This window comes from Vicia villosa, linkage group LG7 (assembly GCF_029867415.1).
Source record: "Vicia villosa cultivar HV-30 ecotype Madison, WI linkage group LG7, Vvil1.0, whole genome shotgun sequence".
NCBI lineage: Eukaryota > Viridiplantae > Streptophyta > Magnoliopsida > Fabales > Fabaceae > Vicia > Vicia villosa.
The window spans coordinates 105,716,813-105,788,901 of NC_081186.1; the positions used below are offsets into that span (position 1 = coordinate 105,716,813).

The 72,089-nt window shown below is 30.4% G+C and overlaps 4 protein-coding genes across 4 annotated transcripts; 1 reads left to right on the top strand and 3 right to left on the bottom strand.

Annotated features, from left to right (window-relative positions):
- Positions 1–19,395: 19,395 nt before the first annotated feature.
- LOC131616405 (protein BIG GRAIN 1-like B) lies at positions 19,396–20,964 on the top strand. The gene has a single exon (XM_058887726.1). The coding sequence runs from the start codon at positions 19,672–19,674 to the stop codon at positions 20,872–20,874; it is 1,203 nt and encodes a 400-aa protein (XP_058743709.1). The 5' UTR covers positions 19,396–19,671; the 3' UTR covers positions 20,875–20,964.
- A 29,014-nt stretch (positions 20,965–49,978) lies between these two features.
- Positions 49,979–54,617, bottom strand: LOC131619932 (uncharacterized). The gene is made up of 2 exons (XM_058890970.1): positions 53,715–54,617; positions 49,979–50,308 (listed from the first exon to the last, which is right to left on the bottom strand). Exons 1-2 carry the CDS (start codon positions 54,615–54,617, stop codon positions 49,979–49,981), a joined length of 1,233 nt encoding a protein of 410 aa, XP_058746953.1.
- On the bottom strand, positions 54,500–57,013 carry LOC131618178 (uncharacterized). Its single transcript, XM_058889439.1, has one exon. The coding sequence runs from the start codon at positions 56,430–56,432 to the stop codon at positions 55,140–55,142; it is 1,293 nt and encodes a 430-aa protein (XP_058745422.1). The 5' UTR covers positions 56,433–57,013; the 3' UTR covers positions 54,500–55,139.
- Positions 57,014–68,181: 11,168 nt separating this feature from the next.
- Positions 68,182–69,474, bottom strand: LOC131619933 (uncharacterized). The gene is made up of 2 exons (XM_058890972.1): positions 68,784–69,474; positions 68,182–68,672 (listed from the first exon to the last, which is right to left on the bottom strand). The coding sequence occupies exons 1-2, from the start codon at positions 69,472–69,474 to the stop codon at positions 68,182–68,184; spliced, it is 1,182 nt and encodes a 393-aa protein (XP_058746955.1).
- Between the last annotated feature and the right edge of the window lie 2,615 nt (positions 69,475–72,089).

Sequence of the window (72,089 nt, forward strand, 5' to 3'; positions counted from 1 at the left end):
TTCAAATATATTTTTAATATATTTTGGTTTGACTATGCATTCACATCCCTAGCTATAGCTTTCATGCTCACAAGTACCATCTAACTATATTAATTAAGATAGTTTATGGCTAATCTAGTGTTGATTAATATAGTTCAATTATGAAATTGGAAGTAACATTTTGAAGTATGCTTTATGAGGTCGAAATTGACAATACCTCACATTCCATAGAATAGGGTTTCCCTAGCTAGTGTAATCATACTTCTCTTTATTTTATTCATAGCCTATCTTTCTGTTCATAATAATCAGCAACTAATTATTAGTCTTTGTTTCACAAACAAGTCTTAAGTAATTTAATTTAGTTAATTAAATTTTTATGATATCTAAAACCTAAACACAATTGCTATTAAAAGTTTTCTTCTCTAACTATGAGTTTGTTAACTATAGAAAAATATATATAAAGGCTTTTGCAAACCAATTTGTATTTGATAAAATCGAATATCCTCGGCCCTCGGCGTACAATTTCAGCTTTCGAGTCGGAAACGATCACAATGGATGAAAAAGGACTTATAATTGAGAAAAAAAAGAGATACATATGGAAGCATGAAACTTGGAATGATTTAGAATGATTTAATATGAAAAATCGTGCAACAATAGTTAAATGGATAGGAAAGAAGACGCAGTCATAGTTGAATTTGAGTTGAGGAAAAAATATCAAGATGGGCCAAAGCAATATATTTTGTTTTGATTGAATTAGCAAAGGTTGTGTTTGTGGGGGTGACCCACGATTTGAATCCAAGTTTGAGAAATGATGGAGGCATGTCAATTGCATACCAACCCAACCTTTGCAAAGTGTTTTTGTAGTGTGGAGAGGTGTCACTTGAGGTTGATCGATACATCTCTTTCTTTTTTCAAAAAAGGAAAAAGTTTATTATTCCAATTTCACATATCCTTCTTTCTTGTGGAAACCACACTATTATATTGATAAAGAAATATTCACCACACATTCTTTAATATACTTTCATTATACTATTCTTTAGTTTAAATTCTAGGGTTTCATCAAAGTTGAGTAAGGTATAATACAAAATTTAAGGTTGTATATTCATTTAAAATTTGTTAGACTACTTACTATTAGACCATTGTTATCAAATCACATGAATGACACCACAAATTTATTATTAGTGGAATGATGATTGCGTTAAGAGTTCTATACGAGATGAAACATGACACAAATATGTGAAAGAATGTAATCTCATTCTGTTAAGGAGTTTAGATATATGTTTATGTTAGTCTTTCTTCCTTGACGGTAGGTGAGGAAAGTAGATTTGACTGAGTGATATGTGGTTTGGCTAGGTTTGAAAGAGTTGAGGCCTTCAAAAATGGTGGTTTTTTCTTAAAAAATGTTACAAGATTAACTATCCACTAGCATAATCTTTTAGGTCACCAAATTGTGTCTGTTGGGATTAAAGAGGGGTGAGTAGTTTGTCTAGGTCCAAAGGGAGTATGTGGATCACTTGTTTGTTCATTGTGGAATGGTATCTTCGCTCTAGTATGCGATTTTTAGGTGGATGGATATGCTTATCCCTCTTCCGCGCTTGATCTTAGAGGTCTTCGAGATTTCTCAGGGTTTCGACCAAGATAAGAAGTCCCGTTGAGGTTTGGTTTTGATCTGACATGCAATAGTCTGGACTATTTGGAAGTTGCGTAATAAATTTATTTTTTTTTCCAGAAAAGAATAACAATTAATCACTGGATGTCTTTGATTATTTGTTTGGCTTGAAAGCAGGTTCATGCTAAAACTCTACTAACAACTTTTTCTCCGATTGATTGGGATTGTGACCCACTTTGGTGCTTCATTTTTTTTGGGTGCACAGAGTGGTCATCTACTCTCCTCAGTTGATTCTTTCTAGAAGTGAGGTGTTTCGTTGTAGTCTTCTAAGTAGTGCGGTTGAGTTGTTTTTTTTTCTTGTTGTGGTTTTGTTTTGTTGGCCTCCCTTTAATTGGGCTTCTATTTTATTAGTTTTTTATTTTTAAGTGCATTGCTGGTGCTTTTTGGTCGTATCTTTTATTAATATATTTTAATTTTCTTTGCTATTAAAAAAGTATAAAAATCTATTATTCAAAATTTGAATGATGTCGAATTCCATGGTTATAAAATGGTGATTACAACAATTATAAACTCTCTCACACACACACACACACACACACACACACACACACACACACACACACACACACACACATATATATATATATATATATATATATATATATATATATATATATATATATATATATATATATATATATATATAATTTAACGCAAGACTCGTATCACACCTTAAAATATCTAGGACTTTGAGACTCAAGTGGTGCGATAATGAAATAATCGATAACAAGTGACCTATCAGATTTTAGATGAATTATAATATAATTTAAAATTTTGTTTAACCTAATTAACTCAAATTTATAAATCCATTTTTCATGTTTTATTTATTCAAAAATAAAACTCTTAATACATTGCTCAAGATTGAACACATGAGACATTATTAGAACAACCCAATAACAAGATATTTGATAACAAGTAACCATATATAGATTTTAGATATGCTCTTTTTCAATTTGAGATTAAATCAACTCTTAACAAAATTGGATTCATAAGGTAAAAATTGTATTGACTTATAATTTTATTTTATAACTCATCCTATTTAATCTTAAGTATAATTTACGAGATTACTTTTTAAAATTTGATATTCAACTCTAGATTACGTTAATCTAAAAAATCAATTTCACTATTCAATTGCAGAATTCTCTATATAGATTGATCGAAGACAAAAAATATTAGCAATATAACAAAATTGAAATCTAAAACGTTAAAAAAATTTTATTTTAAAACCAAAACTGCTACCAACATGTCAACCCATATGAGTTAATTTTGCGTAATTAAGTTGATCCGAGTTCTAAATAAATGACACTCATTTTATTGTGAATTCGATGCTAAGAACAAAGTATAAAACAAGGAAAAAATAAAGGACAAGGAAGAAGAACATAAGAATTGATTATAACTGCTATTCTTTTACTTTCTCTTAGAAACAAGATTACAAGTTTACAAGAATAACAAATAACCTCTCTCACCCTAAATTTGCTGTGTGCAATGATGAGAGACTAGTATGCTATTTATAATTAAGCCTAACATACTAACTAATGGGAGCATGTGAACAACCTTCGACTTCATGCTTAATTCTGTCGAACCAAGAAGCTACCCTTCGACCATACTAGAGTTCAATCTAATATCTCACAAATTCTTTTTTTAAATCTTGGTATTCGGTATTGCAACCGACTAATTCAAGAGGATGAATTTTATCATATATTAGCGGAGATCCCGTTTAAAATCAGAGCAAAACTCTTGTATGGACTAACCAACACAGAGATTATTAGCACCTAACATGATCTAAATTCAAGAGACACTCATTCAATTTTTATATAAAAAAAACCTTATTTAAATAAAAAAAAAAAGAAATATAAAAAGGAGTATGTTAAATAGAGTGTTAACACTCCACTCCTTTCCTCGCTTTGTGTGTGAGTGGTAGACCAGAAATGGTTCCCTATCTTAGCATGATTGTTCATAAACAAGTCTTGTAACTCATTCACATGTGTGCATGTTCTTCTATTTTTAGCAATTTTGTTTTGGGTATCAAACATATATTTTACATGTTTAGTCACCTAATTAAATCTTACAAGTAAACTATGAAAAATAATTTGGAATGTGGAAATGGACTTTATATTTGACATAGATATTTTTTAGGCTTCATATGTATACTCGACAATTACCATTCAACTAGAGGTCAAAATTAACGGTTCACAACTTCATTTCAATCTAAAACGTCTCTTTTTCATATGAAAACAATACTTTTTCTTTTCTATCATGTTTACAAAATTATATATATATATATATATATATATATATATATATATATATATATATATATATATATATATATATATATATATATATATATATATATATATATATATATATATATATATATATATATATATATATATATATATATATATATATATATATATAGAGGGATGGATCAAATTACACCCGAAGAGTTACACCACGAGTTACACTCGTTCAATAACTACATCTCGAATTAATATTTTTTAAATTCAACCGTTGGATTGAAACATAATATCATATAGATCATACCTATAAAGTTTGAGCTTAATCTATAATGATTTACTATATCATCAAGATATCCAAAGATTAACGTCAAAATGAGCTTTCATATAACGTTAATTTTAATGTAATTCAATGACATAGTAAATCATTATAGATTAAGCTCAAACTTTATAGGTATGATCTATATGATATTATGTTTCAATCCAACGGTTGAATTTAAAAAATATTAATTCGAGATGTAGTTATTGAACGAGTGTAACTCGTGGTGTAACTGTTCGGGTGTAATTTGATCCCTCCTCATATATATATATATATATATATATATATATATATATATATATATATATATATATATATATATATATATATATATATATATATATATATATATATATATATATATGGGATGTATTAAGTAGGAGAAATTTTTAAATAAGAGATAAGAGCATCCAATCCTAACCATTGGATTAATCAAGAGAGAGAAATTAAATTATTTATTAAAATATTAATATAATTATTATTTCTCTCTCTTGATTAATCAAATGGTTAGCATTGAATGCTCTTATCTCTTATTTAAAAACCCTCCTACTTGATACATTTCCTATATATATATATATATATATATATATATATATATATATATATATATATATATATATATATATATATATATATATATATATATATATATATATATATAGGAAGCGTATCCAGTGAGAACTGATATTTATGTGAGAAACGAGAACTATCTATACCGATTGTTTGATCTAATTAACGGCTATGATTTAAAAATTCCATATAAAGAAAACTTTACTTGATTTGGTTAATATTTTTAAGAAAATCATTTAAAGATATTCTTACCAAAAATATTTTTATTTGATTAAATTGTTATAAAAATATTGTGAAATATATTTATTATAATCAAAATGTATTTAGTATTTTTATTTTAAATTAAAAATCTCTAAGCTATATATACATTTTCAAGACTAGAAAATAATATAAACTTTTAAATAATAAGAAGTATAAATTTTTTTAATAATTTTATTTGTATTTAAATTATATTTAATTAAAATTATATCATCTAATGTTTTTTAAAAAATATTAGTTCTTACAAAATTAATATAATTTATAAAAAAATTTAACGTTTAATTCTTACATTTAACAATTTTAAAACAATATAACAAGTCTTTTATTTTAAAACAAAACATGCTACCAAATATTTTAATCACAATTTAATTAAAGTATATGATTTAAAAGTGTAATTTTTAAAATTATAGATACTGGTTGTAATTAAATTTAAACAAAACTTATCTAACATTGTATATCATAGTTTATAGAATTATATTTTTTTCATAATTTATTTAGGTAAATAAATTGTTCTAAAGGGGTCAATTAAATTTTCATTGTTCTATATAATTATTGTCAAATTTTTACTTATTAATTTCCATTGCAATGATTAAATTGTTTTTAAAATATTTGGTAGCATGTTTCGTTTTAAAAAGAAAGACTTGTTATATTGTTATAAAAATGTTAAATGTAAGAATTAAACGTCAATTTTGTTTATAAATTATATTAATTTTGTAAGAACTAATATTTTTTTAAAAACATTAGATGATATAATTTTAATTGAATATAATTTAAATACAAATAAAATTATTAAAAAAAATTATACTTATTATTTTTAAGTTTATATTATTTTTTAGTCTTGAAAATGTATATATAGCTTAGAGAATTTTAATTTAAAATAAAAATACTAAATACATTTTGATTATAATAAATATATTTCACAATATTTTATAACAATTTAATCAAATAAAAATATTTTTGGTAAGAATATCTTTAAATGATTTTCTTTAAAATATTAACCATTTTAGAAAAAATCAAGTAAAGTGTTCTTTATATGGAATTTTTAAATCGTAACCGTTAATTAAATCAAACGATCAGTATAGATAGTTCTCGTTTCTCACATAAATATCAGTTCTCACTGGATACGCTTCCTATATATATATATATATATATATATGGGATGTATCAAGTAGGAGAAATTTTTAAATAAGAGATAAGAGGATTCAATGGTAATTAGGGGTGGCAAAATGAGCCGGGGCCCGCCGGGCCGCCCGCGCACCCGCCAAAAATTGGCGGGTTGGGTTGGGATTTTAGGCTCGCCGCTCGCCAAAGCCCGCCCCGCCAAAACCCGCCGCCCGCCATACCCGCTCTGCCAAAGCCCGCCGCTCGCCAAAACCCGCTCCTCCTCCAAAACTCACTCTTTTTTAGTTAATTCTAGTAATTGCAATTTTTGATGGTTTATTATATGTAATATTTTTTAGAGTAAATTTGTTAAAAAATTACTTTTATAAAAAATTGTTTTAAAAAATAAGTGAAAAGTTTAATTAAAAGATAAAAAAAGCATATTAATCTATTAAAAAAAATATAAATAAAAATAGGCGGGTAAGCCCGCCGCCCGCCAACCCGCCATCTTGGCGGGGCAGACATGATTTTGATGCCCATTTTACTTGGCGGGCATGCCCGCCCCGCTCGTTTTTTGGCGGGCATAAGGCGGGGCGGACGGCGGGCGGGGCGGGCGGCCCGTTTTGCCACCCCTAATGGTAATCATTGGATTAATCAAGAGAGAGAATTAAATTATTTATTAAAATAATAATATAATTATTATTTCTCTCTCTTGATTAATCCAATGGTTAGCATTGAATCATCATATCTCTTATTTAAAAATCCTCCTACTTAATACATTCCCTATATATATATATATATATATATATATATATATATATATATATATATATATATATATATATATATATATATATATATATATATATATATATATATATATATATATATATATATATATATTAAAAGTTTAAAAACCGTTAGTAAAGCTAAAAAAAAACTATACTAATGAACGTTTATTTCCGTCAACTATAATTTTCTTTACCAATGGCAAATTTCCGTCCCAATATCTTATACCCGCGACAATTTTCAAGTGTTGGATAAAATTTCAAGACTATAACAACGACTAATTACACTATTTAATAATTTATGCATTGCGTAATTTATTTCCGTTGATATATGACGAAATTAACTGTTGGTATATTTCTTCCTATAATTAATATTTTTTAATAATCAAATTTTGACCATGATTTCTATATGCACCACACAATTTAAAGCAACATCAAAGAAAATTTCAATTATATTGTCAAAATAGCAAGTCTTACAAACATGTCAAAATAACAAAGTTATATCAATTATATAATAACAACCACCAAATAAAATATAATATAACCTGTCTTAGAGCTTGTAAAATAACATTCAAATTTTCTTAAAATAATAATTTTGGTTTTTTCTTTGGCCACCTCCCTATGGGGGTCACCCCCAGCGAAAATCCCAAAATATCCCTGCTTCGGAAATGAACTTCCGAAGCGCTTTTTTATTTTAAAAAATTTCCTTAATTCGGAAGTGCATCTCCGAAAACACCCCATGGGGGGTGTCTTCGGAGATGAACTTCCGAAAACACCTCATGGGGGGTGTCTTCGGAAATGAACTTCCGAATTATGCAGAAACTGTGTTTTTTTTTATGTTTTTCATAACAGTCTCGCATTTTAATTAAACGCAAACGCCGAATAAAATAAGCAATAGATAAACTGAAAATACTAATATGATAAGTAAACAAAAAAAAATACTAATCCGATGAAAATAATATGTCCGCATCAGTGACGATCATCTCCATCACGGCGACTGCCTCTGGACCGCCCCGCTCCACGATACCTCGATCCAACGCGTCCCGCCCAAGCATCGATATCCGCTGGCAGATCGACATGAGATCAATGGCGTGATCATCCTCGGCCTGCTGGTTCTCCAGGATCTCCTCGTGTGCTGGCCTAGGAGCGCCGGGAATGTCGGGTCTCAGAAGAGGATGTGACACCCGGTAGAACCATGTGACGTATCCCTCCTCACTGTGCTAGTCCTGGGTGACCCGAGTGAGACGGTACTCCAGCGGTACCACATGATCCTCCCAATGCTCCCATATGGCAGTGAGCTGCACTCGGGTCACAGTGTCGGGAGCAGCCTCAAAGGGTGACCTGGGTATCCGCTGCACGAATCCGAACTGACGCATGCACCGCTCAGGGAGATATCGAACCATGATGCCGATCCCGCATGCCAACCAGCCTGAATATAGAGCAATGCCGTCAAAGGGGACAATCTGAGCGTAGTCGACGAACGGCCTCCAGGTGACGTCGTCGTGCATCGTGCGGTCCAAGTACAGACGGTATGGTCCCACCGCATCGTTCCCCCTCTGGAGAGCGTATCTGGCGGCCCTGGGCATGGCGTCCACGTACGCAGGATCGATGTGAAAGCCGTGGATGCGGGAGAAGTAGGAGATGATCCAGCTCTGAAACAGAAACAAGATAATGTATTAAAATTAAATACGAAACATATATAAATAAATAAATATGATAATGTATTAAAATAAAACGTACCGTAAGCAGTGTGCAGGATCCGACCAACTGCCTCGTCCTCCAGTTGGAGGCCTCATTCAGCTTCTGGTAGAGATATGCCAGAGTAGCTGACCCCCAGTTCCACTGGTGAACGGTATCCAGGTCCATGAAATAGCGGAGGTAGGCCATGTCGACGTACCTGGCACTCTTGTCCACAAAGCATGCAGCGCCTACCACATGCATGTACCAGCACCGAAGAGCGCAGCCGCGGTGGTACTCCCTGAATAGGTCGTTATCCTCCTGCTCGGCCTCGGCCGCCGCGTCCAGGTGGAACTCAAAATAGATGCTCAGTGTAGTGAACCGGACATGAGGCCCACAAGTCGTGACGCACTCAAAGTGAGCAACCTCGTGCGGCAGGCCCAAATAGTGCATCATCCACTCAATGGCCTCGACCCTCTGGATCCTGGAGTGGTCCAACAGCGGCCCCCTAATAGGCAGGTGGAGAAGACACTGGACGTCATGCAAGGTGATCGTCAACTCCCCCACCGGCAAGTGGAAAGAAGACGTCTCCTTGTGCCAGCGCTCCACAAATGCCCCCTGCATGCCGGTGCTAATGGTGGTGTACCCGGTCATGCAGAGCCCGCTAAGCCCTGAACCTCGCACATGGTCGTTAAACCACTGAGCTGCTGGTTTAAACAGACCGAAAATCTTCCTGGAGTGGTTCACCATTTTCAATGGCTCTCTCTCCTGTTACAAAAAAAAAAAATAAGCGAGAAATAAACGGTAAAATTATAAAAAATGGTGACAAATAAACGGCTAAGTTAAAAAAAATACCTCTCCCTCCCAGATCCGCCGAGCGACGTGATCCTGGTAGTGAATCAGCAAGGAAGTGTCAAAAGGCCCTCCCGGATAGCTATCCACCTCCTGCTCCTCCTGCTCCTCCTCCTCCCCGACTGGAGGGTCAACATCCGGTATGACCTCCTCCTCCTCCTCATCCTCATCCTCCTCCTCTCGCTGGCGGGAAGAAGATACCCGAGCCAGCCTACTCCTAGAGCCTGAAGCAGATGAACTCTCCACCAAGTCCTGTGGAACGTGCACACGGCGTCCCCGACCCCGCCCGCGTGTCGACGCCAGCTGCGCCGCCGCCCGCTCGCGTCTAGCCGACGCAGTCTGGGACTCCCTGCCCTGTCTGATGCGTGCTGGCTGGTTGCCTGACATGTTCCTGTAAACAATCGAAATCGATTAATATGCGAGACAAATGAAAAAACAAAAAAAAATGCACTTCTGATACAGTTCGGAAGTTCATTTCCGAAACTGGGATGGAGGTGTTTTCGGAAATGAACTTCCGAAACACCCCTGCGCAGAGCTTTTCTGCAACCTACAATGGCAGACCCCAAAATCAAACTTTAAACCTATGTCTACACATTCTAAACATCCTAAATACCAGTACCAACCTAACCTAATACATATTTTCCTATATTTAAACACCCTAATATCAATTTTAAGCATAGATCTAAAACTCATAATGCTTACCGATTGAAGAGGTTGGAGTGCTTTTTAATGTAGTATAGGAAGCTTGTTGGAGCCTTTGATGTTGCCTTTGAAGTCTTTTAACAAAATTTCGCCTTTGGTGTTGTTTGATGTTGGATTAGGGTAAATGAATGGGGGAGGGGGAGTGTTCTGCTTAATCTGCAGAACGCGTATTGTTTCGGAAGTTCATTTCCGAAATGCTGTTTTCGGAAATGAACTTCCGAAATAAGACAATTTTTTTAAAAAAAAAGGCGCTTTCGGAGATGAACTTCCGAAAACACCTTTTTCATGCAGTGCGGAAGTTCATTTCCGAAGTCAGGGGTAGTTTGGGTTTTTCACCAGAGGTTAACTAGAAGGTTGGGAGGTTGGCAAAGAAATTTTCATAATTTTGTATCAGTAACATCATATTTGCCATAAACACATTTGTCCTTTTTTTACTTTCTCGCATTTTTTTAAGTTCATCCCTCAACTCTTATTGATATATGTCAATTTTTTTGTAGTAATATATATATATATATATATATATATATATATATATATATATATATATATATATATATATATATATATATATATATATGTTGACAAAATCCACAAACTCTTTCTTACCTATATCCTTATATGTGTCTCATTGGCCAGAAAAACATTAATCAGAAAAAACCCGTCAATTGTATGAAAAAAAAAGAGAGATATTAATTCATAGAAGCGAAATAAACATTGTCTGATGAAAAAACTCATGATACTATATTAAAAATGCGACTTAAAAAGAATATTCTTGATGAATGAAAACAAATCCTTACAAGTGATAAGGATCTACATAGCTTCCAATCTTAGTTATATTACTTAAAAGAAAGTGCAACATAAGCTTGGGAGATCTACACATTGAGTTACAACTACCCGCTTTCTAAAGTACTTACATATTTCAATTTTATGAGGAATATGATGAGCAAATATTTTGTTAAAAATAACTTATTTTTGGCTAAACTATGTCATTTAATTAATCTTGCTAATTTCACACTAATTACCTTTTAATTTCAACCACATATTTTCCGGTATTTCTATTGTGGAAGCGAGACATGTGTGTTTTGCGTGGGTCATTTGGTTCCATATTTACAAAGATGTTTGAGACAATAGGTACTTGGATGATGATATGCTAAAAACAAAAGTTTGGAAAGGTAAAAATAAACGCATTATGTGAAATGACATCTTTCACATTGCTAAACATTATTGCCATAATAATGTACTACTATTATCACATAATAACATATAATAACATAGTAATAGTAAGAAGTCTCGTTAAGCCTATTCAATTATACAAAATTGATAAAATCGACCTGAAGAATGATGATTGTCCTCCTTATATATACATTTTGATGTTATTTATTATTCATTGTGAAACTCCTAACACATTTGCACACACCCGAATATTTAGTGTATAGAAATAAATGGCAGGTGATCCAAGAATAAAAATTATTTGGAGTATGGAAATAAATGTTGGGTGGTCCGACAACAAGAAGTCTTATAACATGTGATTCAACAAATTTTAAACGAGACTCTGACTTTGATACCGTGTTAAAAATATGACGATGTATAACTCAGTCCTACAAAATTGATCAGTACGGTAAATGATATTTTCACACACATGTTCGATCTATATTATACAATGTGAGAATCTCAAAAATAGAGTGAATTTCAACTAAAAAGACACAATGTAAAACTCAATGAAAATTACAACAAACAAAAGTGACAATTAGAGATACCTTAACTAACATAATTATAGCTTTATAACGGTTTGATGATAGATATACCTAAGTAATGGTGTGCCTATTCGAGAATGGGATGATGTTTGTGGAGACTAAGTGTGTATCCACAAGGAATTAAACTTTAATAAGTTCTTAAGAAGGATGATGGCAATTGAAACATGGGGCACATTTAGAGTGACTTTTTTTTCTTAATTGAGGTGATATATATTTAGTCCATGTCGATATGTGTTATATGATTGGGCTTTGGGTCCCTTCATTGGTTTTGGCTATGATTTAAATGGAATCTTAATTAATCATTAATCATGATTTAACTGTGGATTTGCATCAATTATGTGTTAACTGTTGAATATATAAGAATTGTCATATGTTATTTATTATCAAAATAGTTTGAATAGACTTGTGGCGTCTTTCTTGACCCCAAAAAAATAATTTGTGGTGTCTTATTCTTTTAGTAGTTTCAATTTAAATTGTTAGGGTTGATATCTCGTCGACTTTTAACAAAAGTGCCTTGCAAATGTATACGGATGAAATATTTCAGCAAAAACATAATCAATTTTAATTGAATAAACCTAGAGTTTCTTGAGAACTTGCAAAATAAACTATTGCAATAAATCTAAAATCTATCATAGTCAAATTAGATTAAATAAAATTTTATAAAATATTTATCACAATTAAATTATAGAAAATTTTTATTTATATAAAACGTCCAAAATTTTGAGAATCATAAATACACATCCTTATCAAACATAAGAGCTTATCAAATATATAAGAGATAAATTGACGAGATATATCCAAATGTAAGTAAAAGTCTCATCACAAAAAATGTTGAAATGTCATAAAAAATTAAATAAATTACGTTAAAATGTTTAAATTTTGAGTGTGTGTGACTATTTTCTTTACTACTAGTATTTGGTCCACTAAACCGACTAATTTAATTTAGAGGTCAATTATGATATTAAGTAGTTTCAGTTCTCTTCTAATCATAATTACAATAGATTAAACTATAGTTCTTTTTATCAAATCCCTAATCAACACTGAACCAGTAAACGATTGATAATGTTTAAGGGTTTCCTCGTAATCAACGGATCCTAAATATACTCCTTAAATAATAAAAAGTTTTTGCATTAATACATGAAATAATTTTGATACTATTGCGTTCTTAATTAATAAATTTTCAATATTTCTTGTGAACTTTAAGGAAATATATTTTGAAAAAACATCCTTTCATTATATATAAGTACTATATGCTATTTTTTTGGTTAAATATATTCAACATTAATTATGATAAGTAATAAACAAACATTCAAAATTTTAAATCATATTAAAAAAAAAATATTTTAGTTTCAACATTATTAATATTTTTTTATTAAATATATAAGTTATTTAGCTATTAATTGAAAGACTAATTATATTGAAACAAGTTGATTTTTATCATAGAAATTATCTAACTAATATATACTAAAATTCTCAACCATAATGTGATATACGAGTTTCACTTAATCAAGATATCATTAAACTTTTCAGAGCAAGATATATGGGATCAATATCCCTAGTGATAACATGGTGGCTGCTTCCCACTTTCTGCATTGTTGTGTAGCTATGATACCTTTCAAATTCTTGGGAATTCAGATTGGCATTAATCCAAGAAGGGCCAGTGCTTGGAAGGGTGTGGTGGATGGTGTTAGAAGAAAATTGAGCAATTGGAAAAACAGGAACATGTCCATTGGGGGAAGAATCACTCTAATCAACTCTGTCCTTAACTCCCTCCCTGTATATGTGATGTCTTTCTATAGAGCACCTAAATTGATCATTAAACAACTTATTCAGATTCAGAGCAGGTTTTTATGGAAGGGTAATGAGGAGAAGAGAGGCATAGCTTGGGTGAGTTGGGAGAATGTTTGTAGAGCTAAGGAAGAGGGTGGCCTGGGCATAAAGCATATTGGGAGATTCAATTCTGCTCTACTATGCAAGTGGAGATGGAGAATGGTGAAGGAAGGCCCAACAATCTGGAGGGAGTTTCTTCAGGCTAGGTATGGTAATTTATCACTGCTGAACGTAACAGAAGTGAATGCAAAAAAGCTGAGGAAAGCTTCCATCTGGTGGAGAGATATTCTGGCTGTAGGTAAGGTAAAGATTGATGAGAGTACAGTGGTGGATAGTTTCAGCAGTAAGATTGACTTCAAGGTGGGAAATGGAAGTAATACTTGGTTTTGGCATAGTAGATGGATTGGAGTGATGAGTCTTAAAGAAGTCTTCCCTGTGATATATGAGAAATCTACAAATAAATGGGGTAAAGTGGTTGATTTATGGCGCACGGATCCGCAGGTATGGAAGTGGGATTTAGGTATAAATAGGGAAGTATTGACAACCTTGGTTGGCGAGGGTCTGAAGCAATTGAAAGAGTTGGAGGAGATTCTGTTTGAGGTTAATCTTAGTTCTGAGTTGCAGGATGTTATCAAATGGTGGCCTGAGAAAGATGGAATTTTTTCTGTAAAATCATGCTATGACAGGTATAATGACCCTTTGGCTCAATCCATGGAGATGCAAGTGGATATTCTCCAAATGTTGAAGTCAATATGGAAGGCTGCGACTTTATCAAAGATTCAAGTCTTTGGGTGGAGGGTTATAATTAACAGATTGCCCACTAAGGACCAGTTGCTGCATAAGGGTGTGATCCAAGATTCCAATAATGCTTGTGTGCTGTGTTCTAATGGGGAGGAATCGCTATTACATCTGTTTCTTCAGTGCAGGTTCAGCAAGAAAATATGGGGAGATATTGGTCTTTGGATTGGTGCCCAGGTGGAAGGGAGTTATGACTCTGTGTTTCAACATTTCTGTTGGTTTGATGAGGAACTTAAGGGAAGACTGAAGAAGAAAAACAGGACTGCATTGTGGCTTGCTGTGTTGTGGGCAATTTGGAAAGGGCGCAATGATCTCTGTTTCAAGGAGATACCTTTTAATGCTGAAGATGTTGTGTTTAATGCTAAGGTACTTTCATGGATGTGGCAGAATCTGTCGTCAAATGTTGTTACCGGCATTCCTTTCTATGACTGGTTTAGGTTCTCTTTTTAGTGGTGGTGTGGGTTCTTTGTCTTTGTGTTGCTGTTAGTAACTTGTACAAATGTTGCTGTAAGGTTTGAATACTCTTGGTATTCCTAATTAATATTATTTTGCTTATTAAAAAAAAAAATCATTAAACTTTTCAGAAATCATATATTTTAGAAGTAAAAAACACTCTTATAAGAATCTAACTCATTGATTAATTAGAAGATAATATCCTTAATTCTTAAGTATGACATTTTGAAGTGATATCACTCATCAAACTAACAATCAATTTCTCATAAATAGTTTATAGTGTTAGTGAATGATAATAGAATCTCCAATTTGTTTCATTATATAGTATATGGCAAAATTATTAAATAATTTGAAAATCATTTTTAAAAAATTATAGCAAAGTACTTCTCATACGTACTATATAATAAATTAATAAATTTAGTTGAACATGAAACGTGAAAGTTGAGACTCGTGTATCATGATAACATCCCATGATTGTTGTATATAGTTAGTTGCTTTTGTATAATTATAATAGAAGAAACTTGGTGGATGTGTTATTATTATATTAGCATCCTAGCTGGTTTCTTTCATTATGAAATATTTTTCTTGTGCCTTAAGGGAAGGTTGAAGGAAAGAGATGGTACCAAAAAAGTAATAGGCATGTAGAGAAACATATCACAAGTACATACACACGTTGGTTTATTAGGTGTGATGCCTTTTTCTAGCTTGTCAATTAATACTTAACTTTTCTTTAATTTGTTTATTCTTATCATTCTCTTGCTCCAATTCCCTTTATAGTTTTTGCATTAATTAATTAGCGTGTTTTGGATTCACGGTAGATAAAATTGATTTTGATACAATTGGATTTAGTATAATTGGTTTTAATAAAATTGAATTTAGATGTTTGAATATATTTATTTAAAAGTGAATTTCAGTATAAAACTGAGTTTAAACTCAGAAGCTCCAAATCTAGGCTTCTAGTATAATCAATTTTGAAAGCAGAATCAATTATGCTTTAAAAGAACAAAACACTTCAAAATTATTCCAGAATCCATTCTATATACCTTTAAAATTATTTTTGACCCTTCCAAAAACTAAATCAAACACGCACTTAGTTACACTATCTTATGAGGTAATCGATTAGAAGTCAATGACTATTTTTTCGGAATGACGAATTGTTAATGTATAATTTTTAATATAAATTTACACTCTTGTTAAAACTTAAATCTATGTATCACCTACTCCTTTTGTATTAATATTATCGATGTGTCAGTGTTTGAATAGTATAGCATGCCTCAACTATTTCAAATTGTTAACTTATATTTCCTCCGTTTTTTTAACTATCGTTTTAGTATAAAGCTTTTCAACTGAGATAGTGATTTGTTAGAGTTATTTTTCCTATTATATCCTCATTTATTTTTTCTTTTCAAATAAATTCAATCATATTCTCTCTATCTTTTCAATAACTAATTAAGAAATTAATTAATTTTATGGAAAATGTAAAGTGGAGTTATTGAGAAAGTAAGGATATAATTGACAAGTTATAATATTAAACTATAATACACTTAAATAAAAACAAAAAATTCTTCTAAAACGACACTTAAATAAATATTGTCATTGAGAGCGGGTGCTGAATCAATGTTATAGGACGGGTGCTGAATCATGTTATAGGACGTAAAAGTCTTTAAATAAGACAACTTATAATTAGTGCTTTAGATTTTAAATAGAGATATGAGGTCTCTATCTTGATCCTTGAGTATTAACCATTGTTGTTGCCAAAGAAGAATAAATAATTTTGAGATACTTTTAATTTCCTAAGTATTATACAAATGTGATAAGACTTGGAAATGTGAATTCCTCTTTTTAATTAGGCCTAACACTTGGAGTATCTAATCCATATTTAGTGCTAATAAAATCTCTAATATCTTCTTTTTAGTTTCAAATAATCCTCTCTTCATAAAGTTTAGGAGAGCCAAAAGAGCAATGATTAAGAAAATAAGCACACAATGCTTCCACTAATTCTCTCTCTTTCTCTCCCATTCATCCCTATAGACCCCACAATTATAGTCACACGTAGAGAGGACACGTACAAATTTGACCATTGATAGAAGTGAACAAGCATTAGTGTGTTCTTATTTCTTTTGCACTGTCAATTTAGTGTGCCTTCTATTAGTGACAAAATCAACGGTAGATTAGTACTAATCTAGGTTTTTTTTAGTTTGTGATATGTTGGTTTAAAGGTTTGGAACTAATCTCTTATTATTTCAAAATGACCCCATTTCTTTATTAGAGTTTCATGCTCTCCTAAATGAATGAAACCAAAATAAATGATAATGAGATAAATACTTTACTTTTTACTAGTAATAGCAATATAGGGGTGACATATTTTACTAGCAATAGCAATAGAGGGTCGCAAACAGATCATATACGAGTGAGTGGTAAACGGACATGTCCATTAAACTAAGATCGATAAAAAAAAATAGAGTGTGTAGATAAAATAGACGAGAGATTGAAAATTTTGACTCAATTAATTAAACAAAAAAATTAAGATGATTTGACTGATTCTATTACTGTTAAAGTCTAAATAGATTAAGAGATCGGTTAATATCTCTCTAGAAACATCATATATATTCGAATTCGAATAAAAGACACCCTAATTATATATTTTTTTAATTGGTAAAACTCTTCATTAGGAAACCACTTGACAAAAGATAAATTGTAACAAAAAAGTTACTAATAGGGCATGGGTGTTTGGCAGCTTATAGGCATGAAGTAAATAGATTAAAATAAGTAAAAGTTGAAGAGCATTAATTTGAAGGTAGCACGGGCATTAGAATCCTAAAGCCCAAATTTTAGTTCTGTAGCCGCAATACTTGACTCTACAAACAGGAACATAATTGCACTGTTTTCACAACACCTAATGTTTTTTTTTGAAGTGCTCAACATGCTTATTACCTCTCATTTCACATTCCTAATAAAGAGCTAAGCCACTACTACTATTCTTTAACCATAAAGGCTACCCTACCTTAATTACTTTTTTACTTATAGTATTTGAATCTACATAGGACTAGTTTTAATTTATTTTTTATTTTTAATTTTTAAATTTCAATTTAATATTAGTTACCAATTTACTAATATTATATTATTTTATTCAAGGTTCTGAATTATCGATGTAGATTTTTAATACGGTAATGCAAATCTCTAACGTGATTACACAAAGATGAGTCTTCAAATTAGCATTTCAATTTTTAAATTATTAAGTAAATAAGAGATATAATAAATTATTATTAAAATTATATTTTACACTATGTGGTGACTTATATAAAATTTATATAAATGATAATTTGACTTATTTTGCATTGGCCTTATGACTAACCTAAAACAATTTAGTTATTTATCAAAAGAAAATTAAGAATGAGACATGATTATACACTAATAGTCAAGTATTTTACACAAATTAAATTTCAAAAAAGACTTGAATTTAATTCCTACAATCAATATGAAATTTTTTTTCTCTAATAAAAATTGATTCATATATCCTCAATTCTCAAGTCGTGATTTAAGTTTAATTTCTGTTATCGATGCCAAAATATTTTTAATAAATAATATGTCTGTATCTCTATAAATACTTCATAATTTTGAAATTTATCCTAACTCTATGTTTTCGGATTTCAATTCATTTAAACTATTATTCTATATGAAAATGTGAGGTTTTTTCTTATAAATAAGACTAACACTTGTTATCTTTTAGCTTTCTTTAACACTAATGGGCATAATATTATAAAATCCTTTACTATTACCAATCTACCCTCTTTTAAACATATCAATCTACATTCAAAACATTGATGTATAAAGCAGCAGAGAGATCTTGTTTGCTAGATCAAAACATCTAAAACCCAAGAGCAAAAAACAAAGTATGTATGGTATGTTAGGATCAAAATCTACTTTGCATGGTCCTACAAAACAATACATTTTTCTTTCTTTTCTTATATAAAGAAAAAGTAAGGATCTAATGTCAATTCATTGGGATGAAAGAAAGTTTTATAACAAAATAAATTCAATAATCAAATTAAAAATAATTTTTCATATAACTAAAATTCCATATTATTCTCCCATCAAATCAGTTCAGTCGATAGTTATACAGAAATATCTAACTATATAATACAAATTCACATCATTATTCGATTAAATCAGTTCAGTTGATAATTATACGTACACATCTAACTATACAGTGCAGATCCATACCTGTAATATCTGACCTATTCCATCAACTGCACTACTTGAAAAAGAAAATTTCCACATCATTTTTTACAGCCTGGCCAGCTCAACTTCCATAACCCTCTCCCAACCCTTATAAGAGCATCCAAAAGAAACCACTCTCCAAAACTCTCTCTCTCTCTCTCTCTCTCTCTCTCTCTCTCTCTCTCTCTCTCTCTCTCTCTCTCTCTCTCTCTCTAATCATCCTTTGTTTTCTCTTCTCCTCTTAGGCGTGGAACTTGGCTTTCATTACTGTCTCAAAATCATTTCTTTTCTTGTACTATTTCAAGCAGACAACAAAGTCTAACCAATTGATACCATTCACACTCCTCTGTTTTTTCCTCTGTTTCTTGTTCTGTTTCTCACTCTGTTTCCTCTGTTTCTTGTCTTCTTTGTTCTCTCTCATCTCCACACCAACTTTTCCCATATAAAAAGAAACCACACTATGGAGAAATGGAATAAACCTTCAAGAGACCATAGAAAACAACACCAAAGAGAAAACCCTTCTTTCTCTTCATCTCTCTTAGACGTAATCTATCGCTCCATCGACGAAGGCCATCACAAAACAGAGGAAAAACAAGAGAAACTCATCTTCTACAAAGAATCAACATCATCATCATCATCATCAACCATGAGGAAGATGAAGAGTGTTGTTGAAGCTGAAAAACCAAACTTCAGAAAAACAAGAAAAGTTGAGAATTTGAATGGAAGAAACTCTTTGACAGAATATGAAAGATCAACAAGAAGCAATTCAAACACACTCTCCATGCATTCAAGTTCTTCTTCTTCTGAATCAAGTTCAGCTGGTGGATTCTCTTCATCAGATTCAGAATCTTTCTATGGTTTGCAAAAACCAAAACCCATTAGAACAAGTGTGTCTGAAAAACCAAACATTGATTCACATAACCATTTTGTTCAAACTCAAAATCCCAAAAATGAGAACGGTTTTGGAAAAACAAAGTCCAAAGCTTTAAGAATTCTATACGGAGATTTGAAGAAATCAAAGCAACCCATTTCACCTGGTGCAAGACTCGCAAGCTTTTTGAATTCACTTTTCACTTCTAGTGGAAATTCCAAGAAATCAAAAATATCATCATCATCAGCTACGAAAATAGCTACAAACTCTGTTTTGGAAGCTAAATCGGCACAAACTTCAACATGTTCATCGGTTTCATCTTTTTCAAGGTCTTGTTTGAGTAAAACTCCTTCATCAAGATCAGGTACTAAGAGATCAGTTAGATTTTGTCCTGTTAGTGTTATTGTTGATGAAGATTGTAAACCTTGTGGACACAAGAATTTGCATGAAGGTGAAAAGAGTTTCGTAGCTAATTCAATGTATGATGTGAAAAAAAGTAGTGAAGAGTTAAGGTTGCATGTGATACAAGAAAGTAGAAGGGTGGAAGAGTTAGCTAGAGATTTGTTGAAGAATTATCAAAAGAAAAATGAAGTTGATTTTGATATGAAATTTGAAGATGAAGATGAAGATGATGAAGATGATGATGATGGTGCAAGTTGTTCAAGTTCTGATTTATTTGAATTGGATAATTTATCAGTGATTGGGATTGAGAGGTATAGAGAAGAATTACCAGTGTATGAAACTACTCATTTCAATTCCAATAGAGTTATTGCAAATGGGTTTATTATGTAATTTTGAGGAAAATGTGGGGTTTAATTGTAATTTTAGAGAATTTAATGGTGTGGGGGTTTACATATAATAAGATTTCTCTTTTTTTATTTATTTTAGTTTTTAATTGGATGTTGTTGGTTTATTAGTTTTATTTTAATCTAACTACCTTTTCTTTTTTCTAATATATTATGGTTCTTCTTTTATTGTTGGTGTTGTTGGTTGTTTTTATAGCACTTTTATGGTTGTTTTAATAGTTGCTTCTATGGTTGAAGTGGTAGCTTCATGCAAAATCATTAAAGAAAAGAGAGAGAGAGAGAATTAGATCTTTTGCTCTTGAATTAAGATTGGAAGGTTTCAATTTCAAACTTTCTTTTAAATTTGATTAATTAAAGTTAAAAGGTAGTTGGATTAAGATATGACAATTTTGTCAACAAATGTTGGTTGATGATATATAAGGTTTTAGTTAGAGGTGACAAAATAAGTAGATTGGTTGAGTCAGTCGTATAACTTAACATTTTGAATGGCGAAGTTAAAGTTTTCAACTCGTTTCAGTTGAGCCAGTCGCTTAACCCATCATTTTGCACTTAACCCATCATTTTGCACGGTAAAGTTAAAGTTTTCAGCCTGTCTTCTCTAATGAAGTTAAAGTTTTCAACTTGTCTGTTTTTGTTTTTGTATTTGTTAGTGGGTGAACTTAAATAGATAGACATATTTTTTTTTTATTCTTAAATTTAGTCCTTTACAAATATTTGATTTTAATTTTTTTATTTATTTTAATGCCATGATCTAATAACTTTGATATGCAAGTTGAAAACTAATAACTAAATGAAATATCAATTTTAGTGGAACTCAAATTTATTTAAGGGCAAGTTTGTTACATATTATGAAAAATTGAGAACTTTGTAAGATAAATGGTGGAAAAGTAAAAAAGGTATCAAAGAGTGTGAAGAAGATGAAAATGAAAGCAAAGGCATAATTTCTACACTTGTTCATGGCAAGAGAAAAGAGAACATTTACTTTCTCTCACTTATGTAGGGCCATTTTTATTTGCTTGAAATTAACACTATCTTCTTCATGCATCACATATGAATGAATGGTATCAATAGTCAAAAAGTAGATATGTTAATCAAATTAGATTCCTTTTTTTATTCTTTTGAATTTAGAAAAATGATTTTACTTGATAGTCTCAAATTTTAATTTCTTGTTTAGTAGTAAAATTATTACTCGGTGGAGAATTTTAGAGGCAATCCAAAAAGAGGTCAAATGATGGGTTTAATGGAAAATAAAGGTTTAGAGATATAAGACATGGTCTCTAAAGATGTGGACAACATATCTCTTCATGGATTCTCTAAAGCCTTCATGTCAAATTGGTTGTCTTCAACTCAAGAGTTTGTCCCTAAATTATTTTAAAGAATAATACAACATGACAAAATTTAGATACATTTTCTTATGTAATTTTTATGTTCTTCTTCATTTTCTTTTGTTATGATAAATTTTGGCAAAATATACTTCTTCTGATTTTTATTATAATTTTTATTATTTTTTAAATTTATCAAACAACTAATTTATTTGATCTTTATATAGATTGGATAAGTTAATTATTCAATAAATTTTAAATATATTTTTTAATAAAATAATAGAAAGTATATATATATATATATATATATATATATATATATATATATATATATATATATATATATATATATATATATAAGATAATCATGATAATTATGTTTTTTATACAATATATTCATATTATCTTCTATTCTAGATCAATTAATGATTTTCAATTCAAATTAAATCTTAAAAATATAATATAATAATAATATTTTTTAAAAATAATTATTAATAATATAACTTGTTTATATTAATATATAAATATAAATAAAATTTTTTGCCATAGTTTAAACGTAAAATTAAAATTAAAATTTATTTAAGTCGATTAGCACATATTAATTGAGTTAATCCTCCATTATTATATTAGCTTTAGTTGTAATCAATTAGAAATTCTTAATTCGAATAAAATTTTAAAAATTTAAAATATTAATATTACTTTCAATTTTAGATCAATTTGAGATTCTTAATTCTAATTAAGTTTTAAAAATCTACCCGTCTTAGACTTTTTAAAAAATTTAAAATTATTTATTATAGTATTTTTTTTCTGCAAATAATTAATCTAGAGGATATTGAGTTTTAAAAAAAATGGGTTCAATATAATATCTCCTTTTCCTATGTTTTTCTTTTGCTTCATTGATGTTTTATCCTACCTTTATTATTTTCTCATCATGTCTCACCTCTTTAGTAAAATTAGAGTTCAAGCCTAATTTAATCTTTCCCCTTTAAATGTTTCATTTCTTGGATCTATAGTTTCTATAACAAAAGGCTATATTCATACAACTATGAGGGGTAAGAAAATTAAAACAACTTTATATTGGGATTCTCACATTATCAAGAATCTAATAAAGAGAAGTAAAAAAGCAAAACATTAACGTTCGATTCAAAGTCCAAAATTCTCATTTTACTTTTCTTTTTTGTTTATTTGTCTCCAATATATATATATATATATATATATATATATATATATATATATATATATATATATATATATATATATATATATATATATATATATATATATATATATATATATCAAACACTTATTACATTCTTCTCTTCCTTTATTCTTCAAACTAATGAAAAACATTTTTTGGACCACAAAATCATAACAGTGTGGAATACTAATCAAGTTTAATTATATTCTTAACAATTTCTTTTTAGAAAAAAACTATGAAGTTTGAAAGTGTTGGATTGTAGGAAAAGAAAAGGCTACTCTATGCTATATGCTATGCTAGAAAGTGTGATATAGGTGAAGGGTGTATTTGTAGGGAGTGGTCCATGTGAATAATGTGATGCCCTAACTACAATTTGATAGTAACATTAAAAAATTGATTAGTGAAGAGAAATTGGCATGCAACTATGTGTAATTATTGGTTAAGAAAAGGGGTTTGTAATCTAATAAAAATGATTTGGTAGCTTAAAAAATAAACACCAATTAGAGACTAGTTGTGTACTGTTTTCATATGGTTGGTGGAGTGGGGAAGTAATAGAATGATAATTTATATATTGGATAGTGGGTGTGAAACTACCTACTCTTAGGGTTGACGATTCTTTGGATTCCAATTATTTTTAATAATTGCTATCAATCTCCTTTTCTGTTAAAAGTTTTAATTTACTTATATTTTTTTAATTCTGTCCCGCTAATTCAAATGAGTCGATAAACACAAAGACATATATAGAGTGTAAGTTTGAATTGATGATATTTTGTTTATTCATTTATAAAAATTAAAATTTTAATAATTATATTGACAAACTAATTTTGTTTTATAATAGTTGGTTTTAAAAAGCATTCGAAGTTATAATTTAGTTTAAATTAGTTTTTTTTTGTCATTTTATATTAATTAACTAGTTAATTCAACTATTAACTATTATTCAATTTGTTTTAAAATGAGTATCGTTTTAATAAATAAAATTTATTTTAAAATAAATATCATTCTACATTTAAATGTAATAATGATTGTTATTTTTTTAATAATATTTTTTAATTATTTATATACATTATTTTTAACACATTTATAAGGTTAATATAATAAAAAATATAATATCTTATAATATTATAATTATATTTTAAAATTTGTATGCAAAAACTTTAAACGATCCTATTTTAAAATGAAGAAATTAAATACTAAAATTTAAGTTATAAACTTGTTTACTAGGAGTATAAATAAAGTTAGGAAGATATTGTATAACTAAATTAACTTAGAGTCGTTTTATCAATGAGAAAAGTTGGATAAACAAACTTATTACACTAGCTAATAACATTTTGTTGAGATGTTTTTTTATGGATTGTTTGAGATCGTAATTTATAATCTTTAATATTTTTCTCTTATTAATTTATTCTCATTCTTTAATTATATATATTTTTAACTTATGAATATAAGGGGATGTTGTGGGTTAGGATTCAAGTGTGAGTAATTGAATTTCACATCGATTAGAAATAGAGGAAATGTTGCATATATAAGATAAAATACTCATACCCTTAATGCCTTAAGGTTTTTGATGGATATGTGTTGTAAAGGTCTCTTAAATCCTAAACATTTAACTCATTGACGCTTCTCCTCAACAAGTGGTTTTGGAACCTGGTTAACTTTAGTGGGGGAGCGGAAGTGGGTCCTAGTGTGGATCAAAGTTAGTGATGCAGTTGACTTACACTCATAGATGATATTGTTGGGATTCAATCACATCGACTAGAAATTGAGAAAATGTTGGATATATGAAAGGAAGGACCCATATCCATAACACCTTACGATTTTTGGGTGAATATGTGGTTTCAAGGTCTCTTGAATCCCGAATATTTAGCAGGTAGATATTTGGTGTTAAGGTCTCTTGGATCTCAAAAATTTAGCTCATTGACACTTCTGGTGTTTCGCTCCCTAGATTCTTCAACCAGTATCAGAGCATGGTTAGGCTTGGCGGATGAGCGGAAGTCGATCCTAGTGTGGCTCAAGTATAATGATATGAATGAATCACATTTGTGTGGGATATTGTTGAAATTCAAATGTTAGTGATTAAATCTCATATCGACCCAAATGTTTAGCAGGTAGATATGTGGTGTCAATGCCTCTTGGATCCAAACTATTTAGTCCATTGACACTTTCAACATTTTGCTCCCCAGACTTTCTCTAAGAAGTGGTATCGTGGCATGGTTAGGCTCGGTTGGGGACTCTCCTTATGCATCAAAGGAGATATGTCCTTGAGATATTGAAGAAGTGAGATATAGAGCATTGTAATGCTGCCATTACACTAGCTGAATCAAGGTCGCAACTGTCCTAGAATCAAGAGAAGCAGAACGTAGACACTAGTCAATACACGGCCAAATTTGGCGTTTAGTGCCAGGTATTGTAACGCCCTGAATTTAATTAATTATTTAATTGAATTATTAAGGATTTATTCATTGGAATTAGTTGAAGTCGAGGTTTATCTGTATTATTCTACAAACGTAATGGATTAATATGTTATTTTGAGCAGTTAAGTTGTTGTCGGATTTATTAGTCGGATTAGTCAGAGAAGTACAATTGCGAGTTGGTATTAATTAAGTTAAGGAACAATTGTAGTTGGGGAATATTATTGGGAATAATATTCGTTATGTTATGTGATTATTCAATTATATGTGTTATTTGGCTTAATTGAGTAATTAGAGGAATATTATGAATTGAGCCTAAGTGGAAGAAATATGACATAAGAGATTGGATTGTGGGTTAAGCCCATTGGTGAGAATGGATAGTAAGAGTTAGGGTTTTAGAGGTTTGGCCTCATAACTCATTTTGGGGAAAAAGAAGAGAAAGAAGAGAAAGAAGAGAGGAAGAGGAGAAAGTTATGGCATGAAGAGAGGGATGACTCCATTGAAGTGAAGCTTTTGCTAAGGTAAGGGTGGGGTTCTTACTCTCTAAGGGTTGGCATGATGATGGGTATGGTAGAGATTAGGTTTCATAATTGAAATCCATGATTGTGTTGCAATGTTGATGAATATGGAATTGATAATGTTGTGTATGCTTTCTATTCTTCAATTTCATGAATTTAGAAAAGTTAGGGTTTATGAACAAGTGTATGAATTGATGATTTGAAATGTGTTTAATGGATGTTTAATGATGTTATGATGTTAGAAGATCCATAATATGTGTTGTATTTGTGTTTATAACATGTATTCTATTGTTGTTCATGATGGTTGGTGTTTTCAGCTTGATTTGGGTTGAGTTTAGGGGTTTTGGAATGAAATTCGCATGCTGTTTTCTGAGATTTGGGATTTTCTGAAATCGCCAGTTCGCGCCGCGAACTGCTTGGCAGAAAGTTAGGAATTTTTGAATTCGCTCAGTTCGCGCCGCGAACCCTGTTGGCGCCGCGAACCCTGTTTTGCAGAACTTGTTCTAAACTTTGAAATGATGTTACTTTTGATCCGTAACTCCGTTTTAGGCGCCGTTCGAAGCGTTGGAAAGCTAACGCAATGAACTATACCATGATGCAATAAAATGATCCATATGATTTAGTTTCCTATTATGTTTATTAGGATTAAGTGATGAACTATGTTGTGTTAACAAATGAAGTATGCTCTTTGCGATGAATTGACATAATTGTGTAGTAGTATAACTTGGCGTATGTTTTCTTATGATGATACAACGTTATTGAGATGATGATAAGTACCTTCCTTATGATGAATGAGATAATGATGTATGTGATGATATGCATGATTAACAAAGATGTTGTATGCTATATGCGATTAATTGTGCGTATTTGATATGTATGAGTCGACGAAGATGTCATGCGATGAATTAATAATATATGTGAGATTGAATATAACGTATTATGATGATTACTTGAATTAAGGAACATGATGAATGTTTTGATGTTGTTGTGCAATATAATGAATTGTTGTTGTAGTGACATGATGAATTGTTGTTGTTATTGTAACATGTTGGTGTTTGTTGTTGTTGTGCAATATAACGAATTGTTATTGTTATAACATGATGAATTGTTGTTATTGTTGTAACATGTTGGTGTTTGTTGTTGTTGTTGTGCAATATGTTGAATTGTTATTGTTGCTATGACATGATGTATTTGTCGTTGTTGTTGTAGACCCTATGGTCATTATTGATAAGTTGTATTATGTTGATAAGAATTAAGTTGAATAGATGTTGTATGTCGATATGATGTGATGATGTGATTGAGACGTGGTAAATTACTATGATACGGTTATTGCCATAGAACCTTGGCATTGAGTTGATGTTATTTAGTTGATGTGGATATGTTGTTTAAGTTGATTATGTCGTTTAAGTTGATTAAGTGGTTTGAGTGTGTTTGTGGATGTGCATCATTTGAGTCGCATCCATTGCATTGTTTGAGACGGCCCTTGTGGCAAATGTTGGAGACGGCCCTTGTGGCAAATGTTTGAGACGGCCCTTGTGGCAAATGTTTAAGACGACCCAATGGCAAACTGTTTGAGACGGAAGTTTTACTCCAATGGTACCACATGCATATGCATAAGTTTGAGTCACATTCGAGTCGCATTTGAATAGCATTTGAATTGTGTTTGGATTGTTGAGATGACGAGGTGTTTGTCGTGACGTATTTGATATCATACTTGTATATTTGAATATGTGATTAATGACATCGTTGCCGTTTTGAAAGTTATATAATATTGATTAGTTGTTTTGCGGTGAAACTTGTTGTAAGATGTTATGTGATGCGAAGTAGTGAAATTATGTATGATCTATATCTCCTATATTATTTATCATGCATTCCTTTATATTGTAAGATATCTCACCCCTTTGCTGATATTTCCCCTACCATGAGAAATGGGCAGGTACTCAAGATTAGTCGTGGATGTTCGAGGTTATTGATGTGAAGTCTTAATGTTGCTTTATGGCTAGTCGAGTTGGTGTCCATTGCTCTGATACGTAGCACTCGGGGGGATTAGTCGTTATTACTTGATTGTTGTATTCTATGATGACATTTATGATAAGTTGAATATAAAGATGTATATAAGTTGAAATTGGAAGATGTTGGATAAAGTCTTGTTTTCCGAATGCTATGTATCTGTGTTGATTGCAATATGAGTATGTTTGTTGGTTTAAGTCGAATTGTGACATCCCATCTTTGATGAATCTTTATTAAATGCACTCTGATTTTTCCTTATAATTGCGGGGTAGATTTGGGGTGTTACAAGTATTGCAAGTAGATTCATGGAGAGACCGAAGGTGTCTCACTTGGCAGCAGTCAAGAGATTCGTGAGATACGTCAAAGGATCTATTGGCTGCAGAGTTCTCTTTCCTGCAGGTGATACGAGCAGATTATGCAATTTGCTTGATTTTATCGATTCCAATTGGTCTGGAGATAAAGATGATTGAAAGTCTACAGCTGGATACATCTTTATGTTCGATAGAACACCAATCTGAAGGAACCAATAGTTGCACTCTTGTATTGTGAGGTCGAGTATATTGTCGTTCATTATGTGTGTGGCAAGTCGTGTCGCTAATGAATCTAATGAATCTATTGATAATGTTTAAGTTATTACTCTTACTAAGAACCTAATTGCACATGGGAGGAGCAAACACATTGAGATGAGATTTCACTACTTGAGGAAGTTTCTTAGTGAAGGCACGTTAAGATTGAGATATTGTAGAAGTGAGGACCAAGCTCCTGATTTGTTGACTAAGGAAGTCACAAATGATGTGTTCAAGAGGTTGAAGATGAGCCTGGGCATGGAGAACTTGAAACACTTGAATTAAAGTGGCGTGTTGAGTGAAAACATGTAATTCAAGTGTTGTAACCGGTTAATGTAACACCCGAGGCCAAAGAAGGCGAGGGGTAGTTGCATCGCATGTAACACTTGAGGCCGAAGATGGCAAGGGTGGTCGCCACATCAGAATGTGAGGAAACCTGAGGCCGTGCAGGTATGAGACTGCATGGTTGAAGGAAATCTTATAAGGATTGATGGGTACTACCTATACCAACAAGATGCATCTTCTTTTCGGTAGCCCGTACCATAAGAACTCCACAGTTAAGCGTGGTTGACTTGGAACAATTCTGGGATGGGTGACCTTCTGGGAAGTTTCCCAGAAAGTGTGTGAGTGAGGACAAATTATGCTGAAAAGACCCGTGTTGGTTTGTAGAGTCAGTCAATCATCCCGAAAGCAGTCTGGGGCGTTACAGTTAACAGGGGGATGTAACCGGTTACAGGTGGTAGAAAAGTTTTTCTTGTATTTTGTTGATGTGTTTTAGGTCGCAATCACTTTGTAACACTTGTATAAAATGCCTTAGAGGCATCCTCATCATTAGCTAATGCAAATTATTATTTTCACCCTCAACTATCTCTTTCTATCACTCTCTAGTTCTCTTCTCTCTCACTACCTCTTTCTCCACATACTCCATAGTTCACAAATTGTGTGATTGTATGTTCCAACATGTTTAACTATTGTTTTTGCTAGCTATTTGATTAGTTACGTTTTATTTCTTTCATCTTTTTTATTTTTTATTTTGTATTCAATAATCAATCTTTATTTTTGAGAAAAATTTATTAAAATTAAAGACATAATTGAATTAATAAAACAACAAAACTCAAAATATATTTTTCTTTATTAATAAAATATGGAAAAGCAACAAGCAATACCAACAAAACTCAGAAAATGATTTGATTTAATGTTCGAACTACCCATATTTGTCTATGTAATGCATAATCTATCTATAATACACTCAACAGGTGGATTCCTTCTGTCACCATTGGTGCATGTACAATATCACTACGTACTTGTGGCATTCCTTTGCTTGGCATGTCACTCACCCACCATGCACAAACCACTACTCTGTGTTATTATGTAAAAGGAATGGTATACGTAAGACTTCACCACGTGGCTAGTAAAGGTTCGAGTCCATATTTAATTTTGTACCACAAATGGCTTCATCGTTGGTTTGTTTATGCTTAAGGTTAGGAGTACATATAGGGTCAAATAGATTAACATAAATCTTGTTTCTATTGTCTATTATAGGAGGGTCTTAGAATTGACATGTTTGTCATTACTAGTATTAAGATTTTTTTTGTTAGTTTTATGAAGCGATGTATACTACTAAATAAATAATTACTTACTTCAATTTATTGTAAATGTTAATTTAATTACCAATGGATCCATTGCATGATCTTTAATGAGTAAGATGAAAATAATGCATGAGGAAACTAAAATAATCATATTAAGAAGAATAAATAGGTAGTTGAGTCAGTGGTGATTGATGCTGAACTTGATAGAACGAACTACAGTTCATTCTCCCGTAATTGTGATCGGGAGAGAACTGAATTTACTAACGGCAAAACTGATCCCTGAACCGAACTATACCGGTGGTGATAAGAAAAAAGTACTTACAAGTTCTAATAATTAGTCTAGGAAAAACTTATCTAGATCATAAGTGCTTAAGGGTCCGTTAATTAATTAGTCTAACAAACTTATTTTATATATATATATATATATATATATATATATATATATATATATATATATATATATATATATATATATAATATAATATAAAAAAATCATTAACATTATCGTGTAAACAATTTTAACTTTTTTGTAAAAAATCATGAATTCTATTATATATATATCTGTTGCATAAGCAATATAAAAATATGCATATATAATATGTAAATGACAAAACTTGCAAAAAAATATATTTAATTTGTTAAAAAATAAAATCAGCACTCAAATTTTTAAAATTTTAATAATTATTTTACTTTAAAATATTCCAATTTATTAAGTTTTAATTTTTTATATTACATAAAGTTACAAAATTACCCTTGTAACAAAATCATACATGTTTCTTAAAAAATATTTATTAATTTAATATCAAATTAACTTTTATTTATATTTTATCATATTTAATTTTTTATTTTAAATTATATTTTACAAGGGTAAATTAATAAACTATTTTCTTATCCTATCCTGTCGGATTTTAACCCAGTTTATATTCAAGATAACATTTGAACTAGTGAGGCAGGATACGATAAGTTTCAGAATTAACTTATCATATCATGTCGTGTCATCAAACACTAGATTAAGATAGAATATGATACATATATCATATTCCATCTTTTATCCTACACACCAAACAAATCCTAAAAGTTTTAGTAATTGGTCTACGAAAGACTTATCAAGTTCACAAGTGAAGCGACAACTTAAGACTTGGTGACAAATTCTAGTAATTAATTTGGTATCTTGACGTTATGGTCTAATGGTAGAGATATCTATAAATATTTTGACGCTCAACTTAGTGATGATCGAAAGTGAGAGTTATTTATTATTAAAATAGTGTATACCAGGATATAAGACCTTTATTAGGCCTTTATACAAAGGTTCTCAGGGGACATATCACTATTACTTAAATGATCTTCTATATTGGTTGAAAAAATGAATTTTATCTCCGTTGAGGATGTGAGGTAACGAATGGTGTTATAGAAAGTTTGCTAATTTTCACTTCATATCAAAGGTCGAGGAAAAAAACTGAAAAGCGTGCTACATTTCTCCTCGGTTGAAAGTTCCAACAGAAGGAAAAAGTGGCACAGATTACGGGTTTGGTTCTCAGCAACAACGTTTTTGTATTTTCAAAACTGGAAAGCACACTCCATTTTCCCTTTCAATTTCTTCTTATAACCAAGGTGATAGATGTTGGGTTTTCATCTCGGTTGGGTAATCCAACCGAGGGGAAATTTGTTGTTTTTATTATATATTTTTATCTTACAAATTTTTATAACCTATTTTTGTTTTTGTAATTGAACCTAAATTATACATTTTGTGAAACAGTGCAAATAACCCATTTGTGAAACAAAAGTACATATACCTTATGTACCAAATGAAACAAATTTGTACCAAATTATACATTGTTTATACTAAACTAAAATGAAATACACATTATTTTTTTACAACAAAACAAACATATACAAATAAATAACCAACAATGGTAAAAACTAAGTTGTTCAACTTGAAGTCTTGAACGAACGTCCTAAAGTCTTCTTTTGTGAATGATATCCCGTCGTTAAGCACCTATAATTTAAAAGACATTTAAAATTAATTAGGATAACACAACAACAACAACATTAAACCTTCAAACCATTAATCTCAAGATAACAACAACATTAAACCGTCAATCTCAACAACAACAATGACATTACACTTTTTACTAACAACAACAACATTAAGTTTGCTTACAATAACAACAACATTAAAGCTTTTACTAACATGACAAAAACAACAACAAATGATAAATTTACTGATCATTCAATCTCAATAAATGAATATCACAAATAAAACTTTTTACCACTTAATTTAAGAGTAATAAATCTCGGCCTTTTATTTTTAAAACCGTGAAACATATGGCATCCCTCAAAAGCTCTACATGTTAAAATATTATTAATAAAAAATATTCAAAAGAAAAGTGAATATTTTAGTATTATAAATATATATTAGTAAGTAATATAAAACATTTACTTGTTAGTTTTCCCATATCTCTTCTTGATGTTCATAACAAATAACATGTACATCATTTTCTTCATTTGAGGTACGCACATGTGTTAGCGAAAAAAGCGATCTCAGAAATATCAAGAGAAATATCAAGAGTTAAATCTTGATTTTCCTTACTAACATAAATATGCTTTCTTTGCATAGCAATTGGTCATCTATTGTTAGAAGGACCAATGACATAATATACTTGTTTTTTTTAGATACCATGATAAATGGTTCGATCATATAAGTTGCCTTGTGAAGGTCAACCCGTGTGAAATCTAATTTATCGATTTGTATACCAGTGTTACTGTCAATCCACTTGCACTTAAATAAAGGCACTTTACATAAAACATAATCAATCTCCAAAATTTCCCCAATGATCCCAAAGTACGTCCTTGACGCCATTACAAGATTCTTAACTTTGGAACTACAGAAGCACGTGAATTCAACTCAACTATAACCTCATTATCTTTGCATGGTACTACGATCATCCTTTGATTTTGTATAGAATAAAAATTTACTAATGTCGTATGCAGTCCAAGATATTACATTAAAATTACGCATATATGAGATTCATTTAAGTGTCTCAGATTCTCTCATATCTTTAGAAACCCTTTAATCAAACCAATTTATAAAACTTTTGTTATACTCAGTCAACAACCATTTTTCACTCATTCGAAGGAATTGTTTCTTGATAAGTCTTTTGCGAGTGGATACGTAAGATTGAAATTCATCAACATTATTTAATATATACAAATATGCCTGAAGAACTACATCTGAGGCCATTGAGTTAACATTTACATCTTGAGTACATTTACCTTCATATCTTTCTATAGAGTTTGCTTCTCGCAAATAGTTTGAACAAAACTAAATAGCTTCTTATGTGATGTACCTTTTAACGGCCGAAGCTTCCGAATGGTGATGATTCTTTGTATACCCTTTAAATATCTTCATGTATTGGTTTAATGGATACATCCACCTTAAATAAACAGGGCCATAAAATCTAGTCTCCTTAACTAGATGAATAATTAAGTGAACCATAATGTCAAAAAATGATGGAGGGAAATACATCTCAAATTTACACGAGAAAATTGTACCCTCAAGTTCCAACTCATCTAAATTTCTCGCATGAATAATTTTATTACGAATAACATTGAAGAATTACTACAATCTAGTTATAGCTTCCCTTACATTTTTGACAAAATACCATAAAAAGCCACTGATAAAAGTTGTTGCATCAAGACATGACAATCATGAAAACTTAAGAAAATTAATTTGAAATATTTCATTTATACAAGTTTCTTAACGTTTGATGAGTACCCTCGAGGAACTTTAATACACTGCAAATACTCGCAAAATCTTTTTTTCTACGCAGAGTGTGACATGCTAGGGAAAATATGTTATTTTACCTATTTATTTAGGGCTAACTATTGTCTTATAGCCATCTCTACTAGATCTAAACAATCACATCAAGATAATCAAACACATTTTCCAGCACATGCATCACATCAAGATAAGGTATTTCATCGAGGCTAGACCAATATGAACGATCAATGAACACCGAATTTTTTCCATATATTTGTATCTATGGGTCTTTTTGATTCTTTCTAAATACAACATTATTGTGTTGTTGTTGTTTATAAATGTTCTCCCCGGTTAAAAGCTTCCGCAATCTACGATATAGATGATTGGGTCTTAGAAGTATTTGATTCCTAAGATAAACCATATTTTTTTCAATTCTTTAGTTGGTGGAAGCATGTATCAACTTCACAAATAGGACACACTTTATGTCCCTTAACGATGTACCCAAACAAATTACCACCTGTAGGAAAATCGTTGATTGTGCAAAACTACATGACATGCATCTTAAATTTTTTACTTGAATACGATCATCAATATCATTGACTTCCTCCCATAATACTTTTAAATCTTCAATCAATGGACTTATATAAACATCTATGTGATTTCCTATTTGTTTTGGATCTGGAATCATTATAGATAACATAATATATTTGTGCTTCATACATAACCACGAAGATATGTTGTAAATTATGAGAAGAATATGCCATGAAGTATGGTTATTACATAGTTTACCAAACAGGTTAATTTCATTGGTGGAAATTCCAAGCCTAAGGTTACTTTGGTCATGGCCAAAATATGGAAACAATGAATCATTTTTCTTCCATTACAAAGAATTATCTACATGGCGAATTTTTCCATCACATTTTATTTCATTTACATGTCATTTAATAATATTCGTCATGTGCATTAAAAAATGGTTTCTTAAACCTTGAAATTATGGTAGGTACCATGTCAACTTGATAGGAGGACCCTATATGTTTACACCATCATCATAATCAACACCATTATTTTTTAGCTTGTAATGTGACTCCCCGCATCCTCAGCACTCATTCAATTTTTCATACTCTTTTCTGTATAATATGAAATGATTACGATATGCATGTATTTTGACATAGTCCAAACCCATTGGACAAAATATCTTATTGGCCTCATAATTACGGTTCAACAACATATTACCTTTTAAATGCATGTCTTTCAATAATTCAAGCAATTCAAGGAAAATTTTATCCTATTCACCCACTCTTTGCCTTTAGATTAAATAATCTCAACATATGTGACAATTGTGTAAATATTTTGCACCCCATCAATAACTAATCTTCCTTGTCATTATATAAAATTTTAGAGAATTTCTTTGTAGACCCTCCTATGGGGATAACCTCCAACGAAAAACCAAAAATACCCCTATTTCGGAAATGCACTTCCGAAGTAATTTTTTTTTCAAAATTTTCCCAGAGTTCGGAAATGCACTTCCGAAAATATCAAAAGGGGGTGTTTTCGGAGATGCATTTCCGAAAACACCCATTTTTGGGAGTTTCAGAAGTATACATCCGGAAAATCAGAACAACAAAGTGACGATTGCTCATTCATCTGTATTCTTCCTACTGATCTAAAAAAATGTAACAGACACTGGTTTAAAAATCAAAGGACAGAAAAAACACATTCATATTGTATCTTGTACATTAACTAAAGTTAAATATTCAAATTGTGTCAAAAGCACAAATTCATTTGAAAAAAATTTACAGTATCAGCAAACTTAACAATTTCAATAAATTATTATTAGTTGAAAATGAATAATTGGCCTACCAAAATTCACAAAAAGGAAAAAGGTGTTATTGCATTGTGGCACATATTTGACTGGAAAGCACATCACAAAATCCCTAATAATAATATTTGTAGATTTCTGTTATTACTTCACCTGCTTTGTGCAGCCCGGTTTAGGAGAGTGGAAATCTCATCTGCGCCGCACACGTCCATAATAGTCAGGTCTAGAACATATGTGTTAGCATGCATTTTTCAGAAGTATACTTCCGAAACCCCCAAAAATGGGTGTTTTCGGAAATGCATCTCCGAAAACACCCCAATTTAATGTTTTCGGAAGTGCATTTCCGAATTCTGGGAAAATGTAAAAGAAAATTACTTCGGAAATGCATTTCCGAAGTAGGGGTATTTTTGGTTTTTCGCCGCAGGTGACCAAGAAGGTAGGGGGTCTATAAAAAAAATCTTAAGTTTTATACACATGGGCTCTTCTAGTTTATCATCCATATCTTCACCAAATTCATCTCTATGTGACACAGTGACACAATTTTTTTTCACTTCACCATGTAACACCTATATCAGACAATGTTGACAAATTCCATCATATCATAGATAGTTGAATATTTCTTCCTTTCCATGTTTTCGTATTTCTGTATATAACACACAGACAGCAAAAAAATTCTTCAGTGTCAAAAAGGTTTCTTTCAGTGAATTAAATAAATTCAACCATTCTATTCTAATACTCATTACTTAATTTATTGGCTTTTATCCAACTATAACTTATAACTATGTAAAAATAAAACAAAAATCCTACACATATTAATGATGCATTTTGAATGAAATTTGCTAACATCAAAATTTTACTACGTCACGTTGTAATAATTTTATACCTAGATAAACTACTCATTTTAACAACCTTCAAAAGAGATGTCAAGACTTCGGTAACTTAACACAACAACCACAACAACAACAATAACAACAACAACAACAATGAACAGTCAATCTTAACAACAACAAAAATAACATTAAACATTCAATCTCAATAACAACAACAACAATAAACCCTAAATATCAACAACAACAATAATAGTAAACCTTAAATATCTCAACAACAATAACATTACTTGTACAGTCATGGAGAAAATATTACGTACGAGAAACGTGATGAGAGAGTAAAGGAAATGAGTTGGTTTTAGTTTTAAGCTTCCTTATTCAAGTTTCCTTCCTCCTTTCTTTACTTTGTTCGACTTGGAAGATGGATTTTGATTTGATTTAGTGGAGAAGAGGAAGAATGGAGTTTTCTATCCTGAATATATGGTGTTTCATTTGTTAGGTGGAGAATATGAAGAATATGCTAAGTTTTCTAGGACTCAATGAGTTTATGTGAAATGAAAAAGTAAATTAGAGCTAACATTGTGTTTTAGAAAAAATGTTACTAATATTTTTCCCCTCGGTTGTGCAGTATAATTGAGGGAATTTGTTTTCATTTTCCTATCGGATATGTAGTATTACCTAGTTAATATATGATATATATATTTTTAATTAAAAAATAAAATAAAGGCCTCACTTTAAAAGAAATAAAATCATATAGATTCGTAAGTGAAAAATGAAGTTTTATGGCCGAAATATGAGTTACGTGTAGGTAAAGAGTGAAAAAACATAGAGAACTTAATATACAAAAATGGGTTAACTTCTCCCTCGATGTTTATAATAAACTGACGAGAAAAGTAATTCATTTTTAATTTTAAAATAAAATATAATGTGCTGCTTTTATTTTATATAAAACACGAAATTGATGGGTTAGGAATCGAACCTTGTCCCTATGGAATCTTTCCTCTCTATATTTATAAAACCCGAGGTAATATATTATAGATATTTTAATTAAAAATTAAAATTAAAAAAAAGGCTCCTTATGGAATATATTTTTGCTCGGTTGGTTAGTAAGTCGAAGTAAGTTTTTGTTAAAAAATATACTATTTATTGTAATGTATTTTCCCAGATCTTGATTTACCTTGATCCAACGGTCCAAATTATAGAACGGTTGGGTTCTTTATCACTTATTATATTTTCTAGTTGGTCCTTCAAGGAATGGACATCAACCCAGTCTAGACCAATAACAAAATATTTATATGCAGTATTTCATTAATTTAATTATCATATTATTGACAAAGCGAATAATTTTTAGTTGTGATTAAAAATGACGAATACTTTCCGATAGATGAATATTTTAAACATGATCATGAAACATAATATTGTACATCTTCTAGAGAGGCCCCTCCAAAGTAATGGAAAAGAAACCACAAGTTAGGTTACTATTTCAAGTTAAGTAGTTCATCTTGTCAAGCTAGACTGTACTCATGCTACAGTTGAGGAAAGCTCGTACATTATTTGTGCTAGTTACTTCTCGGTAAGAGCCTTTTGTTTAGTCTATTCGACAATTCTAGTTTCAATCTTGTCACCAAATGCATAGATTTATTTTCTGATGTATTAGGAAATGTTGTCTTATCAATAAATAGAAATATGGATTTTCCTTATTATTGATGGATTCCATCAATACTTTATTTCCTTAATGTTAGGCATGGTTGAGCTAAACATGCCAAAAAAATATTATCCAGGTCACAAGTCCAATCTCACATTCCAATATTATGAGCATATCATGTTAGCCCCAATCTTCTTGAAATCTGTTCCTGCCAATCTAAATAATGTCAAAATGTCTCGACCCACATGTTAGGTGAGAGAAGTTACCGCTCTCAATGGCTCAAACAAACTCAAGAATTCAATGAATATAATATGTAGGGTGATAAATTCCCTCTTGAAAGATATGCTTGTTTTTTCATGCCCAAAGCTTTCGACAAGTTACCATGGGTATAGTTTGAGAATCCTTAGTGTGATATCCGGACACATGATGGTTGAGGTTCTTGAGTATTCAATCCATTCAATTAAAGTAAAATAAGTTGGAGATATGAATAGAATCCACTAACCTAATTCAAAGCTGATATACGTAAACATAATTTCTCAGAGCATGGACGAATGTATCATTGTCATTCCATTTCATTGTTTTCAATGATAATTTGTTAATAGGTGCTCATGAGTCGCCATTCACATGAAATTTTTAATTATGTTAGGAAAATTTGAGTCTCATATCAACTTTTAATCCCACTTAATATGGTGATTACTTCCACATTAAAGTACATAAGCATTATGAATGATGAATACCCACTTAATTAACTGAATATGTCTGGTGTGACTTATATATGATGTTTCGTGATTAGATGTGTGACTTATATGTGATGTTTTGTGAACTAAACGTATGACTTATATGCTGTGATTTTTGAGACTAGAATTGTGATGTATACTTGAGGTTTATAATTGTGATGTATCATCACATGGCTTGCGAAGTAAATGAAATATATATATATATATATATATATATATATATATATATATATATATATATATATATATATATATATATATATATATATATATATATATATATTGATGTGAGTATGAAGTGTATGGCGATGTTAATACTTGTGATCTGATAACTATATATGTCTGATTCCTAATATACAATTTATCATGCGCTTACTTATATGATTTGATATTTCACCCTTTTCTCTTGTCCACAGTTGCCTTTATATTGGTAACGTGCAGATATTCAAGTATGAAGATTTAGTTGTCGTTAATCGAGTCGGTCGTCGCTCTGATACGTAGCACTCGGGGGGATGATTTATGATGTTGTTGTTTATTGTTTTATCTTAGCTGAATAATATGCTATTGACTCTAGAATTGAGAACTATGATTCCGCCATGTTCTAATAAAAGAAGTTATTCTGTTTTGAAGAGTATTTTATGTTGAGTATTTGTTTAATTGATCAAAGAAAGTGCTATGTATTTGCTAAATGCGATAAAATGATTTGTTATGAAGTGAATATGTGACGCCTCATTTATTTGTTGAGAAATTTTGAAACTCTGATTCTTGAATAATTGCCGGGTAGAAATGGGGTGTTACAGCTTCTATATGGACAAATGTCACATGTTGCCTACTCCAATATTACTGTTAGATAATTAGATATGGAGAAAGATATTTTCAAGTCTCGAGAAAAAGATGAAAAATTGTTTGGTCATAAAATATCATATCTCAGTGCAATTTGAACACTAATGCACCTTGTTAATTATACACGTCTTGATATATCATTTGTGGTTAATTTATTAACAAGATACAATTATTCACCTACACGAAGACATTGGAACATAGTCAAACATATACTTTGTTATCTTAGAGATGCAAGTTACTTGATAGATTCTCACAATGGTATATCAAAAACAAGTTATTTGTGTACATGTGAAGGTACAACTATTTAATGGAGATTTATGAAACAAATCATGACAACAACTTCATAAAATCCTACATAACTATTAGCACTACATGAAGTCACTTTGAAAAAGAAATTTTAAGTAACTACTACAAAGAATATAGTCTCACATATAAATGTATACATGAGGGGGAGAAATAAATATTTTTTACACTATTTTTTCCTTCACCATGATTTTGTCCCACAAATTTTTCCTAGTAAGATTTTTAACAAGACAGTTCATATTCACAGGATATTGTACTTTTTTTTCTTCACTAAACTTTTTTCCACTGGGATTTTTCTAGTAAGGTTTTAACGAGACATATCATCAATGGATATTCAAGGGGGAGTATTATAAATAAATACAAAGGAGATGCCCATATTTCCATCTTTCCATGTTTCATCTTCCTATTTCCTATATTAAGTGCTAAGATTTCTCACATTTCCAATGTCCTATAAATAAGAAAGACATTGCAATATAAATATAACTTCTTGAAGATAATAATGCAAGATTACATTCTCTCTTATGTTTTTCTCATTCACCTTTCCCTCATCTCTATATTGTTTTGATTAAATTCATAACAATTCATATTTTAATAATTAAAAAAGTAATATTTTTGAAATAATAATAATTCCTGGTTATGCACATAACTTGGATAAAACCAAGAATAAAGCAAATAATTCACCTAATCATATAGTTTTTTTTCTTCTTTCTAATATACATGCATGCATGTATAGGTAAGCAATCACACATTATTTATCAATAAATTAATTATATGGGATAAGTTACCTATCGTATTCATTTAAATATTTTTCTTAAAAATAATAAAGGTGAAAATATTAATTAGATAAACTGACAAAAGGAATAAAATAAATAATGATTAGATTCTTTACAATAAAATAAATAAAAAATATTCTCTTGCTTATTGTTTAACAGAAATAATAATCTACGTATTCATAGAATAATACGGCGATGTTCAACGAATACGTGATGAGGAACAAAGCATGGATCAAGATTCACACATCAAATCTTTTTAATAAAAAAATATTAATCAAATTAAATCAACAATCACTTTTCATTCATTAAAAAAATGAAACAAACAATCCCTTTATTTTGTTCCAATATTCCTGGTCATTATTAGAAAGTACATACATCAGCATCTTTACAACTCGACCGGTTCAAACCGTCGACCGGTTCAACCGGTCTGACCGGTTAGATTTGAATTCATGAGTTGGAAATACATAGTGCGGTTCTGAACTTATCTTTTGCTTTAACTTGTTTCCTTTTACACCCACACGTGATGAACTGGTCCCACGTGTCTGAGAAGTGTCGCGCATGCACACGTGTGCTCACACCTTCTTTATTAGGAGTATCTATCAATATCATAGCAAAGGAAATAACATGCCAACATCACTCATCCTCATCCACACACTATCCCTTTCATATTAAGAAAATTATAAGAGTATTCATTAAGAAAATAAATATGAAAAACTTGTGAGTAGTGCATTTCATTTTTTTTAATGTTGTTTTAAATACAATTTTTTTACTTTTAAGTTTACTCACTAATGTCCTTAGAATACATATTAAAACATATATTAGTTTTATAATACCTTGATTTTTATTAAATTATTTTAATTGAATTATATGGAAAAAAATTGTGATTTATATATACTTTATTTAATTATTCTATGTAAATAATTAGATAAATAAAAGAGTAGGGGTTATGTCTTATAGATAGATATATAGAGAATAAGTTTTGTGATTTATTGCAGTTGATAGAAATTATTTAGAATCTTAATAAATAGAATAAAGAGTATTTTAATTGAATTATTTAAATAAATGTGATGGAGGTGTGACTTGGAGAGGAGAGTGTGGAAAGTAATTAGGAGTTGATAGATTTTATTAATAATTATTTAATAATTAAAATAATAATAGTTTATTTTTTTTATTTAATTAAATAAATAAATTATGATTTTTGTATGGGTATGTGGGTCATGGAAGGGTGTAGGGAGAGTTTGATGGGTTGGTAGAGTAATTAAAAGCAAATAAAATTTAAATAATATTTTAGATAGTTTAAATAATTTAATTAATTAATTAATAAGAAAAATAGAAGAAATTATAGTTAGTAAAGAAATGAGGGGTATTTTGGTGAATAGGAGAATAAATAGGGGTATTGTGGAGATAAGAAATAAATAGAGATTAGGTTTCTAATAAAAATGGATCATTAGAAAATTTTTGGGAGGAGAATGTGAACATGGAAGTCTTAGAGAAAGAGGCAAAGGTGTGAAGAAAAAATCTAGAGTTTAAGAAGGGAAGAACCAAACACAGGTAACTGAATAGCTGCTTAGAGTGGAGGATGGCGCAATGTTATTTTTTCTTTTTTATTTTGCGTTTTAAAATACGTGCTCTGATCTGTAACATTGGACGGACCACCATCATTATTTCATTGTTTATGTTTTTTAATGAGAATTAGATGATATATTCTCGCCAATTTAATGTTGCTAAACCGTTGTTGCTTAATTGTTTTCCGTTTCAATAAAGTATTTGAGAATTATTTTTTATTATTAAGCATGCTTAGTTGATGAAATTTCGCTGCAATGATTTCTTAAGTGAAGGTGAGCATACGATGACAAATATTAAATATTTTGTTTTAAATTTCTAAGTGCTACAATAAATGATTGTTTTGAGAGTGTGTGACATCCTATGTGATTATGTGAAAATCTTTAAATTATTAAATTATTTTACGTGTGAGATATTTTGGGTGTTACAAGCCTATCACTAAATTAAATAAACATTTTATTTATTTAAGTTTATTATTATATCAAATTATTTTTAATTTATATAAAATTTTATAGATACAATCTAATAATAGTAGCTATCAATTAATCAACAAATTTTATTATATAAATACTTGGTAGAAACTTATAGGAAATGTGAAAATATAAAATTTGATATAACTCCATATTAAAATATTTAGACACACACAATTGAAAAAAATATTATTTATTTTAATAATTCTTTTTTATTTTGCTTTATAAAATAAAATTCTTTTTCATTACAAATAGTAAAAGTTATCTTCATTCATTAAGGGAGGGAAAAATTGAAAAGTCTTATTTTACATTACAATTGTAATCCTTATATATGGAGAGATCAAAAGAGAAAATTAGTTGTCAACTTTAGCTAACTTCCAACCTAAAACTAGCTAAAAACTAACTACCAACGGACAAACCAATCACAAAGTTAGCTAATTACAATTTTTGCTCAGGAAGTTTCATATGATAAAAATCCACATATATATTTGATAGATTAGCATACCAGTTTTCCCATTAAAAAAATTTTGAATTCAAGAACCTCCGTCTTAATTTTCACATAAACAACAAACAACATGGAAACGTGAATGTGTAGGAAACAAACACAACTAAGGTCATTTTCACACACCTCTATTCATATATTGATGTTAGCACTTATATTGATTTGAATAGTGAAAGGGACATATTTGTGTGGAGGGGACCCTCCTCCTTGATTAGTGTTGCTCCCTAACTTCTTTACAAGAGAAACTCACCACTAAATAAGGTTGAACTTTGAAATACATCCGCAAGATTGGTTTCTCATTCATTTTTCTTTCTTTGATGTAGAGGTTCTCATGGCGTTCAACCTGACTCCTTGACAGATCGCGAAGCCTAATGGCTGGAGCATGAGTAGAGTCTTCGATATCATATGTCGGTGATTGGAGAATGACCTAACCATCAAAATGTTCTTCTCCTTTTACTGTACTAAGACGCATGTGCCTTGGGGTTGGGTAACCCTGGCCAAAGTGCTTTGGAAAGCTTTGTTTAAACCTCACTCTAACCATTTTAAAGGTAGGAGGGAGAAGATCGTGTGAATGATGGGGGAAGACATCCCATTCTTAATCACTACTAGGGCAGATGACGTACCTAGATTTCCCCTGACCTAGGCTGACAACCACGTAGTGATTAATGAGTACGACTATGATGGCCTTATTGATTATGAGGCTGAAATAGTATGAAATTTTGACCGTATTAGGGCTATGGAGTCATGTACAATGTTTACTCTGGCCCAGGGGAACGAGGAGTCTTTGGAAAAATATATTAGTGAGTTTATATGATGTCGCTCTTCATTATTGTTGAGATAACTTGTGTTAATTATTTCTCTTCATCTTTGTTGTAGAGAAAATGTCCAAATTTTGGCCAAAGAGATGAGAGAGCACCTTTCCAAGAGGAAAGCTTAAAACACACACCCCGACAACTCTTAGAGTCTCCTTGAAGGATTAATCCATATGAGGTTAAGAGTTAACTTGAGGGAAAGGCCTCAACTGGGCTTCCAACTCCGATGGTTCAAAGGCGGGAGGCTGAATCCTCCCCCAAGAGAAAGGCAACTCAAGTTCCTGCTGTGGGAAAGCCGACATCTCTTCTGAAGAGGATCCCACAAACTATCAACTCTATGTGGTGTGAAGACACATTTGATTCCACCAACTTCGCGGTCACTCGCCTTTATTTTCCCAAAGATTTCCCGATGGACTACAAGGCAATCTCCGACCATTCTTCCCTAAGAGTCCCCCTCATGGAGAAAATTGATAAGGAGGAGCACGCCAAGGCATATAAAGATCATAAAGCGAAGTTCTCCAAGTTAAAAAGAGATTTGGCCAAATAGAAAACTCTAATAGAGACTTTGCAAGCAGTGAAAGATATCCATACAAGAAAACTTCAAGAGGAAGATTCCAAATCCTAGTTGTTCACTACCAAAGAGCATGAGCTGATGGAATCCTTGGAAAAGGCCATCAACACTAAAAAAAGATTAGAGGATGAGGTATTTGTGTTGAAGGATGATTTGGCAGAGACCGCATATATCTACTTTCAGAGGGCCAAGGAGTATATAACTTTTCTTCATCCTAGGCTTGACTTAAGCCTCTTGGACATTTTTATGGTCGTTCTTGATGGAAATTCGATGGATGTCTCATATATCTCCTAACCTTCTGGACCTGATTCCTCACTTGCCCTAGATAGTCAAGTTGAGCCTGTGGATGACTAGCCAATAGAGGATGCCAGTGTGGTGATGACCTCCATCCAGGACGCTCGTGAAGAAATGCTGCTTCCTGAAGAGGGTCAATAAATTGCAGAGTTCCCCATCCTTTTCTTATTTTTCTTTCGTCTATATAATTATGCCCTTGGAAATTTACTTAGGGCCTTTTTATGTAACCTTTAACATCGCCCTTAAGGGCTTCCAAGTATAATTCTTTTTGTTCCTTTGCTATGATTTACCCATGGTTGATATTTTATTGTCTGGGCCTACTAGCCCTACTCAAAGGTACCGTAGGTTCCGCTTAGGGCGGGTATTTATACTTACTTTTAAGGGGAGGACCCCCATAGGCATTTAACATGTTTAATAGGCTTAAAAGGTGGCAAGGATTCCCACTTAGGGATCCGACACGTTTAATAGTCTTAAGAGGCGGCAAAGAGTCACACGTAGGGATCCATCATTGTTTAATAACCTTAAGAAGCAGCAAGGACTCCACGTAGGGATCCATCATGTTTTAACAATAGATATTGACCTTGCTCTTTTACTTTCTAAAGTCCTACAAGTAAACTAGCACCAATCCAACATTCACATAAATAAAGATAAGGCCTCATTAAAAATTGAACATTGGTTTAATCGTGCAAGAAAAGAGTGTTCCCTATGAAAAACATTAATATCCTTACAAAAATTGTCGAGATTATAACTTGCCTAATCAAATGCAAATTAAATAAACTAACTAAATGAGTGAATTTTCCCCAACGATAATCTCGCGTTTGCTGCAGAATTGGTGATCTTTTCATCGTAATTGGTGAGTATCTCCCCATCAGAAACTTTTTCCAATGGCATTATCTCTAACTTCCTACTCACGGTACTTACGCCTACTATTCTGACCCTCTTTATCTTTAATCTTTCCACATAGCATTTTTTGGCGATATTTTATTTCCCTGGATAACGCCTACCTGCCCATTTGAGAACGAGTACTTCATACATAGATATATGGTGGATAGGACGACCCATAACCTGTTAAAAGTAGGATGCACTATGGTCATATTATACGATGAGTATTCATAAATAACTAGATACCTTACCTTGCTAGCCTGGTATTCGATGGGCAAAATGTCAATGGTCAGTACTTGGTAAGATTGTTCTTTTCGGGGAGGAATGATTATCTTGCACTCAACGAATCCTTCTACAATGGTGTTAAGAGTATGGCGAATGGCTCAGTCCTCATCGCCTATAGCTGTCTCCTTACCATTTTGGATGTTAGACTGTTCGACGAGTCTCGACCTTACGAGTTGGATTCACTTAATCCTTTAATTTGGCTAAGTTGCACTTAATATACTTCTTTAGGCGTCCTTCTTGAATGATGTGCATTATCTCCTTTTTAAATTTGTAAAAATCTTATGTCTAACGACCCTTCACCTTATGGGACTTGTATCAATTATGAGGATCACACCCCATGACTTTCGTCTTGAGAGCTGTTGGTTGGGGGATATTATGCATGTGAAGGACTTCCCACCGTATCTACTATTGGATGGCATTTACTGGGGGGTGAAACCTTGGTTGGACTTTCTACTCTGCTTGAATGTTTCTCTGTCTCTCATGGGAGATGTGTATTTGCTCTTTTGTGAGTCATTAGCGCTGGGAGTAGGCTCTTTTGCGTCACGAGCCTTCTTCTCAGCATTACTCTCCTCGCCTAGAAAATTGATGAACTAGTTTTTTCATGGGGTCTCGATACCTAGTGACAGAGAGGATGGAAAGGCCTGTATACAAATTCAAGGGCGCATCTCTAAAGGTGTCTGACTAAAGCTTGCACTTTAAAGAGCCATGTTAATGAAGGCCACATAGTCATATGAGTTGATGCGCCCATTAAACTTATCCAACAATGGCGATTGAAAGTTCATTGAAATGAGGGCCTCTCATATTTCGTCCGATAGGGTTTGGGTATCTAATGCTTCTTGTTCATCTACCATATTAGTCCCTTACTAGCGTTAGTGGATGTGATGAACGCTATCTTCCAACGTTTGGTTCTGACGACAAAGGTCGTCCATAGCGGCACATATTTTTGCTATGACGATTTCCTCGTCGCAAGAGTCTTTGCTGGCCGGAGTAGTTGTCTTCTTGTTCACCATGATGTAGGGTGAGCACAAAAACAATAATTTGGTCGAATGCAATGAGGGTGACCCAGGTTAGTTTTACAAGGGCTCCATGGTGGGCGCCATTTGTAGTGGGAAAAAAGTACAATATGCGTGATAACTCTTGGTGGACAAGGGTTGTTAGAGGCTTTAAGATAGTTAGGGAATGGAGAGCTAGCTTGAGGTGAGAAACTGTTGTATATGTGTATTTATTAGTGTTATTGGTTATCTTTTCGGTGTGATGATAATGATGTACTTATAGCTTATGGGTCTGAACCAAGTTCCTTATAATTTAGTAACCACTCATAAGTATGGGTGGTTGATTCCCTAAAATCCAAGAGATGTCGTTAGGCCTCACGACTTCTTATGTAGTAACATCTATTAATTCAATATGCTCTATACATGATTGTGCATTATGAATGAGAAACGGAAGACTCACTGACACATTTAGAAAAGAGGCGCTCAAAGCCAAAAATGAGAGCTCGAATTCAAACAAAGATTATTCAAGAAGGTCAAAAAAATCAATAGTGTGTCCCTCAATTCCTCCTCAAAGCTTCTCTAAATTATAACCCTAAAAAAAATTATTTCAATTCATAATTAACAATAATATTATAGGATTGATTAGACTATAACCAAGTTTTAATCTATAAGTATATGGTTTTATTTTGGTAAATTCTTTTGCATTTGAAATATATAGTGTTAGGTTAGCATGCATTTTGGTATAAAGTGAAAGTGCATGAGAGTATTTTAAAGAAGTGAAGGTAGCAGCTTTAGTAAAAGAAAAAGACAATACAAGGTATAGCACTATAGTGATCGATTATGTCACTGTATCTGTCCATACGGCAAAAGAGAAAGTACACACAATATTGGTGATCCCAAGAAGTTTGTTTGTCTTTAAGCAGCTTTATATTTTCTCTATTTTATAGACAAACATGTTAATGTGTTAGCTTTAACTCTTTCAATTTTTTGTGTCTAAATATTCTAAAGAATTTCATTATCTGTATATCTGACATACTACATGTTTGTGATATATTGGGAATTGAGATTATTCGATTCTTTGTATACTATATGTCAGGACTTCCTTACAGCAGTCCAATAAAGTTTGAATTTAGAATCTTAACATTATACATTAAAATTCTCAATCATTTGTTGTCACTGTCCCATTTTATGCAGAAAATTGAAAAAGAGAAATTTTAGTACTTATATAGCTCAAAATTAAGGTAGTTTATAAATATCTAGAACAATTTTTTATGTATGATTGCATTTCTAGAAAGTAAATATTAGTAATAGCTTATATGATGATATTTTAACTTGTTTTCTGTGTGAAGATTAAAAATGGAGGTTCCAGTTAGTTACTAAATATATTTGGTACCTTAGAGTTTCAGAGACATTGGAACATTTATTATTGAGTCTTAAAAATTATTGAAAGTTGGATACTGAAGTCTGTTCTTCTAGTTTTCTGGTTCAAGGTCAACAATCATGTAGTGCATGCAGTTAATCTATTGAAGAATAATTGAATATTGTCCTATTAGCAGAAAAAATTGGTATATGTCACATTTTCCACTTAACAGGGATGAAAAAGTCCATGTTTTATTGGAGAAATGAAATTAATGTGACTTTGAAACTCTTACATCTACTTTAAAACATTTTGGTTGTTTTTTATTAATAAATAAAAATATTATTAATAAGGGACTATAATGTTATGGGAAATTAAGTTATAATAATTTAATAAGATAAATACGTAGCGGATATAAAATTTCTCAAATTTATAAGAATTTATGAGAATCAATAACAATTATATGGCTGCAAATAGAACAAATAATGACATACGAAAACACTGATAATTTAACGTGAAAAACCTTCAATATAAGAGTAAAAAGTAAAAGGTCGTTCAGACAAAAGAAATAGCTAAATTATAATCAAATAAAGGTACAAGAGAGTCTCAAAGTGATTCACAAACTAGTGCTAACAACAACAATATCATAAAACAAACTAGCTTACAAATAAGAAACAAGAAGCTAAAAATATACAAATCTGCAACTTCAGAACACATCAATATCTCTCAACTCAGACTTTATTTTGAAGATTTGAACAGACAAAAGGTAGACATAGGTATTGCGAACCTGACCTCCAAATCTGAGCTCGATCCAATAGCTAACGAATATGGAATTGTTGATTTACTAAGACAGGTTGTAGAATAACGAGAATAGATTTATATCCACTTTTCGCCCTTTTGAAGCTAATTATTTTTGCCTTCTTTTCCTCTCTCTCAACTCTAAATTGATCTTCTACACTTAAATTAAGTGATACACAAATAGAACGAGTCTTTATCCACATAGGAAGGGAGTCTAATTAAACCCAACAAATCTCCGCCTCACAACTATGTGGAGGAAATTGTCAAGCCAACGATATCACAACAAGTTTCAAACTTTTCACTTGATAACGTTTTAATCATCATATCATAACCATTATCTTCTGTATCAACTTTAGCTAACTCAAACAAATTAGTATATAAAACACCATGTGTCCAATGATATATCACATCAATGTGTTTGGACCTAATATGAAAAATCGGGTTCTTACCAAGATGAATAGCCTTTTGACTAGCAACAAATATCTCATATTTATCTTGAACAAACCCAAGCTCCTGCAAAAATTTCTTCAACCATAACAACTCTTTGCATGCTTCAATAATAGCAATGAACTCAACCTGTGTAGTAGACAATGTTACACACTTTTACAATTTGGACCAGCAAGTCATAGTTCCCACCTGTAAATTTAATCATGTAGCCCGAAGTGCACTTTTTGAAATCAATGTCTCAAGTCATATCACATTCAGAGTACCTCTCTAGAGTATACTTATCTCCTCCAAAGCAAAGCCTCATACAAGTAGTACCACAAAGATACCTTACAACATATTTCACAATATTCCAATGCTCTCTACCTGGATTTAAAAAAATCTATTGATTGCACCAACAACATGTGTTATATCTTGTCTTGTACACACCATTGCATACATCAGACCACCCACTTTCATCTTCACTTGAATGACTTTAATTAGAACTCAACTTGAAATGAGTAGCAAGAGGAATGCTTACCGCCTTAGAACTTTCTATTTGGAATATTTGCAACACTTTTTTAATATAATGTATTTGTGACATCCAAAGTTTCTTCTCATTCATGTTACGCATGATTGATCTAATGCCAAGAATATGTTTAGCTACTCTCATGTCTTTAATGGAAAATGACACAGCTAACTTCTTATTTAGCTTTTCAATGTTAGAATTATTTTTCCCTACGATAAAAATATCATCAGCATATAACAACAAAATACTGGATTCATCCTTAGAAAATTGACTAGAAAAGACGCAATTAGTTTTATGGAATCCATGGCAATACATAATATATTCAAAGTTCTTGTACCACTTCCTTGAAGCTTGCTTCAATATATATATATATATATATATATATATATATATATATATATATATATATATATATATATATATATATATATATATATATATATATATATATATATATATATATACTCTTTTTTAATCTACACACATGATCTTCTTTGCCTTTAACTTGAAAACTATCAGATTATTTTATGTAAATCTCTTCCTCTAAATCACCATGAAGGAAAGTCGTCTTCACATCCTTTTGCTCAACCTCGAAATTAAGAGTAGCAGCCAATGAGGATTAGCATGCATACCTCTTTTTGGGATGATCATCGGACGAGACTATTTCTCTTAGAGTCATGTTCCATAGACTTTATCTTATTTCTAACCAAACCTATAGGAAGGTAGGTAATGTTGGTTTCTTGGAGGACGAGACTATGTTTTGTAACCTTTAATGAATGAGATCTCTTTTTGTCTATGAGTACGAGCTGGTCGATGAGAATTCTTCTAACAATATAGAAAATAATTTTTTTCTTTACAATAAGACCGTTGGTGCTGGTGTCATAGGAATGATGATGTCTACTTAATTGCATCAACCTATAGTTTACTTTTTTTTTAGGAGAATCCGGATACTAGTTCCTTCAACAATAGTTTTGAATAATTTTTTTAATTCTATTTGTTGTACATGTAGAGTCTGCTTTCAAATTGTAATATTGTGAAAAATACGAAGTACAAAATATTTTGGTGGCTTGGGAGATCTATTGTCTTGCCGGAGATATTATTTCACTTTTTAATTTTTTTTATTTCTTTAGAGGGTTTGATTAGGGCTAGATAGAGGTGTGACCTTACCATGGCATTATGAGAAAATTTTGAAATGACTTCATAATTAATATAGGTAAGCAAATATATGATGAGGACATTAGAGATATGAGCATTTATTTTGCCTAAAAGAATATCTTGCTAGGTTGTCCGTTTATTGATGCACTTTAAATCCAAATAGATATGGTCACATACATGACCATGTTAAAAAAATTAAGTAGGTAAAGTTCAAGCCATTGTAAAATAGGAAATTCCTAAAAGCTGGCCAATTATTTGCTATTTAAGTGGTAATAATCATTTGATAGCGGCACAATTCATGCTCACATATCTATAGTTATATTCTTGGCACAATAGTGAAAGTGGTTAATTTGTTTGCAAGAATCCAATTATTATTTCTTAAGCTTTAAGAAATAATAATTTAATCATTTTTAAATAGAACACATATACATTTGAAAACGACCCATGCATGTTCGAGACTGGCAATGTTTGTGGAAGATTGTCAATTTCTCAATACTGTGTATGTAACAATACTATAGAGTGCACTATATAGGTACTATATATCAGGTGTGAGTTTTTTTTCTTAACCTTACTGGTTGTTTGGAAAAATGGGGCTTAAATTTGGTTTGGAGTCAAGTAAATCTTTACAATAGAATGTGTTGGAGATTGAATGGAAGAGGACTCGGGTGCGCGGTAGAAGATTTCCTGCTATGGTAGAACGGGACACACTTGCAAGATTATCACTCAAATGCTAAAGTTAAAATAAAAGGTAGTGTAAGTGAGAATGAGTAAAATATATATTTGAGATCGGCGTGTAAAGAATTTTATATATGGAGGACAGTTATAATGTGTAGAATCCAGAAAAATCTTCTATCAAATCCGATGATGGGGATCTTCACCGACCTAGCGTTTATGCCTATGAGATGGACCTTCTCGCAGTTAGGCTTCCACGTATATAGACCTAAGACCGGTCTAGAACAACACAAATATTTTTTAAGTTGGTGTAATGATTTTAAAATGCAGTGTGAATATTGTGATTTTTTAGGTGTAAGACAGAAGTTGCAATTTGAAATGATCACAGCTAAAATAAGTCATGATAGTGACGGTTTTTACCGACCGAATTTTAACTTTGGTCTCTAATTCCTTGGTCGCAAATCTCAGTGACGGATATTTGTATATTCATTTAATTATTTTAACCTTGCTTTATAAAAATCTAATTTATTTTCATATTCTAAAAGGTGTTTTGTAATTCTTTCAATTTCAAAATCAACTCCTATTATTAAATAATAATCTAGTCTATCATATAATATTTTTATGTGACCTCTTGTTCTTTTAATTAAACTATTAAGTTCTATAATTCGTAAATTTTCATTAACTATACTCATTTTCTAGTTTTTTTTTTTTTTAATTTAATTAATTTGAATCTTAGTGCTCTGATACCAAAAATGATACCTCATTATTTATTGAAATAATTTTATAATTTATTTTTATTAGCTTAGTCATCATCAAAATAGTCCCAAATTTCATCATTTTCTATTAAAGCTAAGTCTATTATAAATTCATCATCATAAAAACTTTCAACTAATAAAATATAATTTATATCACTTTCTAGTGCATAATCTATTTCATTTTCAAAAAGTATAGCTTGTGCACATAATTTTCCATATTCTTTACATATTTTTGTTTTTAAGTCATTTGGTAAAGTAAATTTCCAAATACATCTTAATTTTTCATAAAAATCTTTCTCTTTATTTTCAATATTATCAAAATAAGTTATATCTATTTCTTTTATTTTTATAACTATTTCTTTTTCTTTTTCTTTTATACTAAATTCAGCAATACTCATTTTGTTTAAATTTATAATCTATTTTTTAAATATGTTGTTAAGTCCTTTACTTGGTTTGAGAGTTTATCAATATCACTTTCTTCAATATTTTCAGGTTCATAAAATCTAAGTGGTTTTGGTATTTGATTTTTTCTTAACTCTAAAAACTTTGATTTATTCATAAAAGTTCCTAGCTCAGTTATTTCATTTTTCTTTGGATAATAAATTTTTCCTATATCTTCAAAAAGACTTGGAATATCAATTCTATTATTATTTCTAAAGGTAATACTATGGTGAGAATTAGTTAATGCATAATTAACACAATAAGTGATTGAAAATATTTTATCTCCTGATCTCATTAAATTTCCTCTAAGGAATTTGTGTTCAAGAGTTAGAGTTTGCTCTAATCTTTGAGTATTTAAAGGTATTCCAATATTTGGATGTATTTCAAATTTTAGTTTACCATAAGCTAAATTTCCTTCTACTACTCCAAGTATTTTATCTACTGGGTCTGTAATTCTATCATCTTTTAATATTAGTTCTACTGGAGAATTTATTCCTTCTTGAAAAGTTGCTTTGATTAATACTTGCACTGCTCCTATATGAATATATCCTATCTTATTTCTATGTTCATCTTTCTTTATATTTTTCTTGAGTTCCATAAGTTTCTTTTTATTTAATAATTGTATATAGGTATGTCCTTGGGCATCTGCTATATCAGTTGGTGTTTCATTAATTATTTTACCATAATATATAATATTATCCTTTTGGTTAAATCTTTTCATTATTCCTCCAATTCTATCTTTTCCCTTCATATTTGCATCCTTAGTTAAATCTAAGTCTTCCTTTTGTATTTTTTGAAATAGGGTTGGATCTATTAAAATACTTCCTTCGTAATTTCCATCTTCTTCAGTAATATGTAAATGTTCTATATCATTTACTATTTCTTTATCCATTTTTGTTATGCTAGACATATAAGAAAATTATAACACTTAATAAAAGTAAGTAAATAAAGAAATTATACCTGATCATGATTTCTTCTGAAATTTTGGTCCACCGCTGCTTCCGTAAGTTTATGTGAGATAGTTGATTAATAGATATATATGTTGTGTAATTTAATTGAATGAGTCTTGAATAAGTAGAAACATGGTTTTATTAATATAAGTTTATGTTACAACAATGCACACAAAAGGTGCCAAGCTAAATCCTACAAGGATTAGCATATGTTTCTAAAGAGAAACTTACACAAAGGTTGTTTTTCACAACTTGCTCCTTCCCATGGTAGAAGCCCTTATTTATAGCCCTAAACACACATTATAATATTATTTTCTATTCACAATAATGCATAGTACTATTCATCTATAGTACTACTTATTTAAGACACTTTAACATTACATGACAAATGACTTTACTTTTTATCTACTTCATGACTCTATTATTACTTCCCCTTATCCTCATCTTCATGACTCTATTATTGCTTTCCTTTATCCTCATCTTCATGACTCCATTATTGCTTCATCCTTGTCATCATCCTTAAGACACATGGACTTTTCTAGACACTTGGTTACTTCCACGGCATCTTTTTCTTGAAAACATCTTTCACATGCATGATTTTCACTCTTTTTTATACTTGAACATAACTCCTTAAGTACACATGACTTATAATTCATTGTCTCCTTATCAAATGCATAGAATGGTAGCTCAAAAGAGGTCAATAGATGGATATCTCTATCCTTTAGTACCTTTCCACTTGTCTTGCTTAGTAGTAGGAAATTAGGTGCTTTGTACAATACTTTCATACATGAATTCTTTCCAATAGCTTGACATTGAAAGAATATGCTTGAAAGTTGATTGGATAAAATTATATTTAAGTGATCATCATCATACATTTCTTCTTTTGAGTCATCTCTTAAAGGAAATTGATTATTGCTTACTCCAATGAAGACAAAGTGCTTGGCTGGTTGATTCGTTGTAAAATCCGGATAGGCTGAATAAAATTTTAAATAAATATTTCTTTCTCCAGCAATATTCTTTTTAAAATTCTGGACTGATTCTTTAAAATTATATGGGAAAAGATTAATTTCTTCCAGATTTTTACTTAAATAAAGGCATTCAATAAGTCCAAATTGGAACATATTAAATGTTAGTAACTGGGATGCTCCTGGTGTAATTATAGCTTTTACTCCAAAAAGCTTTCTATCCACCATATAGAAACAATTAGTATTTTCTTTCTCGGTCCAGTAAGTAAGTCTTTTTAAATTCTCCTTAAATTTTTCTTCAGAGAATTTAACCTGATTTTCATGCTCTTTTCGAGACATAATTGGCAAATTATCCAGGGAAGAAGGAATTCTTCCTAAGATTTTCATAGATGTTCTTTCTGGTGCATTATTCTTTGTTGTTTCTGAAAAAGTTCTTGGGCCAAGATAAATCTCTTTTCTTGATTTTTCTGATTCTCTATGATCATTCATTGCTTTTTCAGCTTCTTCTTTGGTGGCATACCCTTTATAAGTAACTCCTGAGATTTTTGTACAGTGAGGGGCTGCTTTATACCATTCATCGTAAATTCCTGGAAATGGTCCGTTAAATACTACATACCATTTCTTAGGTTCTTTTAGTTTAATCTCTTCAAGTGGATTCTTCATCTTAAGTTGAGATTTTAAAATTTCTATTTCCTTATCGATTAATTCCACTTCCTTTCCAATCAGTTCTTGCTCTTTTATTTTGTGAATTCTTAGTGCTTCTTTTAACTCCAATTGTTGTTTCAAAATTTCTTCTGAGATTCGTTCCATTCTCTTGAAAGTATGTCTACAAGTACGTTCTTTTCGCCCTTAATGTGAGTAATTGAGTAATTATATTCGGCTAGTTTCATCTGCCATCTTATAAGCCTGCCTTGCTTGTAAGTTCCTTTATGATTAATATTTTTGAAACCTGCAACATAAGTAGAATCAGTTCTAACAATAAATTCTTTATCAAGAACATAAATTCGATGTTTTTCTAACATCCGAATTAATGCTAATGTTTCTTTTTCATGAGTAGGATAATTAATTTCACTGTCTGAAAAGGTTCCAGACATATATCTGCATAGTAATTCTTTCTTTTGGCCAGGGGGCTTAGCCTTCATAACACCTCCCCAACATTCATTTGATGCGTCAGTTTCAATAATAATTAGATCATCATCTGATGGATGATATAATTCAGGAAGATCTTGACATAAATATTTCAATTTAGTAATAAGTATTTCGTCTTCTTCGGTCCATGACCAAATAGCATCCTTCTTAAGTTTTTGTTGAAGTAATTTTCTTTCAGCTGCAAGATTTTTAATAAAACCTTCATTTGAAATATATGTTAGTAATCCAAGAAATCTTTGTAATTCCTTTTTGTCTTTTAGTTTAGTGGGAAAATTTTGAAGTTTTTCTAATACATGTTTTTGCATTATTATTTTCCCTTTTTCAATTTCTAATCCTAAATAATTGATTTTATTTTGAGCTACTACAGCTTTTTTCTTACTTAATACTACTCCATGTTCTAAACACCTATTAAGTACTAATTCTACTTTTTTAAAGTGATCATCTAGATCCTTATTTGAAAAAACTAATATATCATCAATATAAATAAGACAAAAATCTTTGAATTCTTTAAGAATAGAATCCATCCTGCGTTGGAAAATACCTGGTGATTGTTTCATTCCTATTGGAAGAACATTCCATTCATATTGACCTTGAGGACAACTAAATGCTGTTAAAGCTTTAGATTCTTCTGATAATCTTATTTGATAAAATCCAGATTTACAATCAAAAGTACTAAACCAGTTCATATTTCTAACTCTTTCAATAATTAAATCCTTTCTTGGAAGAAAATACGCATCTCCTTCCATAGCATCATTTATTTGTTTATAATTAATTACCATCCTTCTCTTTCCTCTTTTAATCTCATTATGATTTTCAACATAAAACGCTGGTGCTGAATGTTTACTTTTTGATGGTCTTATTAATCCTTTCTCACACATTTGCTTAATATCTTCAGCAAATTCATCTCTATCTTGTTTTGTGTATATCATAGGCTTACATTTGATTTCTTTTGTTGGATCTTTTAGTTTCAATTCAACTAGTTCCATGTTTTTATTATTAATTTTAGGATCTAGTGGGTTTTCACTACACACTTTATCTAATAGTTCTTCAATATGTATTGGGATTTTTCTTCCTGGTTCTAAATTAATTAATGCATAACGCATTTTTCTACAAACTAAATCTATAATTTCACCACGTTTTAGTCTGGAGAGCTCTGATTGTTTTCTTGAATAAATTGTTTGTGAGGAATGAATAATAGGGATATCTATAATTTCTTTCAGTTGTTTTCCTTTAATATATGGAGCCTTAATCGATATATACTCTAAGTATTGGCAAAAGGGTGCATATAGTCGTAAGAAATTATTTCCTATTATTATATCTAACCCTGTTTCTTGTTGATATATTGTAGGTACTATGAATAATTTATTTTCAATATTTAAAGTTATTCTTGTAGCTACCCAATTTAGTGGGTGTATTGAGCCATCTGCTATTTGAATCTTTAATGGTTTTTCTAATCTTTTCCATTTACTAAATAATGCTTTGGTTGCTATACAAATACTTGCTCCTGTATCTATATAGGCTTCAGTTTCTTTGTTTTCTTTTTCAATTTTAATTTTGATATATGTACTATTCAGATTCTGTTTCTTCTGAAGATAATTCATCATCTATATATTCATATACACTACAATCAGAATCACTTAATTCATCTTCTAATGGTTCTAAATTATATATTTTATATACTTTCTTTATTAGTTTTGATTTTTCTTTAACATCTTTTTCTTTCTTTGTTGGACATTCATTGGCATAATGACCTTCTACATTGCATATCCAACATACGCATTTCTTTTTTCCTTTTGGACAATATTTTTTAGGTGTCTGTTTTCTCTTTCTAAAATACTTTCTTCTAGTATTTTTATAGGCCTTTTTTCTTGGATAAGTTTTTCTTAATTTATGTTTTCTTTTATAAATTTTCCTACTTCGTTGATTACAACCATAATTTCCTGGTTGCTCTATCTCTGGTATATCACAACAAAGTGAGGTCCTACCTCTATTTAATTGTTTAGCTCTTGTACTCTTTATACATTGCCGTCTTAATTCATTATATAAAATTTGAATAATTCCTCCTAAGCTATCACCTAATTCAATTGGTTGGGATTTCCATATATCTCTTATTTTTGTACTAAGTGGGTATGGTAACTTGGATATAAAGACTCCTCTATATATTTCCCTAGTCTCATTATCTAATTCATAATAGTATTTTTTATACTCACAAATGAAACTATCTATTTCACACATATTACATATTTGCATATTAATTAGATGAATTTCTGCCTTTTCTCGCAAAAGTTTATTTACTTCTGTTTTATGTTCAAGAGTATTGTAGCCTATGAATTCTTTATATATTAGTTCCATTATTAGTTTCGCAAATTGTTGATTATTATTTTCTACCATTCCTATATATTGATTCCATGTTTCATCATTAATACTTGTTAAGAATTTCAGCACATTTCCTGTTGTTCTATAAGCTATTAAATTCTTGACATCCATTAGATTTATCTTAGAAAATTTTTCATCGGTTGCTATAAGCATAATCATATCATTAGACCACCTTTGTAGTATATCCTCTGGATTTCTTACACAGTCTAAGTTTAATAATTTTTTAGATTTAGTTTCTTCATAATAAGGTTTAAATTCTTCCGCAACTTTTGTCCATTTTCCACTGGCCTTTGCATAACCTTTTTTATTCATAGTTTCATTTTCATAGTTTTCCCAAGAACTATGAGGATTCCAACTCTCTTCACGTTTTCTTTTTTGTTTAGAATTACTTGTTTCTCCTTTTTCCATAAATATTTCGTCTATATCTGATTCAGATCCTAATTCAGATCCTATTTCTGAAGAATTATAATTTAATATTACTTCTTCATTCTCTTCCTTAGTTTCTATTTTTTCTATTTTTTCTACTTATTTATTTTCTTCTTCTATTATTTGTAGTTGTTCCATCAACTGTCTAATTTCTTCAATATCATTAGATCTTCTTAATGCTTCTATGTATTCAGTTTTTATCCCCTCCATGAAGATGATGGATTTATTAACATAAATGTAGTTATAGGTTCTTGTTTAACTACTTTTAGTTGGTTTACTTCTTTTGTTCTAACTAATATTTCTTCTAAATCTTTTATTGTTATACTTCTATTACTTTCTTCATGTTTTAACAAGGTTTCTAATTGATAAAGAATTTTCCTAATTTTTTGAATATTTATATCTTCATCAATTTCTTTATCTCTATTAATTTCATCAAGGGTTTCATGTATATTATTTATTTCATTAAGACCATTTTTTATTTTATTAAAGGTATAATCTGCAATTTTATTGGTATTTTCTATTAATAATATAATATTTTTATTTATTTCATTCATTGTGTTATTTAAATCTTTATACATCACATCAATTTCTTCAGATAATGACATTATTTTAAAATTTCCGTGGCTATTTCAACTTTTTCTAGTAGTGGATTTTAACATTTTAATATTTTTACTTTCAATGCCATATTATTTTTTTTATCCGTTCTAAACTCACATGTCTGAAAAGATTAATATATTAGAATTTCAATTTATTATGTAAAATATTGATTAAGAAATGCTTGAAATTACTATTGAAAGAATTTTAGAAATACATTTTTTTCATTAAATTTTCATGTGATTAGAATTTAAATTTTGAAATTCTAGTTTTTTAAGGAAAAAGATTTTTTACGTGCCTCCAACTACAATGGCTGTTAGGCTACCAACTTTAACAATTATTATTCTTGTGTGGTCTCAAAATGAAAGAATCTTTTGTTATGTGTAAGTCATTCATTTGGTTGACTATATTTGTTTTCAAAATTATAATCATGAGAGGTGATTGAGATGGATTGTGGGCTTGTCCTATGCACGAGCAAGGTTTTTCAAATGTTTAAGTTTAATCTTCAACTCTTCTCCTTTTCTCTCAAAATCAGTATTTTAATGGCTAGAATCTTATTTGGTGTGATTATAATTGATTGGATAATGTGAATGCATGAACCTTAGAACAGTTACCATTTGATTAATTTGTTTATTTATGGGAGTTTACATTTGTTAACTAGGTGGTTTGATTTTCTTGATAGAAAATACTATACACGGTCTAACTATAAGTTTATTAGTATTTTCAAAATATTAGTATTGAATATTGATTTAGAGACTGTGTGCTCAAGTTCCAAATATTAGTATTGATTTAGAGGAGACTTTTTGTGCTCAATGTGGAAATCAAGTTGAGTTGCCATTCCATTTGTTTGTGACATAATTTGGTATTTTTTGGGTCCCACAATAAGTGATCTATTTGAAATAAATTGATGTATTAAAATAAATGATTCATTTTAATTTTTAATATATGTTTTTTAATTCTACCTTCTAATTAATAAAAATTTCACTATTCACTGTATGATAAGGGTATTATAGTAAAAATAATATTCTCTCTTATTTTTATACACTTTTTAATCTGTGTGAAATGGTATGCTGGACCACTCATTGTGGAACAAAGGAAATATAAAGTTTATAGGTGGTTAGGAGTATGGGCGGATGCAGACACTACATATGCATGTGACTAAATATAAAAGAAAATATAAATTAATATTAAAAATAAGAAATAAGAAACTACAAATTAACTTGTATTAAAAATAAAAAAATAATATTGTTCAAATATTTATAATGAAAATTGTTTACCAAATATGAGGGATTAGCAACTATAAAAATCAGAGAAAAATTTGAGAGACAGTGACAATGTTTTAAAAATTGGACCGGATCGGCTAATCGAAAAGGGAGCTAGAATGGTAATTGATGTGATTTGATTGTTGGATCGGGTAAACTTTTAAACCAATTAGAGTTGGTCAGAACCGACCCAATCGATAAAAACCGTCGAGCTGACAACATTTTGAAAAATCGACAGATTAAATGCTTGTTTTTTGTTCCTCAGACAAAACAACGTCGTTTTGATGAAAAAAAATTAAAATTAAACTATAAGTCAATTTTGTTCAAAACTTATCAAGAACAACTCTTTCCTTAAAATTATATTTATTAAACACTGCATTTATTATTTTTTTATTTAGTTTATTTTGTAATTAGACTTTGTTCAAAAATTATTTTGATTTGTATTTTGTACTATTTTGTTATATGTGATGATTATGTTTAAAATTGGAATTTAAAGAATAAACTTGTAATAAATTTTGAAATTTGGTAAGTGTCGTGATTTTTTTAGAGATCGAATCATTTAATTCAACCGATTTAATAACAATATAGTTTTGTTATAGGTACCGGTTTAATCAATTGACTTATTTGTTTTATTTAATTAAGTTATCCTATTTAATCTAGTTTAATCATGCAGTTCGACCTTTGACTCAATAATTTGGCCAATAAACAAATTATCCATCCTCATCGATTTGATGCTCGGTCTGATTTTTAAAATATTAGTACCTACTAATACCGATTTTCGTAGCTGTCATTACGGCCACAAATAATTTTTTAAAACCTTGAAATCGTTCTCAATTTTCACATTAACAACATTGAAATATGCGGATGTAGGAAACAAACACAAGTAAGGTCATTCTCACAACCACAATTCATATATTGATGTTAGCAATTACATTGATTTGAAGTATGAAAGGGATATATTTGTATGGAGGGGACCTTGTCATTGATAACTATTGCTCCCTTACAAGAGAAACTCACCACTGACATTGCGACATATGTATGTGATTCCCACGTGGGACAAGATCACCATGTTTTGATAGATTCTTTTGCATTTGAAATATATGGTGTTAGCATTTTTTGGTATAAAGGGAAAGTGCATGAGGGTTTTTGAAAGAGGTGTGAAGGAAACAGCTTTAGTAAAAGAAAAGAAAGTAAAGGGAATTAGATAGAACAATACAAGGTATATATGATCGATCATGGTGGGAATAGGATGTGTGATCACTGTTTCTGTCTATACGAAAAATGGAAAAAAAGTGAAAGTAAACAAAATATTGGTGATCCCAAGAAGATTGTTTGTCTATCTTAAAATATTTCAATGGTATGTAGCTTTATATTTTTCTCTATTTTATGTAAAGACAAAGAAGAAACCTCTCTGTGGGATAGGGTTTTTAAGAGTAGTGGAGATTCTACTTTCTTATAAAAATAGTTGGGATGAGTTTGTTAGAAGGTATTAAAAAAAAAATTCTAATCATTTTCATAGGAATAATACTCCTATTGTTTGGAAAACAAAAGTTTTAGGAATTTTTAGAAGGGGAACTCTTCCGTCGAATTTAAATTGAATGGCTGAAATTGAAGAGACATCAAGTATTTAATGTGACACAAACTAGAAGGGAAAACTTTATTAAACAGCAGAAAGATATGTGATTTTGTATGTGGCAAAATGTTTGGCGGTTTAGAATTAACAAGAAAATAAAATAAGTGTAGTAGAGATGAGAATGTTATCTTTAATTTGATATGTGATAAAATTATACGAGATAAGATTAAAAATAACAATATTTGAGTTAAATATGTACGTACTATTTGTTGATTGTCAAATTGATATTCATGTTGGCAACAATCCTACTTTTTATAATAGGTTCAATACATTGATGTGAAGTTTCATTAGATACATGTATCTCATGCATGGTTGTTGGAGTATGTTAAAGTTCATAGTAATGGTAATGGCATAGATATGATGACAAAAGCACTATAAAGAGGGAAGTTTGGAACTTGTGATGTGGTTGGTCTGACGATTACCTCCTATAGTTGTGAGGGAGAAATATGTTAAGTGTTATGTAGAGAAAACCTCTAATTTGTTAACTTATTTGTGTCTCACTATTAAGTGGAGATAATTATTCTAGAGTCGGGACATAGAGAGAAAAGAAAAGAAAAAAATTAGTCACTAATTAGAAAAGAGGTGAGAAAATGCATTCTCGATTAGTATTGGATTGAGCTAGTTTTTGGACATAAGGTTTATGAGACATAATGTTATATTCCAATCATCAAAACAATGGCTGGTAAGAGAGATATCACATTCGCATTGCATTAGGTGTTTTGGGATCTTTTGTCTTCTCATTCTCAAATTATAAGTTTTTAAGTTTTTGTGTTTTGTTGTTTTGATTGGTTTTTTGTACTATTTAGGTTTAGGGTTTTTTGTATTATAGTAGAGCTATTTATTGGACTCAGACCACACATGGGTTTTACCCTTCTTTTGAGGGTTTTCCACATTAAAGAATTGACACTATTTATTTGCTTTCAATTGATATATTTGTTGCCATATATTTATTGTTGCTCCTCAACAATTTTTTTCAAGTTGTAATTTTATATCTAATGTGTGTTGGTTGGTATTGTGTTTTTGTGTTAATTTCTATTAGAGTGATATTAGAGCAATAATGAGAAAAAAATGGAGAAAATCAGCTGCTAGAGAGAAAAAAATGAGATAAATCATTCTCGATTATTGTAATACTAAGTGTGAGTTAAAAGTGTCACATGCATAAAAAATGGAGGCTGAACACTTTTTAAAATAAGTGAGATGATCCACATAACTTAATGCCTTGAAATTTTTGGTAAATAAATGGTGTCTCACTTTCACTTATTTGATTGCTCTTGACCATTGTGGATGTATACTCCCCTCATGATTCATCAATGATATCAAAGTTGATGGTTCAACTAAGACGCCGACTCTTTCTGTAGAAAGTTTTCATGATAAGATGTCATGTTGAAGTATCTCTAATGTGGTAAGGGTGTCAACAACAAAAAAATTGTATGTGAATAAAAAAGATTTCGTTTGAAGGAAAACTAATATTTGAAAGAGATTGTTGTCATATATAAAGAAAAAGGTTTCACATTATTATTTGAAATATTGAAGATTAAGTCTTTTATAAATGAAAAGATACTTAAATTTAATGTTTTAAGAGTCATAGATAGGGTTGTTTTTGGACCTCTGGATCCGAGAACCGGACTGGGAACCGAACCGGTGGAATCAGACTAATGAACCGGCCGAAATGTTACTCAGTCCGGGAATGAATAATTTTTTTATCCGATACCAAAAATGGATACTATATTAGATATTTATTGGATACTTTTGTCGGATATCCGAAGTAATGGTCCGGTTTTGATCATTGTTTCGGTCCGGTCCGGATTTATCCAATTATTATTTTAGTCTGATTCTCGAGATAACAAATATTCGGATCAAACCGAACCGATAACAACCCTAATCATAGAGATTATATATTAAAAGAAACACTTTGACATACACATGAATGAATTAACAATAAATCTATATGTAATCTAATGAATTTCACTTTTATGTATATTTGACATACTACATGTTTGTGATATGTTGGGAATTGAGCTTATTCGATTCTCTGAGTATATGTCAGGCCTTACAGCATTCCAATAAAGTTTGAATTTAGAATCTTTCATTATACATTACTTAATGCTCAATCATTTGTTGTCCATGTCCCATTTTGTGCAAATAATTAAAAAAGAATTTTTTTGTTATGTATAGTTCAAAATAGGGTAGTTTATATATGTAAAATCACTTCTGTGTACGATTGCATTTTTAAAAAATCAATATTGATAATAATGTATACACCTTAATATTTAAATAATAAAATTTAGTATTGAATATTGGAAATTTTTGAAAGTTAGAATCTTCCTAATCAACTAGTTTTCTGGTTCAGTAATTGTGTACGGCATGTTATTACTATCTCTGTTTCTTTATAATTGTCATTTTTTTAAGTTTTTTCACATACCAAGACAACCAATGATTATTGTTACTTTTTAAATAATAATTATATTTTTCCAATAATACCCTAAACTTTTTAATACTTTACTATTTAACTTTTTCTCTCTCTATCATAATGATTAGGGGTAATTTTGACAAAACAACAAAAATACTTTCTTGAATTTTGAAATGTGACACTTAAAAAGAAACAAATTTTTTTCACAAAAATGACAATTATAAAGGAGCAGAGGGAGTAATATATTGAAGTATAATTAATTATTGTCCTATTAACACCAAAGTTTGTTATCAGTGAAATTTTCCACTTAAAATAATGGAAAAGTTCAAGTTTCATTCTAGATATGAAATGTGCCTTTCAAGCTCTTACATCTACTTTAACTTTTATTTATATTATTAAAGAGATTAATTTAGTGAATTCTTGAATCATGTTCATACACAGCTAAAATAAGTCATGATAGTGACGGTTTTTACTGATTGAATTTTAACTTTGGTCTCTAATTCCTTTGTCGCAAATCCCAGTGACGGATATTTTTATATTCATTTAATTCTTTTAACCTTGCTTTGTAAAAATCTAATTTATTTTCATATTCTAAAAGGTGTTTTGTAATTCTTTCAATTTCAAAATCAACTCCTATTATTAAATAATAATCTAGTTTATCATATAATATTTTTATGTGACCTCTTGTTCTTTTAATTAAACTATTAAGTTCTATAATTCGTAATCTTTCATTAACTATACTCATTTTCTAGTTTTAAATTTATTTTTATTTTTATTTTTATTTTTATTTTTTAATAATAAAATTTAATTAATTTGAATCTTAGTGCTCTGATACCAAAAATGATACCTCATTATTTATTGAAATAATTTTATAATTTATTTTTATTAGCTTAATCATCATCAAAATTGTCCCAAATTTCATCATTTTCTATTAAAGCTATTATAACTTCATCATCATAAAAACTTTCAACTAATAAAATATAATTTATATCACTTTCTAGTGCATAATCTATTTCATTTTCAAAAAGTATAGCTTGTGCACATAATTTTCCGTATTCTTTACATATTTTTGTTTTTAAGTCATTTGGTAAAGTAAATTTCCAAATACATCTTAGTTTTTCATAAAAATCTTTCTCTTTATTTTCAATATTATCAAAATAAGTTATATCTATTTCTTTTATTTTTAAAACTATTTCTTTTTCTTTTTCTTTTATATTAAATTCAGCAATACTCATTTTGTTTAAATTTATAATCTATTTTTTAAATATGTTGTTAAGTCCTTTACTTGGTTTAAAAGTTTATCAATATCACTTTCTTCAATTTTTTCAGGTTCATAAAATCTAAGTGGTTTTGGTATTTGATTTTTTTTTAACTCTAAAAACTTTGATTTATTCATAAAAGTTCCTAGCTCAGTTATTTCATTTTTCTTTAGATAATAAATTTTTCCTATATCTTCAAAAAGACTTGGAATATCAATTCTACTATTATTTCTAAAGGTAATACTATGGTGAGAATTAGTTAATGCATAATTAACACAATGAGTGATTGAAAATATTTTATCTCCTGATCTCATTAAATTTTCTCTAAGGAATTTGTGTTCAAGAGTTAAAGTTTGCTCTTATCTTTGAGTATTTAAAGGTATTCTAATATTTGGATGTATTTCAAATTTTAGTTTACCATAAGCTAAATTTCCTTCTACTACTCCAAGTATTTTATCTACTGGGTCTGTAATTCTATCATCTTTTAATATTAGTTCTACTGGAGAATTTATTCCTTATTCAAAAGTTGCTTTGATTAATACTTGCACTGCTCCTATATGAATATATCCTATTTTATTTATATGTTCAACTTTCTTTATATTTTTCTTGAGTTCCATGAGTTTCTTTTTATTTAATAATTGTATATAGGTATGTCCTTGGGCATCTGCTATATCAGTTGGTGTTTCATTAATTATTTTACCATAATATATAATATTATCCTTTTGGTTAAATCTTTTCATTATTCCTCCAATTCTATCTTTTCCCTTCATATTTGCATCCTTAGTTAAATCTAAGTCTTCCTTTTGTATTTTTTGAAATAAGGTTGGATCTATTAAAATACTTCCTTCATAATTTCCATCTTCTTCAGTAATATGTAAATGTTCTATATCGTTTACTATTTCTTTTTCCATTTTTGTTATGCTAGACATGTAAGAAAATTATAACACTTAATAAAAGTAAGTAAGTAAAGAAATTATACCTGATCATGATTTCTTCTGAAATTTTGGTCCACCGCTGCTTCCGTAAGTTTATGTGAGATAGTTGATTAATAGATATATATGTTGTGTAATTTAATTGAATGATTCTTGAATAAGTAGAAACATAGTTTTATTGATATAAGTTTATGTTACAACAACGCACACAAAAGGTGTCAAGCTAAATCCTAAAGGATTAGCAAATGTTTCTAAAGAGAAACTTACACAAAGGTTGTTTTCTACAACTTGCTTCTTCCCATTGTAGAAGCACTTATTTATAGCCCTAAACACACATTATAATATTATTTTCTATTCACAATAATGCATAGTGCTATTCATCTATAGTGCTACTTATTTAAGACACTTAAACACTACATGACAAATGACTTTACTTTTTATCTACTTCATAACTCTATTATTGCTTCCCCTTATCCTCATCTTCATGACTCTATTATTGCTTTCCTTTATCCTCATCTTCATGACTCTATTATTGCTTCCTCCTTGTCCTCATCCTTAAGACACATGGACTTTTCTAGACACTTGGTCACTTCCACGGCATCTTTTTCTTGAAAACATCTTTCACATGCATGATTTTCACTCTTTTTTATACTTGAACATAACTCCTTAAGTACACATGGCTTATAATTCATTGTCTCCATATTGAATGCATAGAATGGTAGCTCAAAAGATGTCAATAGATGGATATCTCTATCTTTTATTGCTTTTCCACTTGTCTTGCTTAGTAGTAGGAGATTAGGTGCTTTGTACAATACTTTCACACATGAATTCTTTCCAATAGCTTGACATTGAAAGAATATGCTTGAAAGTTGATTAGATAAAACTATATTTAAGTGATCATCATCATACATTTCTTCTTTTGAGTCATCTCTTAAAGGAAATTGAATATTGCTTACTCCAGTGAAGACAAAGTGCTTGGCTGGTTGATTCGTTGTAAAATCCGGATAGGCTGAATAAAATTTTAAATAAATATTTCTTTCTCCAGCAATATTCTTTTTAAAATTCTGGACTGATTCTTTAAAATTATATGAGAAAAGATTAATTTCTTCCAGATTTTTACTTAAATAAAGGCATTCAATAAGTCCAAATTGGAACATATTAAATGTTAGTAATTGGGATGCTCCTGGTGTAGTTATAGCTTTTACTCCAAAAAGCTTTCTATGCACCATATAGAAACAATTAGTATTTTCTTTCTCGGTCCAGTAAGTAAGTCTTTTTAAATTCTCCTTAAATTTTTCTTCAGAGAATTTAACCTGATTTTCATGCTCTTTTCGAGACATAATTGGCAAATTATCCAGGGAAGAAGGAATTCTTCCTAAGATTTTTATGGATGTTCTTTCTGGTGCATTATTCTTTGTTGTTTCTGAAAAAGTTCTTGGGCCAAGATAAATCTCTTTTCTTGATTTTTCTGATTCTCTATGATCATTCATTGCTTTTTCAGCTCCTTCTTTGGTGGCATACCCTTTATAAGTAACTCCTGTGATTTTTGTACAGTGAGGGGCTGCTTTATACCATTCATCATAAATTCCTGGAAATGGTCCGTTAAATACTGCATACCATTTCTTAGGTTCTTTTAATTTAATCTCTTCAAGTGGATTCTTCATTCTAAGTTGAGATTTTATAATTTCTATTTCCTTATCGATTAATTCCACTTCCTTTCCAATCAGTTCCTGCTCTTTTATTTTGTGAATTCTTAGTGCTTCTTTTAACTCCAATTGTTGTTTCAAAATTTCTTCTGAGATTCGTTCCATTCTCTAGAAAGTATATCTGCAAGTACGTTCTTTTCGCCTTTAATGTGAGTAATTGAGTAATTATATTAGGCTAGTTTCATCTGCCATCTTATAAGCCTGCCTTGCTTGTAAGTTCCTTTATGATTAATATTTTTGAAACCTGCAACATAAGTAGAATCGGTTCTAATAAGAAATTCTTTATCAAGAACATAAATTCGATGTTTTTCTAACATCCGAATTAATGCTAATGTTTCTTTTTCATGAGTAGGATAATTAATTTCACTGTCTGAAAAGGTTCCAGACATATATCTGCATAGTAATTCTTTCTTTTGGCCAGGGGGCTTAGCTTTCATAACACCTCCCCAACATTCATTTGATGCGTCAGTTTCAATAATAATTAGATCATCATCTGATGGATGATATAATTCAGGAAGATCTCGACATAAATATTTCAATTTAGTAATAAGTATTTCGTCTTCTTCGGTCCATGACCAAATAGCATCCTTCTTAAGTTTTTGTTGAAGTAATTTTCTTTCAGCTGCAAGATTTTTAATAAAACCTTCATTTGAAATATATGTTAGTAATCCAAGAAATCTTTGTAATTCCTTTTTGTCTTTTAGTTTAGTGGGAAAATTTTGAAGTTTTTCTAGTACATGTTTTTGCATTATTATTTTCCCTTTTTCAATTTCTAATCCTAAATAATTGATTTTATTTTGAGCTACTATAGCTTTTTTCTTACTTAATACTACTTCATGTTCTAAACACCTATTAAGTACTAATTCTACTTTTTTAAAGTGATCATCTAGATCCTTATTTGAAAAAATTAATATATCATCAATATAAATAAGACAAAAATCTTTGAATTCTTTAAGGATAGTGTCCATCCTGCGTTGGAAAATACCTGGTGATTATTTCATTCCCATTGGAAGAACATTCTATTCATATTGACCTTGAGGACAACTAAATGCTGTTAAAGCTTTAGATTCTTCTGACAATCTTATTTGATAAAATCCAGATTTACAATCAAAAGTACTAAACCAATTCATATTTCTAACTCTTTCAATAATTAAATCCTTTCTTGGAAGAAAATACGCATCACCTTCCATAGCATCATTTATTTGTTTATAATTAATTACCATTCTTCTCTTTCCTCTTTTAATCTCATTATGATTTTCAACATAAAATGCTGGTGCTGAATGTTTACTTTTTGATGGTCTTATTAATCCTTTCTCACACATTTGTTTAATATCTTCAGCAAATTCATCTCTATCTTGTTTTGTGTATATCATAGGTTTACATTTGATTTATTTTGTTGGGTCTTTTAGTTTCAATTCAACTAGTTCCATATTTTTATTATTAATTTTAGGGTCTAGTGGGTTTTCACTACACACTTTATCTAATAGTTCTTCAATATGTATTGGGATTTTTCTTCCAGGTTCTAAATTAATTAATGCATAACGCATTTTTCTACAAACTAAATCTATAATTTCACCACGTTTTAGTCTGGAGAGCTCTGATTGTTTTCTTGAATAAATTGTTTGTGAAGAATGAATAATAGGGATATCTATAATTTCTTTTAGTTGTTTTCCTTTAATATATGGAGCCTTAATCGATATATACTCTAAGTATTGGCAAAAGGGTGCATATAATCGTAAGAAATTATTTCCTATTATTATATCTAACCCTGTTTCTTGTTGATATATTGTAGGTACTATGAATAATTTATTTTCAATATTTAAAGTCATTCTTGTAGCTACCCAATTTAGTGGGTGTATTGAGTCATCTGCTATTTGGATCTTTAATGGTTTTTCTAAACTTTTCCATTTACTAAATAATGTTTTGGTTGCTATACAAATACTTGCCCCTGTATCTATATAGGCTTCAGTTTCTTTGTTTTCTTTTTCAATTTTAATTTTGATATATGTATTATTCAGATTATGTTTCTTCTGAAGATAATTCATCCTCTATATATTCATATACACTACAATCAGAATCACTTAGTTCATCTTCTAATGGTTCTAAATTATATATTTTATATACTTTCTTTATTAGTTTTGAGTTTTCTTTAAGATCTTTTTCTTTCTTTGTCGGACATTCATTGGCATAATGACCTTCTACATTGCATATCCAACATACGCATTTCTTTTTTCCTTTTGGACAATATTTTTTAGGTGCTTGTTTTCTCTTTCTAAAATACTTTCTTCTAGTATTTTTATAGGTCTTTTTTCTTGAATAAGTTTTTCTTAATTTATGTTTTCTTTTATAACTTTTTCTACTTCGTTGATTACAACCATAATTTCCTGGTTGCTCTATCTCTGGTATATCACAACAAAGTGAGGTTCTACCTCTATTTAATTGTTTAGCTCTTGTACTCTTTATACATTGCCGTCTTAATTCATTATATAAGATTTGAATAATTCCTCCTAAGCTATCACCTAATTCAATTGGTTGGGATTTCCATATATCTCTTATTTTTGCACTAAGTGGGTATGGTAACTTGGATATAAAGACTCCTCTATATATTTCCCTAGTTTCATTATCTAATTCATAATAGTATTTTTTATACTCACAAACGAAACTATCTATTTCACACATATTTCATATCTGCATATTAATTAGATGAATTTCTGCCTTTT

Excerpts from the sequence above, each read along its gene's own strand:
- LOC131619932 (XM_058890970.1), bottom strand. The coding sequence starts at position 54,617 with ATGTCTAGCATAACAAAAATGGATAAAGAAATAGTAAATGATATAGAA. Across the intron at positions 50,309-53,714 it reads TTGATAAACTCTCAAACCAA|GTTGAGTTCATTGCTATTAT; the intron begins GTAAAGGACTTA and ends TCTACTACACAG.
- LOC131618178 (XM_058889439.1), bottom strand. The coding sequence starts at position 56,432 with ATGGAACGAATCTCAGAAGAAATTTTGAAACAACAATTGGAGTTAAAA.
- LOC131619933 (XM_058890972.1), bottom strand. The coding sequence starts at position 69,474 with ATGGAACGAATCTCAGAAGAAATTTTGAAACAACAATTGGAGTTAAAA. Across the intron at positions 68,673-68,783 it reads TATTGAATGCCTTTATTTAA|CCTATCCGGATTTTACAACG; the intron begins GTAAAAATCTGG and ends AATTTTATTCAG.
- LOC131616405 (XM_058887726.1), top strand. The coding sequence starts at position 19,672 with ATGGAGAAATGGAATAAACCTTCAAGAGACCATAGAAAACAACACCAA.